Source organism: Nyctibius grandis, chromosome 10 (genome assembly GCF_013368605.1).
Source record: "Nyctibius grandis isolate bNycGra1 chromosome 10, bNycGra1.pri, whole genome shotgun sequence".
Lineage (NCBI taxonomy): Eukaryota > Metazoa > Chordata > Aves > Nyctibiiformes > Nyctibiidae > Nyctibius > Nyctibius grandis.
In genome coordinates this window covers 30,948,493-31,019,326 of record NC_090667.1, presented here as the reverse complement: position 1 = coordinate 31,019,326, position 70,834 = coordinate 30,948,493, and the positions used below count along the sequence as shown (strand labels likewise).

At 46.1% G+C, this 70,834-nt stretch overlaps 1 protein-coding gene across 1 annotated transcript; it reads left to right on the top strand.

Annotated features, from left to right (window-relative positions):
• The first annotated feature begins 13,626 nt into the window (after positions 1-13,626).
• Positions 13,627-54,753, top strand: RYBP (RING1 and YY1 binding protein). The gene is made up of 5 exons (XM_068409271.1): positions 13,627-13,838; positions 14,764-14,889; positions 49,717-49,893; positions 50,008-50,106; positions 54,198-54,753. The coding sequence occupies exons 1-5, from the start codon at positions 13,807-13,809 to the stop codon at positions 54,448-54,450; spliced, it is 687 nt and encodes a 228-aa protein (XP_068265372.1). The 5' UTR covers positions 13,627-13,806; the 3' UTR covers positions 54,451-54,753.
• The last annotated feature ends 16,081 nt before the right edge of the window (positions 54,754-70,834 follow it).

The window sequence follows — 70,834 nt, the reverse complement described above, 5'->3', positions numbered from 1 at the left end:
TAATAATTCCCAGTAACTTTGTTTTGCAGCCTTGGATAGTTTCATGCGCGTGTTCATTGTGGTCCCTTACAGTTTGCTTTAGTCTCATAATTACTGAGGGATCGCAAGGAATCGAGTCGTGTAGAGGAACTGCCTAGAAAGGGATTAATCGCAACCAGACCTCATTAAAATCCTGTTGCCACACCAATTCCCCACACTTACAGAACCTGACCACAGTGTGAAAATTGATATTTATGCTGAGGAGTGTCAATGTGCTGCCTGCGCACTGTTCCCTGATTTACTGTCCTCCGGGGTTTGGACTCTGGGGCTGCAGTGAGATGCGCTGCTTGATTTCCAAGCCCTGAAAATGAAATAATTGCCCACCCAGGACCTTGGGCACCTGGTGTGATCAGCACACTAACGCTGCTAGATTCTGTGGATCATCAGCCTCCAGCTTTAAGTTAAAAGTCACCCAATTTCTGGCAGCCCTAATCACCGAATCAATCAGGTTGGAAGAGACCTCTGGGATCATCGAGTCCAACCATTGCCCTGACACCACCATGGCAACTAGACCATGGCACTAAGTGCCATGTCCAGTCTTTTCTTAAACACCTCCAGAGATGGTGACTCCACCACCTCCCTGGGCAGCCCCTTCCAATGGCTAATGACCCTTGCTGAGAAGAAATGCTTCCTAATGTCCAGCCTGAACCTCCCCTGGTGAAGCTTGAGGCTCTGTCCTCTTGTCCTGTCACTAGTTGCCTGGGAGAAGAGGCCGACTCCCACTCCACTACAACCTCCCTTCAGGTAGTTGTAGACTGCAATAATTCCTGCAAACTTGTTGAGCCAGATGAAAACAGTAGCAGAACAGCCAGATTTTGCGATAGGGATTAAAAGTCTGCTGCTGGGCATGATTTAAATTAACTCCTCTTGGCCTGTGGTCTCCCTCTGTCCTGCTGGCTAATGGGAGACAACCTCGGCACTCTGGTGACAGATTTCCAAGGAGGCCAAAACCATTGGGGGAAGTTTTTAGAGAGGCGAGGTGACTCTCCAGGGCTGCTGGGGACCAGTCTTTTCCTCCTTGGGCAGGGTGTCCTGGGGCTGGTTGGAGAGAGCTCTCTTCCCAAGGCCTGGGACGGGTTTCAGAGTTTGTTTAAAATGATAAAAATCTCTCTTAGTTACCAGTATTATGCCACAACAAACTAGACCTTTTTGTGATACTCTCTACAGTGGAAAAACTCTGTGAAAAAGTGTCTGTTGGCTTTGAAAGTCGCTTGCTTAAATACTCTTAACAGATGGACGGCTGCTTGCAGCGATGTGGCTGGTCTGCACTTGCAACCCTTTAGCTCCCGTGGAGACATAAACATTTCGTTAGGAAGGAGCAAGTTCTGCCCGAGATCGCGGCCATCACCTCTGGGGCATGGAGGGTGCAGGCAGGAGAGTGGGAGCCCGATGCCCTGTGCCTGGCAGGGCACAGCCTGCCCAGCCCCACGCCGTGCCCAAGGCACCGGTGTGACAGTGATACTCTGCAGCTCTTCCATGGGATGCTGCTAAGGCCTGGGTGGAGCATCCTGCTGAAAAGGATGCCAAGGCACACTCACCCGAGCAGGGGCTAAGGATGCTAAGGATTTTAATGATTCTGGTTTGACCAATAATTGGTCTGTTAACATAGTATCTGCGATTAGGAAAGACAGGTTTATTTCTGTACCTCTCAGGAGACAGGCTGGCGCTATAATAAAATTATTAAGCTATTATTATATACAGGTATTAAGGCTGAATGAAGAAATTGAGTGATATGAGGGCGTACGAAAGAGAAACCTCAGAGGTGCACAGGACAAGTTAGGGGAAGTGATGGTGAGGCATTTGTAGTAGGAAAGGGCTGGTTCAGCTCTGGGACCAACCAAAGCTAGAGAAGATAAACCATCAGACACCTTTGAGCTATTGACAAGGTGTGTAAACCATTGTCTTCTGCCATACGGCTGCTTTGTGAGGATTCCTACAGGGAGGTGAGCAGGAGAGCCGGCCTCACACTGAGGATCTCCTGCTCACCAGATCTCTGTGCTCTGCGGCATGAGCAGAGACCAGCCGAGCTCTGAAACTCAGGGAAGAGCCCAGCTGTGATTGCACTTGTTATGGGCCTCTGCAAACATTATGTTGTAGTCTGTAAAGCTTGTGTACTCGGTGTGAGTGAGTGTGCGCTCCCTGTAAGGTCCGAGTTCAACTGCCCAGCTGGAGGAGGGAAGCTCGGCAAGAGGGGAGGATGATAGGTAGAGCTGGCACGTGGAGAAGATGCCTCGAAACCCAGTGTGGGTAGCATCTTGGATCTGCTCAGAGCTTAGAAGCTCTAAACACAGTGGGATACAGCAGCTGGATCTTTTCCCAGCAATCTGAGCATCCACCACAGGGAGCAGAGCCAGGGCTGTGACACACGAGCGCGAAACGTTAGTCAGAAAGGACAAATGGAATGTGAAAAACCACCAGAAACTCCCAAAGTGGGTCAAATTCCTTGATGCATCTAACAATAGGTGTAGGACTGGGAGGGCAGGGTCGATCTGGTTGCACACCCTCCTGCGCCTCCTGAAATGTGGGCTCGCTGTGGGCCTGACTCCGTCGTGGTGAAATTCAAAGCAGGCAGCTGAAATCGTGGAAGCCAAAGGCTCTGGCTCTGCCTCCTCCACCCGGGCCTGCCTGGCATAATATTAGCTTCACGCTCGAGTGAGGAGGACTTGGAGGACTTGGCTTATTAAACTTGCAAACCTGCCTTGCGCTAGCCCTCGGGTATTTAGGCCTGCCGGGTCTCTGGGGCAGGATGCTCTAATGGTACTTTTACGCCACGTCTACCGCAACAAGACCTCCTTAATTGGCTTGTGATTCCCACCAGCACTGCAAGCAAAGAACAAGCGATGGGCAGAAATCTGCCAGCACCACAGCTACCGTTCGGCGTTGGTACATCATTAGCTCACGTGTCGTCTCTCTCCCCAGAGACAAACAAGCTGGGTAGCCAGAAAGGTCTGTGGGGAGGATGCGCAGCAAAATCTGAGCACAAGAAGTGGGGGGATGCAGGCGGTCCTTGTGCACAAGGCATCCCCCTGCCCTGTCTGGTTGCTCCCCCCTGCTGAGTCCTGACTTTTCAATAGCATGGGGGGACCTTGCAGTGAAATTTTCTTTTTCTTTTTTCTCTATTTTTTAAAAAAAACAGCCCCTCCTCTTCCCAGCTTTAATCACTTTAAAACAACCCCGGAGGAGCGAGACTAGGGTAAATAAATGTGGGAACCAGGGGAGTTCTTGAACTGTTAAAGAAATCAATATAAATCACAGAGTAACCTTGCCCTGATGTCTTCCTTATCACCTCTGAGGCTCTACCTGCCTTTGTCTAACAACAATCTCAGTTAATTAGATAATTAATCTAATTATCTAATTAGGTGGAATCGCTAATAGCTATTCCACCTAATTAGGCCAGTGGCTGTATCTCAGCAGCAGCGGTTCCCTCTTTCTGGCTAACCCTCCACCATCTGCCATGCCTGAAACCAGGCACTGACACAATTCACGGCTCTTTGTTTGCCTTAACCAAAACCACCTGGAAACGGTTTTACCATTTTACTCAGGCTTTCCTTGAATGAAAGCAAGGTGGCCAGTTGGAAAGTAGAAAAGGAAGCTCTCAGCACAAGATTAATCTTTTATCAATGAATGCAGCAAGCTCTTCATTTTTTTAATTCACTCTCCTGATGTAAGATTAATGTTAGCTCTGAACACAGCAACCTGTTATGTTCGAATTGATCCTAGGGAAACATATTGCTCTGAGGCTGGGGAAACAACGTAAGTAGCCTTTCCCCCCCCGCCCCCCTTTATTTGGAGAAGTTTAACTAACTCATAGCTGCAGTCCCAAACACGGTCTCTTCCCCTGAAGAAACACGGGTTGTTCTCTCGCTACAGCTTGCCCAATCCATCTTATGTGCGACGGCACGAGGGAGTTGGACAGAATTAAAACCAGGCTAAGGTCGTCGGTCCCTCAGCAGCAGAGTCCCACCGCTCGCCTCTGCAGGGATGCTGTAGCTGGCAGCACCATGACACTAGTTTTGGACCGGTGATGGCAGCACCGCTGTCCCCTCAGGAGCTGAGAAAAGACCGACGTGCTCACGCTTCGCACACAGAGAGCTGCTTGCTCGGGATCCCACCTTACGCACCAGCCGAAGTGCAAGAAAAGCTATTCAACATCTGAGCAGTCAAGGATTTCAACTCTTCCAGTCCAAGGGGTGTTTGATGGCTCATGCCATCTCTATCAGTTGCTGGAGAGCCTGGCTGGAACCACTCCGACGTCTACAGCCGTGGCAGGGACCACTTGATGCGGGGCTCACGGAAGAGGTGTTGGGCTCAGAAATCAGTGCTGTGTGTCACACAGTTCACAGGAACCCTGGCTGGAGTCTAGAGAAGATAAAATGGCCAGGTAGGTTCTGCAAGAGCATTTCTGCAGTGGACTACTTCTCTTTCCTGGAAATGCTTCCTTCCCGTGGTGCTCCCAGGTTAATCTGCTGCAATAGCATCCAGACCTGTGAGCTGGTTTTGGGGAGAGTCCTGCTCTGCCTACATCCTCCTGCACGGCTGTGATGATGGGCAACACATGAACCCACGGCTTTTCATTTTGCCTTCTCTGTGTTTGGTTTTGTTTCTATATATATATATATATATATACACACACAACTGAAGCACCATAAAATATCTCCTTGGGGTAGTTTGATTTTTCTTTAAAATAAAAAAGTTATATATTATATATATATTTTTTGAACTGCTTGGAGCAAAGTTGTCTCAGCATTCTCATTTTGAAACCCCTATATTGAGGTGTTTATTACAGCATCATGAAAATTCACATTTAGTTGAAACTTGGCAAAGGTTTTCTTGGCTTGAAGCAGTTTTCTTTTGAAGGAGTTTACTGTTAAGTGTTTAAGAGTTTTTTTTCCTTTCTCTCTATTTTTCTTTTCAAAAAGCAACACCTTCCAGAACTGGGTTCAGAAACAGGAGGCCAGCTCTGCAGCAAGAGTGAAAGCTGCAAGTCAAGCACAGAGCTGCAGCCATTCATGCTTCTTCTGACATCTGTTAAGGGAACGGGAGGAAGGGAATTCAGCTGTACTCTACAAGAAAATAGGCTTTTTTGTTGTTGTTGTTATGGCGAGCCCTGCGTAGCTGCACTCCCACCAGATGCTGGTGATCCTGATGCCAGCTGCACGGCATCTCTGCCTGGAGCTGGTCCCTTCACACGCCGCAGAGCAAGCCACATTTGCTGTACCTGTAAGAAAACTGAGTGTGCAGCAGGCTTGTTGGTCTATGACTTAGCTCTGTATTGAATAACGACAGCCCTGGCAGGGTCTGGGATCATGTTGTTATGGTTCCACTGGCATAAATGCAGTTACTGCTGATCTGGTTTGTGCTATAGCCTCAATGTCGATGACACAGCCTGTACTTTGCTTTATACTCACATGCTTTTCTGCTTTTTCAGATGTGCAGACCCGTCTTTTTCAATGTGAGGACGTGCAGGTAGATAACTAGATTTCTATAACCTGTGCTAGCAAGCTGCACGTCCCACAGAGCCAGGAGCAGGAGTCACCTACGTGGTCCTCTGATGGGCAGAAAGCCTCGCTTCATCCCTGCCCTGCATGGAGGACTCGTTACGAGGTGGCAGGAGTGCGTGCACAGAGCTCTTGCAGGGAGGTTCTTCCACATCCTGTATTTCCGTGTGCTGGGGTGGGTGTGCGAGGAGCAGCCCAGGAACTGGTGTCTGGCACTGGTGGGAAATGGCTATCGCTGACCAGTGTTGGGTCCCTGGTTGCCCAGGAGAGCCCAGCAGCACTGCCAACCTCCTCTGCCCCTTTTCAGCCTGCAAGCTGTGAGATGGGTGAGGATGAGGATGGACAGAGCAGACAGCCAGCTCCCAGGCAGGGCAGCAGTAGGGCCTGCCTTAATGGCCTTGGGTCTCCATATGGAGGTGGGCAAACATCTCCAGAGAGCGCCAGGACCTTCCTGCCACCTGAGGTGGTTCCTAACCCTGAAACCAAATGGGATTTCTTCTGCGATCCTGAAATATTGTAGACAGGGTTGGGTTGGTTTTTTTTTTGTTCCACTTCCAGTTTCTAGCAGCAGCCAGAAGTGGAAGTACCAAAGTCTCGAGAGCGAGCCTGCTTTCCCTGGCTTTATCTTGCAAACTCAGGAAGTTTCAAGAGATGTGATAATCACCCTGACCCGTGCTTGTTTATCAGCTTAGTCTCCCCCCGCGGGGGTTCCCAGTGCCCTGCCTGAGATGGCTCTGCTCACACGACCGTGCCGGCTGGCTGCCACAGCGGTGCTCTCTAGAACAGGAAAAAATAGCATTGGTGCTTTCGGTCCAGTCCTTCTGGTGCTTTTTCTATTTTTGCTCTCCCTTTGGAGTTTCCACAACAGAATTCTTCCTGTGCCGTGAAGTTACCAACTTATTACCACCATTTTGTGTCACAGATATGACAATTTCACTGCGATATTTAAGATGCCTTGCTGGGATAACTGCAGATGGACAAGTGTGAATTTGGCTCTATCTGTACCAGGGCTTTTCAGCCCCTTCCACAACACAATTTACTTAGGTGATTGAATTGCAATGTTGACTTGTTGGTTTGCCTTCCTCTTTCCCCCCCCCATGTTATCCTAAATTTTTTTTGGTATTTTATTATATATTATTTCTTGACACTGTGCTCCCATGTGTCATTGCTACACAGATGTTACACAGATCTATTTACCATTTTCCACTTGCTGTGCTTCATTAGTCTGTTCAGCAACTTAGTGTCTTTCCTTGTCACAGGCTTCAATGTCCTACAAACTGCGTGGAGCTGGAAGACCAAGGTGCTTTTTCTTGGTTGCCAGCATCTAGTACACAGGGGGAGGCAGATTTGGAGACGTTGCTTGTTTCTACGGATAATAATCAATAAGACCCATTAGGGAGACAACTACATACATCACTAAACTTTGACCTCTGCTCTCCGGAGCAGTCCCAAGATGCCTATTCATATGCTGGTGACATCCAGATTGCGCTATTGCAAAAGCCTCTTTGCTTGGGAAGGGATTATAGATTTAAATTGCACAGCCTTTGCGATCTGTAGAATAGAGCATCCAGGATGCTTAGCTTGAGCCTCTAGTTTTTGTTGGCTTTTTATTCTACTCGGCCAAGTTTTATATTTAACGCTGCTGCATGCAGTTTTTTGTGCCTCTCTACCTTTTCAGGCTGTTTTCTACTCCTGTCTGTCTGGCATTTTAAGGGTTTGCAGACCCTGGAGATTCTTGGCACTGGCTGTTGCTTGCACATTGCTCCTCATCTTTCAGATCCTTTTTCTACTACGTTGTTCTTCGGCGCCTGTTTCTGATAGAAAGTTTTTGGCTTGCTGTTTGAAGTTCCTGATAGTCGGCATTTGATCACTTGCTAATTCAGTTCTAAAATTATTTTCCAAAGAACCCCTGAAAGACTATCTATAAATAGATTATATTAAAGAAAGAAAGAAAGGAAGGAAGAAAGAAAGGAAGGAAGAAAGGAAGGAAGAAAGAAAGGAAGAAAGAAAGAAAGAAAGAAGGAAAGAAAACTTTAAAAATGCCCTTATTTTGCAGAACAGAGGAAGTTTTAAGTTTTCTGGGAGGAAAAACACACACACCAAATTTAGAAGCAAACTGGAAATCCCTGGGTGTTTGAGAAATCCATTTCTAGGCACAAAAGCTGGATGAAGAGTTTTCTTCTCCCTGTACCTCTCCCCTTCCCTTGAGAGAGCATCTACTGAAATCTGTTGGTTGGAAACAAGTCAGATGAGATTATTTGGTGTGGGTGGGTGAGGAGGGAGAGACAGGACTCTGATGGTAGCAGCAGGGTCTGATCTCGGCGGGATCACAGGGGCAGGAGGGACCGCGTGAGCTGCTCCGCTGTGGGATTCCTTCTGTAAGCGATCAAGGTCCATCTTTATATTGACTGCCTTCACTCCTCCCATTGCAAGGCTGTTTCTGTTCCTTGCTCCTCTGAAGGTTAGAAACAGATGTCTAGTTTCCAGCCTACATGTCCAGCATAGATCAGTTGTGCTCTTCTTTCTTCTCTTCTGGCTCTTTTATTGCTGCGATGTGCTGCTTCCTTCCCCAGTGTATTTTTTAAAGAGTGGTCATATCCCCTCCCAGCCTTTGTTTCCCGAGGCTGAGCAAATTGAGTTTGTAGAAACTTCTCTGATAAAATAGGCTTTCCACTCCTCTGACCATCCTAGAAACTCTTCTCCATGCTTGTCCCAGCTTGAATGCATTTTTTTTTCTTCAACTGGAGAATTGTCTGGAGAATGGTAATTCCAGCAAGATCTTGCCTGTGCACTGTACAGTGCCATTATATGTTTCCCTGTTTCTATTTGTTGGTACTTCTTCTGATACTCTCTGCTTGACATGGGTCTCTTCAGGAGCTAGGTCACACCAGCAGCACACAAACACCTGAGACAGGTCTTCTCCCTCGTGGGTGCCAAACCAACGAGCTTCTGCTCTAAGTCAGAAAGTCTTATTACAAGCACCCAGCTGCCTAAGTTGGTAACATTCTGTTTCATCCCATTTCCATTCTGCTCTCTCTCAAAGCTATTATCTTCTTCCAATGTGACATTCTGCTTCTCATCTTCAGCTTATTAGCACAATCCTTCCTTTTCCTAATGGGGTCACTAAGGAAAATATCAAGTAACGTTCATGCCAAGGCAGTTTTTTGGAGGCGCTCTACCAACGATATTCCTCCAGCCCCATGGTTCTCCTTGCTTCATCCCTTGCTTACTTTGCTATGTCTGTGCTCACAGGTCAGCTAAAAATATCCCGTCTGAACGTGCACCCGAGCAACTGAGAGACTGAAGTCTGGAGAATGGCACACTGTGCGGTAACTCTTCCTTACCACTTGTTTCTCTCCCACAATTATCAGTGAAGTCTCTAGTGTCCCTGTATTAATCTGAGACACTTGTTAATTCAGGATGTTTTGCTGGGGCATGCATAAACCTCTGTGGTGCACCAGGGCCATCATCAGCCAGTTCTGTGTTGACACAATCCCTAGTACAACGCTTTTCCCCAAAAGCTTACAAAGTCAGCCTGGACCACGTTTTTAAATATGCTGTCAAGGGCTAAGTGAGACTTCCAAGAGTAGTTTCCTCCTGACTTCTCGCTGGCGTTGGCACCTGAAGCCGACGGCAGTTAATGCTGTGCTTTGAAAGCAAGGGAGGGTGTGGTTAGTTGGCCACCAGCGTCTCTGGCCAACGCATGTTTTCTGGTTTGGTATTTTGTTTTGTGGTGAAGACTTCCAGGCTTCTGAGCATAAGCTCCTGCTTCCCTTGCCAAGGATGCTCTCATGGTAAGGCAAACATTATGCTACTTTGTGTGAAGTCTGCTGGCTTTCACACAGCCTCTTTTTCTTCCACCCCTTGATGTCTTCTCAGCCGGGAAAGCTGGGGAGGCCAAGCATATTTCATCCCCTTCAGCAGGGCACAGTGAAATGAATGCTGTCTGTTAAGGTGCCCTAGTGTAGCTGGTTCACCATTCCTACCCTCAATTGCTAATTTCCGTTTCCACCCACTTCTACTAAAAAGTGCTAATTGTGTGGTGATACGCAACTTCCCTGCCCCAGAGAGCAGCAGCAGCACTTCTGATCCTTTTAGCTCTGGCTAAACTCATAGAGAGACCTGTGTCCTGAGCCTGATTCCAACTCCTCTGTAACAAATTCCTTATTAAATCCACAGAAAAGTCATTTACCAGTGGTCAGACTTCAGGCTGTTCGGGACAGCAGTCACTTCTGAGAAGTTACGCACATCTGATGCAAAATTACAAAAATGCATATTTACCACAGTGACCAACGGGGCCGAGAAGCTCAAGTTAATGTTTATATTTGGCGTTGAACCCTATGCACAAATACTGACTTTGGCTGCACGTGTAGCGTCCCGCTTTATTTTTAAATCCGTTTATACCGACAGCCCAGGTGCAGGGAATTATCCCTGCGCTCTCGGCACCCCAGGTTTCAGAGGTCTCACCATGCTAAAGAGGCTATTAGCAGGGTGCTTAGCTCGGGGTGTGCCTCCCAGCATCCTTGGCCAGCTGCTCCGCGGTGGGTATGGACCCTTGGTTTGGACCGTTGCTTGTTTTTGGGGCTGAAGCAAAGAAGCAGGAGCAGCTGCGGCACTGCTGGGGAGAGGGATGGTTTGGGTGAGGGGAGTGGGGATGCTGAGCCGGTGCAGAGGGGTAACCATGCTCTGTCCGTCTCATCCCAGTATCTCTGTACCTGACACGAAGGATGGGCTGATGCACAGCCAAAGCTTTGCTGGGCAAAGCCAGTCACCCATCAGCTCCCAGCACAGGCTGTGGCAGCCAGGTTGGCCTGAGAGATTCATAGAATCACAAAATCACTTAGGTTGGAAAAGACCCTTAAGATCATTGAGTCCAACCGTCATGCCCTGCTCTCCCAGCTGCTGTGAGTGTGTCTGCCCTGGTGCCGTGTCTCTTGTCATGCCCTGGAAGCACCTGCAAACAGTGTCTCTTCACCAGCTTTTTGTCGTTAAAAATACACATGGAGGAGGAAGGGGAGAGGTGGAAAGAAATGGGTTAACAGGATCTCTTGCAGTTGAGAGCTCTCTCAAGCAAGGAGTTGCACACAGTTGGCACTGCTGAGAAAGCGGCATCTTACGGAGGCAAGGATGGGACCTTCTTCAGGTGGATTTACCACCAACTGAACAGCACTGTGGAGTCCAAAACATTTAGCTGGAATGAGTTTGGTTTGAAAACGTGCCATAGGTTCACATGTGAGCCTAGAAATGTACTCCTTTCACTTTTCTGTTCCAGACTGCTGGAGTTAATGAGAAGTGCTAAATAACTTGCCCAAGGCTGCCTTGTGAGCACGTGAGAGCCCAAACTCCATTAAAAATCCCCAAATGCTCAGTGGGGTGCACTGCCCACACCACCTCGGTGAATTTTGAGGCTGGTGGGATAACTCATTGTGCTAACACCACAGTGTGAAAGAAATACCCCACCAGGGCAGTTGTCATTTAGTTTGACTGTATTTTGAGCCCTGATTTCTTCCAATGCTTCCCGTCTTGGTGCATCGATGTCTGAAAGGGTCAACAGGGAAGCGCTGCCCGCAGGGTGCAGCATCCCAAAAGCTCCGGCTGGATCAATGCGTGAGCCCACCAGCAGCCACGGCTCTCCTCCAGGAACCGTCTGTGAAGGCAGAAACACCCAAGTGGGGCTTGAAGAGTGTTTAATAAACTGGGAATGATCACCTCCCGTTGCATGTGAGCGATTGAATGAAGCCACGCTATACTTGGGTTGTCAAGCTTTTAACATGTGATTTTGAAAGCATTATTTGCTGAGGAAGGAAGGTTTCTAGGGGAATTGATAATAAAGGATGTAGTAGGTTTTCGGAAAGAAATCAACTTTTGCTATGAAAAGAAAACAGTAACCCTGAAACTTTTTTTGAGGAGATAAATTGCTTTCTAAAAGTGGGCTTTAGCTCCTTGGTGTTTCCACAATAACTTACTCTGTGCCTGGGGTGGCTGTCGCTCTCTTTAATGCGGTAGCGGGGAGCTAAGGGAAGCAACTGTGGCAGCAAACAGGAGTCAGACCGTGCCCAGATCTCTTCCCGAGTCAAAATTTGAGTGCTTTCTGCCTTTGTGTGCTGCTTAGGTTCTCCACCGACCTTGTCCCCAAACATGGTGTTCTTGTTGTCCCCATAAACATCGTTGCCATGAAGTTCTGGTAGTGATGGCACACCAGCACTCTGCGCTTACCAGACCCCGTGAGCACTGCTGAGTTACTGTTCCCACACAGATTCCCGAAGCAAACGTTACTGCTGTAATCTAAAAGAGCAAAAATGTTTGGAAAACAGCAGATGCAACGGGAAAATGACACTTCCTACATGTGATAATTGCGCAACCTTAACTCTGCCCTTGGAGTATGTCTGCTTCTCGCTGCGTTGTTCGGGAACTTGCATGGCGTAGCAAAAAGTCATTGGAAGTCTTCATCTGTACAAATGGCAGTTAAATCGGTTGGCAGAGGTGCCAGCAAGGGTTAAACTACCTGTGTGGGGCTGGGGGGCTGGGTAGGGTAAGTGGATTACACGCAGCCTTTAAATACAGAGGTGACCCTGTCAGCATGGTTTGACTGTTAAAATGGGCATCGGTGGAGGGGAAATACCTCTGTGGCTTGTGAGTGAGTGCAGATCATTAAAGCTTCAGAGTGCAGGACACGGTTAAGCTTTCCTCCTGTCATGGTAGGAGCATATCCACCTTAAGCCACTTAACATTGGTTTGCTTTTTAAGGAGCAATTTTCTTTATTTTTTTCTTGTATTCAGCCGTAGGTTATCTTTGTTCAGACGGTCTTCACCCTCGCCCTGCAGCCCCGCTCTCTGGGCACAGCCCTGTGCAGCCCACAGACAACCCTCCTGTCTGTGCTGTTTCTTGCCCGGGGATGAATTTTGCTTTTCACTGGTGGGAGCTGTTAGCTTGGCTTAGCCACCACTGAGAAACTGGCAAAGCACGGTGAAAAAATGTCTGCCCTGCAAGGCTCGCACTCAAGCAGCTAGGAGCTGTTGAACCAACTTTTGTCTTTATTTGTCACGCATTACCCCGGCCCTTCCCGAGCTGTTCGTTGCCCCCATCTCATCCTGCAGCCTTTGCTGAGGAACCATCCCCGCGTGAAAAGCGGCTCAGCAAAGACGGCAAGTGCTTGTCCTCGGCGCATGGCCGCCCAGCCCGCCATGCCAGCCATGCAAGGGGCTGGGGGAGCAAGGCCGAGCTTGGGGCAGGACTGCTGCTTTTTTGGGAGTCTGGCAGAAGCAGAGCTCGTGCTTTTGGTGGAGTTGATAGATCATTGCGGGATTGATGCTAACATTCCTGGAAGACCATGGCAGCGCTGTTGAACGCCTTTGGCTCTGTACAGGCTGGTGACCTGACCCAGAGTGGAAAGGGGATTTGTAAAGGTGGCAGCTGAGGTATCGGTGAAGGCTCAGGGAGCCCGCGCCCCAGGCCAGGGGACGGAGCAGCAGCTCTCTCCCGGCTGCCCAGCCCTGCGGGGTCACTTCCAGCGCAGCCGCCCGGCGCGGCACGGCTCGGCTCGGCTCGGCTCGGCCCGGCCGCCCTTCCCCTCACGGAGCGGGCCCCGGCGTCCCTCGTGCCCTGCCAACTGCCGCCGGTACCTGCCGGCCCTCCCGCCGCCCGCAGCCCGCTCCCGCCCCGCGGGCACGACGGGGCCGCACGGCCGCGCTCTGCCCTCACGGGCTCCCGCTCGCAGCAGGCCCCGGCGGGGGCACCGCCGGCCTCCGCCCCGCTCCCCCGGGCACGGGCAGGGCGACGAGTCCTCTGAGGGGGAAGGGACGGGAAAGGAAGGGGCCACCCGCCACCGCCGGCGGAGAGGAGCCCGCCCTCCCGCCGCAGCGGGGTCCCGGCGCGGGGGGCAGCGCCCGCGGCGCTGAGGGGAGGGAGGCGGCCCGAAGGGGCTCCCGGCCGGGGGCGGGGGCGGGACCCGCCGGGGAGGCGGCGCGGCGCGGGGGGCGCTCCCCGCTCTCCTCCCCGCCGGGGCTGGCGGCGGGGCCGCCCCCATTGGCCGCGGCGCGGCGGCGAGCTCCGCCCGCCGGAGCGGCGCGGCGCGGGGAGGGAGAGGAGGAGGAGGAGGGAGGGCGCCGGGCTGCGCTGCGCTGCTAGTCTGGAGCGGAGCCTGGCAGCGGCAGGAGCGGCGGCGCGGGGGTGAGGAGCAGCCGGAGCCTGCTGGACGGAGGCAGCCCCGTCCCCCTCCCCTCCCCCTCGCCTCTTTCTTTGTGCGGAGGGCAGGGGCGGCCCCGATCCATGGTCATGGGCGACAAGAAGAGCCCGACCAGGTGAGCGGGGGCGCGGGGGCGGGCGGGGAGAGGCACCTAAGATGGAGGGAGCGCCGCGGGGGCCGCCCCTGCCTGCCCCTGCCCCGCCGGCGGCGGCGGGCCCGGCTGGGCGCTGGCGCGGCGGGAGGGGATGGCGGTGGGTAGGCCCCTGGCTGGTAGTTGCGTGCGTGTGCTCCGCCGCGGGGGAAGGGGGGGGCGCGGCGGCGAGGGGCTCCTAAGATGGAGGGAAGGCGCGGGGAGGGGGGCGGCGTGCCCGCACCGCCCCGCCAGGTAACGCGGGGGGCCGGGGCGGGGGGGGGGGGGGGCTGCGGGCGGGCAGGGAGGGAGGGAGGCTGCTAAGATGGAGGGAGCGTGGAAGGGCAGCAGGAGCAGTGCCGGTGTCTCCCTGCCCGCCGCCGGTGCCAGGGCTGGTCTGGTGTGAGAGCAGCCATGGCGGCTCCGCTCGCTCGCACTCCCGCTCCGCGCACTCGCTGCTCCCAGACAAAGGGAGGTTTAACAAGGTGGAGGAGGGAACGCGCCTCCCAGCCTTCAAACTCTCCCACCCACCCTCCCACCCTCCCTGCGAGGGAGGGGGGCGGCCCCCGCCGCGGTGCGGGGGGCGCCGGGGCAGGCGGCTGGCCCGGCCCGGCTGGGCTCGGCCCAGCCCGGCTGGGCCCTCCCGCGGCGCGGGGCCGGGGGCGGAGCGCGGGGCCGCACCGCACCTCTCCGGGCGCCGGCCCCGGTAGGTGTTTGTCGGCTGTTCCCGGGCGCGGGGGGAGAGCGGCGGTGAGGGCAGGCGCCGGGTTTTGGGGCTCTGTAACATGGTTTCTTATGTGTGTGTTTTCTTTCTCTCCTCCTTCTCTCCCTCCTCCCGTCGCCTCTCTCCTCCTCCCCAAACACACACGTACACACACACACGCTTCCCCTCTCCCTCCCCCTCCTCAAGGCCGAAAAGGCAAGCCAAACCTGCAGCCGACGAAGGCTTTTGGGATTGTAGCGTGTGCACCTTCAGGAACAGCGCCGAAGCCTTCAAATGCAGCATCTGCGATGTCAGGAAAGGCACCTCCACAAGGTACGTCCGCACCTTCCCACGCGGCTTTCGCTCCGTGCTGGGCTGCGCCAACTTGTTGATTTTTTTGCGCTGTTGCCCAGGTATCAGCTGGTTGCACCCCCCTTCCCCCAGATGCGGTCCCTTCTGTCTGCGTTCCAAAGCTTGTGGATTTTAAAAATTCTCTTTTAAGTGTTTAATTGGAGCTGGAAGACGTGTTTCGTGGATGTGGCAGCGACCTGAATCTTTTTGTTGTTCTGTGCTGTTTTGTCGCTGAGGTACGGAGGACCTCTTGGAGATCCGCAGCCAGCCAGAAACTTTCTGGCTGTGGTTTGGGGCAGATGGTTTTCTGTGGTTTGGGTGGAGATTTACCTGTGTTTTCTACAGGAGTAGAAATGATTGAGGATTAGGGAGCGAGGAAAGAAACGGCTGAAACTAAAGATGCCACGAGAACAACTCTGCTCATGAGATGTTGATCTCTCAGCGTCTGTTGTCATCTGAAAGGAATTGGCTTTGTGCTTAGTGTGGGAATGGTGCGGATTTCTGAAGGCTTTGGCTGTCAGGTCTCTGACTGCCTTGCGCTGGGTAACTGTGGAAGTCTATGAGATGGTGAAGCTGACATACAGTAGTTAATTTAATCTCAAAAAAAAAACCCCTAAAACTTGCTCTCTCCCAGTTAATGGATTCAGAAAGTTTGTCCGGGAAATATCAGTTGGCACTAAACCAGGCATGCGGTGCTCTGCTTTTTCTTTCTTTTTTTCTGATTTGTTCTACCATGTTGACTTCTGATTTTGTTCATATTGTACCTTCCAAATTTGAGTTCCCATTGCTCTGCTCTGCCAAGGAAGCAGTCTGTAAGATTTCCATTGTGAAAGGCATCATTTTCCTCCTTTGAGTGAAGGAGTGTATTGAGATGCTCTCATCAGCAGGCTGTTGGCATGACTTGGCTGTCTTGACTTGGTTTACAAAGGAGGTGAAAGCGTGTTTGGTTGGTTATTGTTCGCACTGTGCTTTAAACAGTGTGAAGTGCTTACGTTTCTCATGGGGAGCGTGCTTTTGGACCATTGAAACTCTCTGAGTTACAGTAGTAATGCTTCACTGGGTGTTTTATGATGCACGTTGGTTACAAGTATCTGTACGCTTCTTACAAAATATACAGAGGCATTGAACTTAAAACAACATTAAATAGTGTGGTTATAGCAGTGAATAAGGTCGAGCTTTTGCAACAGTAGTGTTCTGCATGCACCTAGAGCTGATTCTTCACTCACTCAGTCTTGTTTTGTCATGCAACTAAACCTTCAGAGCATGCTTGATTTCTGTGTGTTTCCTTGGCTTTCCCGTTGGCTCAGGTGAGACATGTTGATCGTACAGTCACCTGGTCTTTAACTGTGCTACTACAGCGTGTAGCCTTGCAGTCACCACAAGTTCTCGCAGCATCACGTTGAGCATGTGCATGGGTGTTGGCAGGAGGAGAGCCTTAATGAGATGTAGGAGCCCATATGGGTTGTCTCTCGTATCAGACTTGATCGTTTTCGTTTGGCCACCATGCTGATGTTCATTTTGAGAGCAGCAGCTCTCTCTTGCATGCCCTTACTTTTTTTTTTTTTTTAAATGATAATTTTCAAACTGTTTGTTGAGGTAGTAGGATGTTTTGTCTTTCGAAGGGCCATTAAGAGGGATAGCAGTTGATGATTTCAGGTTAAGAGCTGTAGCCATACTTGCAGATGTGATCCTCGGGTCTAGAACATTGTACTTCTGTTTAGCTTTTAATGGACCCTTATGAATGGCTTCTAATTTTAATGAATTTAATTCATCAGCTTTCTATTCATTTTTGCTGCTTTTTAAATTGCTTTTGTTTGTGGAATTTGAGAAAGTATTTAAAATATTCAATGGACCATCATGTCTTCTTGCATATTTATGTCATTTATGAATAAATGCAACCGAAAGCAGGAGTGATTGAATGTTGTGAGTGAGTGTCGTATGTTGGGAAGACCTGGGAGGTCAGAGCTCTTTGTTGTGGTATTGCTTTGAGTGTTACAGTATGTGACGTACGAGTCGATGCAGGGGAAATTCTTCAGAATTTCTTAAACAAGTGACTGATGTAAAGATACTTAACGAGTTGTGATTGATAATTTATTACTTGAAATTTAAGGTGTCTGATGAGCTTGACTTTTAAGTTGCAATTTGACAAGTTGATGACACACTTCCAAATTTAAAATTGCCTGGCTTCACTCAGACTTACTTCAATAACACTTATCGGAAATTTATCAAAACTCACTTTCTAAAAAACTCAACAAAGTAGTGAAAGACAGACATCATAGATGTGGTGAGGCAACTGGTTTTCATCAAATTATTGTGTGCGATTACAGTATGCCCTTTTTTTTATTAAGATCTGGTATGACCTACTTTCCCCACCCCTCCACTGTGAAGCCAGTTATTTGCTGTGGAATTTACTTTGGCTGATAAATATTCTCTGATTTGAGAACTAGTTAGGACGTTAGCTAATTCTCACCGTGTGTGTATTTTTTCAGACTCGATATAATCTGTTGGTGTGTGGGAGGGGTGGCTGGCAGCAGTTAAAGTTCTACTTTCTCAGATCCAACTATCCCCTTTCCCCAGGATCTCATAAAAGGAGCTTCAAACACAGTGAGTTTTAGAGTTGACCTGCCAAGTCAAAATCACTGTAGGTGCTAAACAGTTAAATTGCACCTGAATACTTTTTCAAAGGGCATGTTTGTAAATATTTCAGTTGCACTTTTCAATAAAAATGAGGTGAGATCCATCCCAAGAGAATTGGGAGTTGTCACGCAAAGATTACATTAAACCTGTAGTACTTACTTGAATACTAGATTTGTGACAGTATGTCACTAACTCCCTTTACTCGACTGTATTCTTGGTATTTTATGGTTAAACTTTATTATGCTCTATTTAGGCAAGTTTTTCTATGGTTTTCCTTCAGTGAGGATCATGGCAAATACATAAGCTGTGTTCAACACAACGTTCAGTTGGGCAAGACGATGGTTTAACTGGCTAGCTTGGGAGTGAGCCATGGTGATGTGTTTGCTGGGGTGTACAACACCTTTTTTGTTTTGTGGAGGTTTTTGTATTGGTGTAACGACACAGGGAACTGGTGCTGGCCACCACTTCCCCTTGTGTCCTGTGGCTCTTCTGGTGATCTGCTCTGGTGTAGCCCCACCAACTCCCGCACGCAGGAGAAGGGTTGAATTAAAACTTCTGCCGGGGAGTTTGCTCCACGGACACACACATTCCCTTCCAACATCCATTACTTCTTCAGATGAAGAAGGAAGGTTACTTTGGATTTCCTAGGAATGTGAGGACAGAATTTGGCCTCGTATTTCCTGTATGGGGAGCTGTGTGTTCCTGTTTGAGGGTAGACGATGGCTCCCTGCTTCCATTTGTTTTTCTTGATGGTATTCTTGCTCCCTTTGGTTCTCCTGTACACCTCCTCTTGTAGCTTCCTCTCTCCTCCCAGGCATGGCCGCTCAAGAGTGGTTCTGTGTGAGATTTTGCTTTTCAGGAGAATATTCCCCTCTCCTTCTGATTTCACAGAGGTAGTTATATTTTCCAAACCTTTCCTTTTGGATAAATACACAAATGGTGCGAGGTGATGGAGCTGCTCTGATGTTAATTTTTCTCTAACTTTAGGATGAGTGCTTTCCTTGCCTGAACTTCATGTGCTCTATCATGAATGTGCCTTAATTACTGAGAAATGCACTAAAACAGTCCGTGGAAGGTGCAAAAGCAACAACTGGATGTCTGACATGCAAATTGACAAAACAATGGGACTTCTTAGTGCAAAATTAACGATTTGTGGTGTGTATGTCCTCTATGAGGCATGCAGTTACTAAGCATTTCTGTTGTATTTGTTGCTAATACCTGTATATCCAAAGCGTGTCGTCTGGAGATTGCATCAAGTGATTTGAACATACCTTTCATTGTGGAGGGCTCAAGGAGTATATGTCAGCCATGTTCCACTCTTCTGCCGTTCTTTTGAGGGGAGATCGAGCTGAAACTATTCACCATAATTTTAAAATGAATTTTCTCTTGTGTGGAACAGGTGTCTCGGATACATACCAGCCTTCGTTCCCCATCAGTTCTCCAGAAGATTCCTTTCCATGTTGGCAGGATCTAAGCTAGCACCTTAAAGGACATAAACTACTGTCCATGTCACCATTGAAAAGTATTCTCTTGTTCTGCATCCAAGCTGGGCTGACCAGAATAGACACCAGATAGTCCTGCTATTTCTGGAATGAGGAATCAGGCTTATGATCCTGACCTCCGTACAACTGATACATGCCCTGCTCATTTACCATCTATTTGCAGGACTGTTCTAAAAGTGCTTGCTTTGGTGTGTAACTGTGGTGTAGGTTAGAAGCAAAGTGGTTTAATTCAGTTCTTTCAGTTAAATAGCTTTTGCCTGCGTTAACGTGGGTTTTATGTAGCATTGTAGCTGGCCTTTAAGTGGGTTATTTTCTATAAAAATGGAGTATGTGACTCGTCTGGAAAAAGCTGTTGTGGAAGGGACGTTGGTGCCTTTACTCTGGAATATTTGTTTTACTAATTGGCCACTTAGATCTCTGGTTAAATCGTCCCTATTTTTCCCGTTGATTGCTGAAGTTAAATGGCAGTTGGATCACGTGGAGCGGAGGGTGGTCTGTACCAGCCTGGACTCGTGCCAGCGCTCCACGGGCCGTCCAGATCCTGAGGATGTGTCCTCTCGGGGACTGCTTTGTCGGTGGTGGATGATGAGAACAGCGTAACTCTGCCTAGGTAGTTTTGGGTGCTGGGATGCACTATACCTATTTGCAAAATGTTTGCCCACATGCAAGGAGTTCTTCAGACCTCTGTTGTCTCTTACCTTGTATACCAGCTCTGTCTAACAGTCATGAGCTGTTACTCTCTGAATTTGTAGATGAGGAGTACTTTTACTAGGCCTGGCAAACACACTGGGGCATGGGAGCTAAGGGCAGGAGGAGCCTTTTGCAAACGTAGCATTTTACAAGCCGACAATGCTGATGGTTCACAGCAAGCCCTGAATTCTGGGGCTGTGGTTGGACTATATGCTAAGTTTGACTGCATGACTCGTATTGCTGGACCCCCCAGGTGCCTCAGCCACGTGGCTGGGGATATTGATCCATTACTAACTGACTACTGGTACAGATTCTTGCTGCGCTTATTTTTTTAACTAGCGTAGAGTTAGTCTGTGAGACTTCATTTGAGCAGATGAAGCTGTTCAGCTTCAGATCAACTATTAACTGTCATCCTGGTGCAAACATAACACTGGCATAAGACCTGTGTCTTGTACTTGGGTTGTTGGAGAGAAATGAGAGTTGTGTCCTGATTTGCTCTTTGCTGGTGTTTGGCTCTGGCAGTAATGATCTCATTACCATCACCCCAGGATTTCTCTCGGGTCCCAGCACCTCTGGGCAATCAGTCTCAGCAGGGAGGATCCTCGGTACTGATGTGCAGCGCCTTGGCAATGCCCCTTTGCTATGGTTGCCAAATTTGGGTGCCTGAAGTGCTGTAGGTGACAAATGCTGTAGGTGCTGTGGTGGCTGCTGTGACTCACTTTGCTTCTGCCACTTGGATAGGATCCTGTTAAGGAGTAATGGCTATACCTGTTCTGGTGCTTCTTTATCAGGGGGAAAAAGGTCTTTAATGTTAAATAACATAGTAAAATCTTTAGTGTGGATGTGTGTTATAGCGTTAGTGTGGATTACCCGTTTGGGTTAAATGATTGTGGATGGTAAGGTTTAAAGATCTATCTCTGATTTCTGTTGGAGACTGTGTAAAGATCTAATTGATAAACTGCAACACTGAGCGTGTTAATCTGTCACTGATAATACGCAGCATGGATATTATTCATTTTTCGCTTTCTCCATACGCTGCCTTTTTGGGAGATGGGAATCTAAATCAAAGTATGTATGTGCGTGTAGGAGGAGAGGGCACGCAACTTCCTTCTGTTGCTGTAAACAGACGTCGTGTCCAGCGGGATACTGGCCCTCGCTCTCGGCAGGTCCTCGTGGGGAACTGGTAGGCAGAAGAATGCCGAGCAACTTTCTCTGCATGCCTTTCTTAATTGCCCCGGTTGTTTCATCTTCCCTGTCAGCTGGTTGTGGAGGGGCTGCTGCATTTGCACGACTGGCGTGTATATTTGCACCCTGGTGTCGGTTCATCTAATGAGTGGAACCTTGTATGAACTGGAAATAGAAAAGTGTTTGTGCAGCACTGACCAGTGCAACAGCTGAGAGGAGGGAGGTGGTGGATGCAATGCATGGTCCTCTCGGCTCCTGCCGAGGCAGGGTCGATTTTCTAGGCTGGCCACATCCAGCTTTTGTGCTGTAGCCTGGACACCCCTGCTGTAACTCCAGGCTGAATGTGAATCAGGTGTCACTTCTACTCCGGCTGCTGCGAGACCTGCTTTGCATCCGCAACGCGAATTAACCGGCTTTGCTGTTGGTAGGCTCACCGTTCCTTGCTGTGCTGCTGCTCCTTTTCTTCCTGCTCCATCGGGTTTGAATGAGCAGAAAGATCCTTACAGGGTCCCTCGGTGAGAAACACAGAAGTTCACGGCACTTCTGGGGAGTCCTGCCAGTGTGCAGGAACGTGGCAGCAGGGCGAGAGGCACGGTGGCAGCGTGCTCCTGCGTCAGGCGGAGGATGTGCTCTGCTTGTCCTTTATTATGTGCGTCTCTCCTTGTCTGCGTAATCCTTCTTACGAGGAGACCCACTGACCTATTTTGCAGGGTATTGGGTGGTTCTGTAGGTTAGTGGGTTTCAGTCCCACAATGTAGGTCATTCACAAGGTGCGCTGGAGTTTCGTAACGCGCAGCTCTGACCTGAAATGAGATTCATACAGACTCTCTGTGGCCGTGTCTTGCAGCTGTACTTGACGTCTGTCTTTGCACTGGCCTCCTTCTTCACAAGGTAAAAGGAGAAATCTGGGTGTTTCCAGAGGGAAGGGGTCTTACAGGAGAGTTTGTGAGGATTTATTTGAAGTGTGCATGTTTCAGACAGGTAAGGGCAAATTATTGTTACTGCCACTTTGTGTTTATTAAGGACACGGCAAAAAATGCGGCGCACGAATACTGAGTAACCTGTACATGCTACCCCAAGCAGATGTCCAGGATTACACCATACGACAGAAATAATGTGGAAATGCCTCCATTACATTTATGGAAGTGCCTTTCACAGCTGGCACATGCTAAATACATTGATTGTCTCTTTGTGCAGACAGATTTTCTTTAAATCAGCCAGAGCTCCTTTCACACTTTTTGGTACATCTGGAGGTACGACCAAATCCTTAACATCGCTCTTCCCGTAAGCCAGCGATTAATTAGGAGCGTGTTCTTTGTAGCAGAGTGCTAATTGGTACATCAACAAATTCACTGCCTGTTAATCATTGGAAAGATTGTAATTCTGACTGGCTCAAATATAAATGAGAGGGAAAAGCATCACTTCTCCTTGCTGGTCTGGTGGGTTTTGTTTGACTGTTCAGTAACTTGATATCCTCAGAGTCAGGTGAATCTCAACTCCTTCCTAGGAAAAACAAAACTGGCTAAAACTGGACATTCTTTTGATAGTCTTTTATTACTGAAGTGCTGCCTGCATTTCTGCAAGTTAAAAGTACACCCACAGCCAATCTTCTGTTAAGTAATACTGGAAATGCATGAGAAAAAGAGGTTGTAGGGATCTAAAGTATGGAGTGTGAAACCAGGAGACCTGATTTTGAACTGTATGTGGTCTTATTTGAGATACTGGCCTGTGATTGTGGAGTAACCCCTTATGCTACAAGGGTCAAAATATTATAAATTCATGGTTATGTTCTGTACCGCAGAACCAGAAGGCTTGTAGTAGTCAAATTGATTTTAACCTTCTGACTGATAAACATTTTGAAGCATACATTTCATAGCAATTTGCTGGGAGCTGAAATGTTCCATATTTAAGTAAGCACAGTGTATGCTTTATGTCAGTTGCTACATGGAGGTGCAAACTTCCAGAAACTATATTTACAACTTACATAGGAATATGTTCAGGAGTTCTAGAAACTTTAGTTGGAGGATCTCATCAGATTGGTTATCTTTAAATAAAATGGAAGCAAAACAAGTCAGTTTTGGATTCTGTTTAGGGGTAAACAAGGAATAAATGTTTAGACATGTTTTCTCAAGCAGATTGTTCTCCAGGATTTCAGAGTTATGATGGATTGCTTGTAACATGCAGAGGTGCTAAGTGAGACAAAATATCTTGCCTGAGATAAAGCTGCTTTCTTCAGATTTATATTGTTGAGTAGACAGACGTGAGACTGATTATAGTCTGAAAAATTTTTCCTGATCTAAATTATTTTTGTGTGTGTGGAACTATGTCCTGGTAATTCATATGCAACTTAACATGGTTGAATCGGGGAGGTGGACGGAAGACGTAGAAGTCCTCGGATTTGGTGGCTTCAGTGACATTGCAAAGTTGACCAGAACGCTGCCCGATGAGCGTGGGTTACCCCCTGTGCCCAGGTCCCAAATGTGCAGCATTTTTTAAATTATAGGGGTAGTTCTTAATTGAATAGGATTACTCCCTTTTAAATTTTTTATCATCTATGTACTAAACAAATACATGGAAGGATTTGTATTTTCTTTCGCTTCTATTTGCAGGTGTCAGTGGGGATAGTATGATGTTATGTGATTTGAGCCTGTGTAAAACAGGCTGGAATTTACTCTTTGGAAAATCAGCTAGCTAGATATCCTCAAGTTGCCCTTCTTTAATCTGCGTGATTGTATTCACTATCTGTGTTTTAATTCGATCAAGAAATTTGTTTGTGGTAGGTGTTTCATTCCTTTGTTTTTTAAAAAAAAAGTCTATATTAGCAGAAGGACATCAATCTTAACTTGTCCTGGTTGGACAAAGCATGCATATATGTTGAGGTTGTTGGAAATGTGTGTTCTGCTGAAACATTTGGCTCTAATTATATATATATCTTGGAGCTCTTATTCTGCAAGTGCTTTCACTATTTTTTTTCGGAAGTGGCACTGAGCACTTTCTCTTCCCGAGATGAGATTTCAATAAGAGAGGCAATACGTTGATGGACGATGGCCCTGCGATGGAGTCAATCAGCCAGCGCAGTCATTTGTCTCCTGGGGATACAGGGTAGAGCACATCATTAGCAGCAGAAGGGAGGCTTTCCTCTGTGATGCTCACACTGTGAGGAAGCTCTGGTTGGTGCCTCTTTGCTGCTGTTGCTCAGTTATTACAGGTGCCTTTTGGAGAAACAAAACCGTTTTCCTTTGTTATCTGTTAACAGTCATGGGTGTGGATCAATTTAACGAAAATATTTAATAAGCTCTGGGAAATGCTTCCAATTCAGTGTGGTATTAGCAATTTGTAAACCTATATTGCCTAAAAACTGCTTGTCATAAAAATGATGAATTACTTTTGGGGAATTATGTGTGTTTTATTGGTTTTATACACAAGTAGCTTCACTTGTGTAGAAAAGACTGGCAGCTGCCTGGTGCCAGTGCAGGATTTGAAGGACGATGTGTCTTAATCGGAGGAGAAGTGTTGAAAGTGAAGCCGGGGGGTTGGAGAAGTTACTCTAATAGTGTCTGACGCTGCTGGGTTTCTGTCAAAGACGAAGCACACGGTAGTGATGGCGGGTGGCTTGTCGGAGGGACGGCTGGGTGGTGTGCTGCTGTGCCGTGGCACTGACGAGTTACCTTAAAGGTAGCTTGGTGTGCTCTGGGTGGTGGGCATCACCCAGCTTTGCTCAGGGAGGGTGAGTTAGACTGCAAGTGGCTGTTCCTCCATGGTTGCTTTGCTCCTTTTGGGGCTCTTGCCCCTCTGCGGAGGTGGTGTAGCAGGTGGTGCCATCGGGAACGCGCGTGGACTTTCCCCGGGGTGGGCAGGAGCACTCCTGTTACAGGGCACAGAGCTGCAGACCTTCCATAAGCAGTGGTGTGGTGTCTGGAGATGGGGAATTCCCACATAACACACAACAAAGGTCCGAAAAGTGTTTTTCTGGATGGCTGGCGGGTGTTTCTGTGTACTCGCCAGCGCTGCGAGCGGGGAGGTGGCAGCCAGGGCACTGCTTGTTGCGGGGACTTTTTTGCCCCCTCTTTTAATGCGCTGTGATCTGAACAGTTAGGTAACTCACATGCATACGTTTAACTGTCTGTAAAGCAAATGTAGTAAGAAGTCCCTACCACATATGGCTTATAGGAGGTTAATTTTTAGAAAACACTTTGAAATCCTGAAGTGTCTTCTCAAAAACTGCACGTGAAGTCAGACTTAAAAGACAATGTTTATTTTCCTTTCTCTGAACTGTATAGGTAATCGTTTAAAAATAAGAGCAAGGACAGCAAGAAAACAAATGATGATACAGCTGCTGAAACGGTGTGGTGGGTAGACTTTGTATGTTTCGTTTCACTGTCATGTACAGCGATGTCTTCGCTTCTAAAGCACCGGAGAACGGCACAGCTGTGTGCTGTATGGGTGCGAAAGGCATGGGATTGTTGGAGTTGCACAATTTTACATGCGGGTTAGCAGAGTAAGGAACATGCTTCATCATGGGTGTGGGAATACAGCACTCTGGCAGCAATTTAGAGTCATTAATTAAAAGTACTTATTACCGGATGTGACTCAAGTTAGTTATAAGTTGCTTAACTTCTGAGGTCAAAAAGATGTAATGTGTCTGAGACAAGTGTTATTGTCATCCGTGGGGCTGCGGGGCTATCCACAGGGACTGTCTGTGATACCAGAGCTCAAACTGTGAAATTTGGAGGTTCATTAAATGACTTGCTGACAGTGACAGTTTCATGGCACCTCTACAAGCTGGGACCATGCATTTGCATTCAGAAGTTTAGACCTATGAAGGGTTCATTAAGGCTCGTAGGTTGCATCGGCTGGGAACATACAAGCGTGTACTGGGAATTTATGCTGCTGTGCTGAGATTCACTATTATTCAACCAGCATTCAAAGAAGCGATAGTGAAGCTTCATAATAAACAAAAACTTCCCTGTTTATATGAAGAGGATGACATTTTTTTTCCGATTACAAATTAACCAATTGATACAAAAATCAACAACGAACAGGGCGGTAGAACATCGTGTGCGTATGCCACTACCTACTCTGCAAATGCATGGGAGATCACGCCTTAATGTTCAGTGTGTGCATTTATAAAGATTTAAAATGTGAAGACAGTCTCACAGCTTGTGCTTGGAAGAGACATTACTTCTGCCAATGGCCAGGCATGTCAAGCAAGTCATGGAAAAAGGTGTGTAATGAGGTACCTGTTACTGTTCTGTGCCAGTTCTCAGGGTTTTTCCTAATGTGCAGGGAGAGTGAGGGATATCACCCAGCAGTAGTTTGGTTTTATTTCCATCTCTTCAGTTTTTCCCCTCTTGTCTTTCTTTTTTTTTTTTTGCATTTTAAGCCAGACTGACTTTCCCACTGGCACTTTGAGTTCAAAGCTGTGAAATTGTACAGCTATGTACTACACTTACTTGTTTTTAAAAGCCTGTCACAAGCATGAGTGGTATTTTTTTTTGTTTGTTTTTTTACACAAAGGCATATAGCTTAAGGAACAGGTTTACTTAGTCACAGGGGTGGGAATATGGACGCCGAAATTAGTTTAATGATAGTTGGTCGCTTTATTTCTGAGTGTGCTAGCATTTGCAAATCTGTCTTGGTTCAACAGGTAGCTGATGCTTGTGGAGGAGGTGACCTTTTGCTCTTTGCATTGATTTTTGTGAATCATGTCCAGAGGCTGCAGAAGTCCGTGCAGCACTTTGTTGTCAGCTGCGAGGGCTGGATCAGACCTCTGAGACAGATGCAGATAAAAAAAGAATTGAGAAATGAGTTGTATTGTATAAATCCCTAAATGAGACTCAGGAGGAGAACTCGGTCTGTGTCCATGTAAGCAAAGGACTCCTCAGACCGCTCGTTGCTCTCAGTTGTCCTGGAGCCTTTAAAGTTTGAACAGGGGCCCAGACTGATGAAACTTTGAATCTGTTTTTTTTTTTTTTTAAAGTAGGTGTCATAGATGGTGACCAAACATTTTCTTGTTTTTAAGCAGAAAGAAACAAAATACTCAAAGTCCAACATACTCAGCAAATTTTGTAGGGCTATGGTTCTCAGTGGGTCTCAGGTATCTGTCTAAAGTTTAGTCTTTCTACTGATTAGTTGGTAAGACTGGTCGATTATCAGGGGCTTGCTGCTTTTCCTCCCTGCTCTAGTTCAGAGTTAGCAGCTTTTAAAGTAAGGCTCCTCCTGGAAGAATTTCTGTCTTGAGGCAGAAAAAGTTTTCATACCCATTTTGAACTACTGGGACTATTGTGTTTTTTTGAAATCCTATTCATCGCTTCACAAAACTGTTACATCTTGAATCATGCATGGCCTGAAGAATATCCTGGGGGGTAGTGTAGACATAAATAATTGTTTAATTGGGCTGCTCTGCTGTGTAGCTTATATCATGTTGAGTGTATGGAAAGGACTGATTTTATTTAGTGTTTTACTGTAACAATTCTGCAAGTCCTAAGCCGAGCATTTATCTTCGTAAAATTTAATGTGGGTGTTAAGCAAGACATACAAATGTGTTTTGATTTAAGCTTTTAGTTTGTGAATAAAAATGTTGCAGATCTCTCACCTTTCTGAAGTCTTATAAGGATGAGTCTTACAAGGAAAACAACATTCTGTTGGAAGGAAAAAAACTTTGTGATTACCACTTACAAATGATTAAAAACTATTTTTATATTCCATTAGATTTATGAAAAAACATGTCTTCAGTGGCTGTTAGCAGAGATGGCAAAAATCTGAGTAATATATCAACATTGTTTTAATTAAGAATACATTGATATTCTCCTAAAAATTCACTTTTGACATCCATCTCTTAGGCTTAAAATGAATGTCAAACTTAGCTTTTTATACTCCAGGAAAATATGCTCTTTTGCTCAAAACATGCAGCGAAAGCAATCCCATGAAAATCAATTGGAATAATAGAGTACACCCATTGCAAAATATCATTACAATAGCTAAGTAATTATCCCACTGCATGACTTAGCAAGAGGGATAAATAATGCGTGTAGAATTGTGTTGGAGCTTGCAAGGGAGATTCCTGCTGGCAGAGTGGCTGGGAAGGGCGAAGGCAGAGGATGCATCCGAGGAGGGGGTCTGCTGGGTCCGGGAGCTGATGACTGAAACCTTTCAGTGCCCCCGATGAAGAAGATGCAAAAGAGACCCGATTTTCTGTTTTTCTTACAATTTAAAGGTGGCCTTTGGGAAGAAGTCTTCCGTGCAGTGTTAGCACAGCTTGACTCTGGGTGCTTCTTGGAGCTGCCCGGCTGTCCTGGATGGGTGGATGTTGGGCTTTGGGGGGCGAGCACAGCCAGCCTTTGGGGCTCGGTTGCCTTTCAGAGTGGCAGAGCGGGCACCCGGCTGGGGTCCAGCTGTGCTGCTGGAAGGGTGGAAAACCCCCGAGATGGCACCGCATCAGGGTGCCGATCGATCCCAGCGGCTCGCTGCCTCACCTGGCCAACTGCAACCAACTTCTCTGTGTTTCACCCTCATTCTGTGTTTTACCACTCGGTAGGTCTGGGCTGCTCCTCCTTGGCTGTTTGTTGGGCTGAGCGAGCTGCTTAGCACGTTAACGTGAGGCTTGGAGTTCCATCGGCAGCGTATCCCAGCCCCTGACCGAGCTGTGAGTCTGGTCAGCAGGAATATTATTGGCTATTTTTCAGAGGACAGATGAGGGTTTTGATTTTTCTTCCTTTCAGCTCGAACTGAATACTCTGAATCTGTCAGTTGCTGTCAAGAGGATTGTACTTTGGATTAGTGAGCTACTGGAAGCAGTTTGAATCGTTGCAGTTAAAAGCATGCTGAACAGCGGTGCAATTAATAGTTATATAATGTCATCACCAAGCTGGGGAAACTAGAAGGTAACTCGGAAAGAAATACAGCCCCATGCAACCCCTGCCTCGCCTCAGGACCACCGTGCATTTAAAGGGTGATGTGTGTCTTCCCTGGACCGTTATGGTCAGGGCAGGTTTGTTGCTGTTGTGTTGGTTCCATCACGAGACATAGGGAAGCACCTTTCCTCTTCTGCCCCTTTTTCTGTGATATCTTTAGCATCAGGACAGAGTCAAATCAAGAACTCTGCTCACCTTAGGCTGTTTTCTGAGAATCACAGAATCACAGAATGTTAGGGATTGGAAGGGACCTCGAAAGATCATCTAGTCCAATCCCCCTGCCGGACCAGGAACCTGTCTGGAAAATCTGTGTATTTCAGCAGGGCAGCAGGTGAGACACTGTGCCTGAGACCTCCTGTCTTGTATCAAACTGAAGGTGTAATGCTTTCAAGTTGTTTGTATTAACTTCTGTGACTACCTTAGGCACACAGAGATGGTGATCGCTGTCATTCTGGAGGAGTTTGATAAAAGATTAATGTAATTATTATTCCCTTGGTTGACTGGGTGCTGCAGTTGTCTTAAACCCTTACACCCTACTCCAACGTTGAAAAATATTTCTTTCTTTTAGTTGAAGAAAGGAGAATTATGCTGGTACATAACTTGGTATTTGTGTTTCTAAAAAAGTACCGTATCAAATGTATTGATTGGTGATTAATTAGAAAGTAATTCTCACATCTAAAAAGAGCAACTTTATATTAAAATGTGATACTGCTGCTAAGTAAATGTAAGACTGCCTGCCTGCCAATTTTGTATCTACATTGCTTCCCTGAGTGTCACTTTGCTCAATATTCACTGCCATTGACCTTGGATAAATAAGAAAAAAGTCTGCTGTTCCGAAGAGATAAATGCGGCCTATGTTTGGAATGTGGCTGATTAGCTCGGTTTTGAAAGTGTAATTTTGTGTCTGGTTTCTGGCAGGATGGATGCTGCCTTTGCAAAACTTGGTATTCCTCTTTTCTGCTCCCTGATACCCAGTTGAAGTTGTTGGTGAAAATCTCCCAGGACTCCGAGATCTGAAACTTGCAATGGACCCCTGCGATTTTCAACAAAAGTGAATTTAAGCTGGGCTTATATATATGGGCTTCTTTTACTTACAGAATCACCTTTTCGCTTCCAGCCTCTTTGCAGTGCAAATCCAAGGGTGCAGTTGTGCACTGGGTGGGGGAGATTAGAGAAACACCAGTGGAGAGGAAAGGCCAAATCATAAAAGCAACAACAAATTAAGGAGAAGAAAGTTTTTTTTCAGGCCTGCGAAAGCTGTTTGTCAAAATGTGAAGGTAGGGGACTGGTGGGCATTGGGGTCTGTCTGCCAAATTCCTTGCTGTCTTATTTTTCTCTGTGCTGCCACTTGGACTTCATTTTTTACTTCTGTGTTTGCTCCCTGTAAGTTACTTGAACCATTTGTGATTTGAAGTACATGTTTGTTTACAGTGCGAGGGCTGTTTTCTTGTTTTTTAAACATCTCCATGATGATCACTCAGTTGCATTTTGGTTGGCTTTCTCTTGGGGTGGGTTTTCCACTTGAGGTGCTCTACTACTGTATTTGCACTGACAAAGTACTCCGGGCTGAAGGTGGCTCATAAAGTTAAAGTTGCATTTTGGTGTGTTTGTTTTTTTATTTTTTTATTTTTATTATTATTTAATATAACCATCTTAGGGCTAGATCCATGCTGGCTTTTTTTTTTTAAAGCTGATGTCAACCTCTATGTTCTTGAGAGATGGCACTGTGGTGGGAAATTGTGTATTTTGCCAGGTTGTCCTTTGTTAATACACAGTGGGGCACTGTTCCTGATAGGATCTTTGGGTGCTGATGTGGTGTCAATAACTATCAGGAAGATTTGGGATGGCATGTGGTTTTTACAGTCTTTGCTTTTGAAGCCAAATCTGCAGCCTTGAAAATCTTCGGGACTTTGTAATCTCCCCCCCTGCAAGGGTATTATTTATTTGGGAAATTGCATAATACTCGTTATGCAAGCAGTCTCTTTTCAGCCACTGTAAAAGTGTATTATAGAAAAAAGTGTAATCTGTTTTTTTTTAAATTCAGGCAGCGAGTGGCACAAAATAAACCCCGCAACTGAGATGTTTTAATGAAGAGAGATTTTAATGAAGGTTGTATTCTGGTTATAACAGCGGTAAGGCAGAACTGAGTGCAGCTCCAGCAAATGTTCACACCTGTTTCCCCAAAGAAATTCAATTCCCACCATGCATCTGATTCTGAGAAATGGTGATTGAGTGGACAGGCTGTGTTGTGGATAAAATCAGCGTAGGTCTATTAAATTGAAATACATTTTTCCTGGAATATTTCTAGTAAACAACATCTATGTGAAATCTATCCCTACCTTACTTTACAACATCTCATTTAAGGTTTTAGTGCTTACACTAAGTTCTAGGTCCCTTTTCACATGTGTCTGCACATCCTGAAATAACTCATTTTGTAGACATCTCTCCTTTTCCTCTGCAGGCTGGTGCGTGGTCTTTTTTTGAGTTTCCCTGAGAATCTAGTTTTTAAAAAGCAGGAGCTGATACAATGAAGTATTGCTGGGGTTATAGGAGGACATTGGAGCCCTCATCCCCTTTGCACCCTCTGTGCCTGCAGGCAGGACTGACGAGGCTTGGTCTCCACCGCATCAAATAAAATACAGCGTGGCTGCTTCCCAACGTGGCCTTACAGGTTTTGCATTCAGGTTTTAGCTGTGTGCCTTGAATATATGTGTTTAGTTGAGAATGGGTTGTTTCATGTAGTATGTCTGAGTAGAAGAGTTATTCACTTGAACAAAAGGGACTTAAAATGAAGCTGTTAATTGTCACAGCCGGTGACTTTTTTCCATGCTTTGCTGCCAGCTGAGAGCGTTTTAAACTTGTATCCAAGGTATGAGAAGACTCATACCTCTTATCTTCACCTCCCTGAGTAAGGAAAGCAGTCATTCAGTTGTTCTCTATAATTAGTGCACTTCAGTGGGTAGGCAGGTGTTAGTTACTCATGGGCTCTTTCACTGTCTCTTACGTTTCCAGGAGCGTTTGCCTACGAGTCTTCTGCCATCGCCTCTGTCCCGAGGCATCGGGGATGATCCTTACCCTCTGAGACCTGTGCGATGGGTGGGCTGCTCCTGAGAGTTGTGAAAAGGGGAGAAGTTTAGATGAGTATGAAAATTAGCCCAGCTAATGTAAAAATATTTTATCCAGGTTGAAAGAATTTGAGAGATGCTGTGATTGCAATCATGTATGAAGTATTTAGAATAACTTCTCCAGTTTTGTGTGGTTGCCCTGAAAGCAGGCTTGCAAGTCTCAGGGTCAGTTTTTTTTAACGACATGGGGCTGGTTTAGACTAAGCTTGTATCTTCCTGTAGAAATTGTTGAACTTTAAACAGCAGACCATCATGACCCCAGTACTACTGTCGCTGCTGCTTTCTGTAAAATGCAATTATAGGTGTTGCAGCATCCAAAGGTTTACTCATCACTGAGCACTTGTAACCCAGACAGGTTTGTGCATCTGTGCACGGTCTGGAGGATGAGTGCGTATAGGATTAAAATAGTTTTAACTGCATGGAGACCTTTGCTTTGCTGGTTTGTAGAATTCTGAAAAAGCCCTTAGACTCTGTGTTACATGAATGATTTTCTCCTGTGAATGGACCGGAGGGAAATAAATGACCCAAAGTTCTTGCTGATACAAAGAAAAAAGAAATAGGAAGGATGATTTTGTTGTTGGAACCTGTCTTATAAAAGCAGTGGATGAGTGTGCCTGTGAAGCTGCTAGGGTGGTTTTGTTTGTTTTGGAATCAGTGAAGAAATACTTTGTGAAAGGCCTGGGTCCTGGTTTTGCAGCGGGCACTGTGTGTGGGCATGCTTTGGCTGCTGCTCATTAATGGGCCAGCTTCGTTAGACTTGATGATTCAAGGTTCTTTTTATAAGCTTATTATCAGGTATTTTATGTCACTGCATGTCATTGAAATGGTAGCCTTTAAGAGATAACATCTGTTTAAATTAAAAATCCAGTTTTCTGAGAAGCGCCTTCTCTCGGTGACTTCTTTTATCAAATGCTTTGATGAGAGTCTGTTTTGGTGAAACTCTTGTTTTAGCTGCTACCGTAAAGAACTTTACTCAAGAGGAGCAGGGGGACTGTTGGTGCAGGGATGGAAGAGCACTGTGCAGGCTGAAGGTGTATTTGCACAGCGAATGCGCGCGTGGCTGTAGAACAATTCCTGACGATGCTGAAGGTGGAGCGGTGCGGGATCTGTGTGTCCTCCTGCCAGCGGACATGCTCACGCAGGCTCTGCTCTGGTCAGGGTGAGGCTTTGAGGTTCTGTCCTGATGTCAGGTGTGTTAGATCCCAGCGCTGCCACTGTTAGCCACGTGACAGTATCACAAGTAGCGTGGTGTTTTATATACACTGCAGTCACGTTTCTTTTTTTTTGCTGGCTAGGTGTACCTGAGGTTAGCAGGACTGTAGATGTGGATTTACACTTAATGCAAGCAGACTGTTCCCAGAGGAGGTAGAGCAAGACTTGTGCTCTGTCAAAACACAGGCTTTCTGTGGAAATCCCTGTAGAAGAGCTCTACTGTTGATATCAAAATGTGTGTACTTGTTTGCAAAGGATGTTTAGTATCCAGGTTTCCTGCTACAAATGTGCATTTAAAAGGTTCATGTTACTCTTCCTTCAACCCTGATCCCTCAGTCAGTCAGTCCTTTGCCTGCGTAAGGCAAAAGTCGTTCACTTGAAGTTGGTGGAATTAGCATCGCTGAGGTTAAACTTCAGTGTAGGATGGAGCGTCTGAAACGCCCCCCAAGTGCACTTGTGCGTAACCAGAGAAGTCTGATGCTTCCCAAGCAGTTGGTGACCATACCAGCATCTCCAGGAAATGTCTGCAGCCTCCAGGGAAGGAGCAGAGACTTCTCTTCCGACTTGTCCTGGTGTTTTTTTAACAGTTGTGTAAGTAGCGTTTAAGCTACATCGAGCTTAGACTGTGTAACTCGTTGGCTTTTCTGTCTTCACCTTCACTACCTTCTTCCAGCTTAATGCGACACTTGGAAAAAAATAGGATTTTTTCTTTTTTTCAAGCAAGGTCTGAGGTGCTTTGCTACCTTTTCCTTTAGAAAAGGCTTGAAGCTTCTTCTAAGTTCAGAAGAATGTAGCTACCTGTGTTTCACAGAGCAGCGTGGAGCAGCTGTCAGGGGCAAGGACTGCTTGTTGGTTTTGGATGAAGCCGCTTGCCGCGCGCTGCCCTGGCTGCCACCGGGAGAGGAAAGAAGCTGAATAAACAGGGAAACTGTGAAATAAACAGAAACAAAACCAAACCTAGCCCCTGCCTCGGAGCGTGGGCTTGAGTCTGTGAAGCAGCTGTTTCAAAATTAGACTTTCCTTTGTTAAAAGGAGGCACATAAAAGCTTTTCTGCTTTTGTTTTTGTGCCATAATGATAATTTCCATGTGTTTTTCTGTGTTATTTGATTGCTTTTAGTTTCTTCTGAGGAAACGTATTTCAAAAGTGAGCAGTTGCGTTATTGCAGCATGAAGAAGGTTGCTTCAGCCTTTCCTACCTTGCGTTACCCCAAAGTTTTCTAGCAGAAGTGACCATTTTCAGGTAGTGAACTTAAGCATACACGTTTTTCTAAGTTGCCATTCAGTCTTTAACGATGTTAAACGGACTTTTGGGGTTCCAGGTCAGGCTGCAAATGCTCGTGCCAGGGCTTCAGCACTCACGACCTTCCTTGCCACTGTTCACTGAGAGCACTGGAGCTGCCGCTGCACTGGTGTCGACCCAGCTGATTTTGTGGCTGCGTCGAGAGCTGGCGAGGGGGAGTAGGTGGGGTTGAAGAGCTGGTGGCAGGAGCGGGGCAGGGCTCTCACATGGACAGTGCAGACGGACAGGGAAGTTTTGCAATGGTTTGAATCCTGGCACTTGCTAATGCTGCAAGTGACCCCAGAGGTTATTAAAAGAGATGATGATGAGCAAATATTTTCTGTTTTTTCCTCTAGATGGTTTGATGTGTGTACTTCCTCACAAAGTTACGCTAGCCCTGAAAGCTTTTGCTCTTTTCGCTCCCCAGTTTTGTTGCAGAACGAGGGTACGAGCTTCTTAGGAAGTGGTTGCTCAACTCCGTCCACGCTGTTTTCCGCAATGTGTTTGAGTAAAAACAAGGTTCTGTTTTTAGCTTGCTTTAACTGGGAAATTCTGGTGATAAGCAGTTAGCTGCGCAAATCCAGGAAGAAATTAGAGGAGGAAGCAACGTAAAATAGTAGAATCTCACTGAGTCATTTTTGCAAATCTCTAGAAACAAGTAATTTCTCTGTTCTGGTAGATGTGTATCACCAGTGTGGTATAGTCCTGGGGCTCAGAAAATCTTCGTTTATTTTCTTCTGCTGTAGTAATTCTCAAGCAAGTTACTGTTTGTCACAGTTTCCCTGTAGTTAAATGGCAATAAACCTAACCAAGGGGTGTCTCGATGAATACACGTGAGTCTGCAGTGCCTGGGCGTTGTGATGCTGAGAGCTGGATGATACGCTTATACCAGAACCAAACCCGACACAGTCTAACTGCTTAGCGATGCTTTTCAAGACTTCCCTTTAGTTGTTCTGTTATTATGTTTGCTATTATAAAATAATTAGTATGTGTTTATTAGCAGAAAAATAGGTTTATAATATGTTGTCTAAAAATCCCTGTATTTAGTTGTATAGTTGGTAATCTTTATCTTTCTCTGCTCAGATGATAATTCACAAAAAATCTGTAATCTGATGTCAGATATAAAGTAGAAAATCTTGATGTGTATGGACAGTGCGTGGTGTCTGAGGAGGTTGTAGAGGATGTGCCGTGTGCTGTGCTTGAGCTTTCTGTTGTACTTTGTTGTATAGAGGAAGTGAAACTTCAGCTGTATTTTGCGTATTCTTTTCTTCCATTTCCAAGTAAGATCACCGCCAGCTTCCGTATTTCATTCATCTACAAACCAGTTTCGCTTTCATTACACTTCTCAGTTAGGCAGGATGTTAAATTTGCACTTATTTGATATTTGCACGTTGTATGGTATTTCCTTTTGTATATTCATCCTGTAAGAATTTACAGCGGGATTTTCAGGGCTGATACACTGCCTCACACTTGAAAATATCTCAGTATATCTGTTATATAAAAAAATGCCCAAGCCTCATTTCTTTCTGCCCTGACCAAATGCCAGGCACAGGTACAATTTAACAGCAACCTTTTAAACTGATGAGTGACAACTGACTTGGTCACAACTCATTTTTGCGTCCATATCTCTGAATTTTCGCTGTCATTATGTAGTTACCAGAAGGTGGGTTATGTGAAAAAAGTGTTACTCAAATCCAGAATCTTGATGTGCAGATTTTGAGTCATTGAAAGACAACGATCAAGTGAGGACGGATGTTTTGTACGGGAAAGCCCTGCGTTAACTCTCCAGCCTTTGGTTAAAGGATCATGCTGAATGCTGTTGCTCTTACCTCGCGTATTTGCCTCTCGGAAAGCAAGCGGTGGCAAACACCCAGACACTCACTCCTGTACCTCTTCCTCCGCCAGTGCTGGAAAGTGTAAATAGCTGGAGGGTTTGGGAGCCGTCGGCCGTTGCTGTGCGGACGCCGTTGGGTCCCGCTTTGTCCTGAGACTCTCCAGATGACATAGTGTATTAGGCTGACAAACCCACACGTGTTGCAGGTCAGGCAGGCTGCCAAGCGCTCAGCCAGCGGGGAGGAAAGGCATTAGGAATCCCAATAATCCGCACATCAGTCTCCCTGCGCCGCTTGGTCAGTGGAGACCGAGCGAGTGAGCTGCGGAGAGATTGTGGGTATTAAGTGGGATGGGTAATGAAAGGCTCTGCTGGCGCTGATGTGAGGCTCTCTAAATGGAAAATGACTTTAAATGATGGTGCCAGAGTGGTTGGAGTGATTTGCAGCTGGCACAGGTTCACAGTGTATCTGGTAGTTTTCAGCGAGACTAACCACTGCTTTAGGGATGGAGCACCAGAATTGTTTTGAAGAATTAAAAAAACCCCTAACTTTTAACTGAATTTGCTTGCTTTCCTTCCCTGGGGCTTGTACCAGAGTGATGGCAGTTCAGGATTTCGTTTGTGCATGTGTGTCTGTGTGTATACAGATAAATGCAAGTCATGTGAGTGTATGGAAAACTGCAGAATAGCAGTCATCCTGATAACTACAGTGTTGGGACGCTGGAGAACACAATGAAATGAGCATTTTAGGCTCAAGGTTACCTTAGCTAAGAACTTTCTTTAAAAATTATAGTTTTGTCTGAGCAGGTCGTTGTCGCTGTTACCTGCAGATCAGAAGTTGGCTGGCAGAGGACTTGGAAATATTTCTGTTGTTTTAATTAATTATTCCTGGCTTTTTGTTAAGTAGGATAGTGCTCTCTGTTTTTATAAAGGTAGTTGAGTTTCCCTATCCTACAGTGTGCTAAACACACGTAGGTAACTCGCACTGATACTCCAAGTAGGGAACCAACAGTTTACTAAGTAGGTTTCTTCTAAGGCTTTCTAGTTAGGGGGAGGAAGAGCTTCCGAATTGAGTATTGTAATATTGTTTCCTGGCAAATTTTGAAACCATCTGGGTCAGTTCCTCACGCCCAGGAGTAATAATTCTGAAAGCAAAAGTTTCTGTGCTTTCGGGCTGCCTTGTTCCCACGGTGCTTGAGCAGCAGCTATCGACGGCAGCCCAGCGCCTGACTTCTCCTGCGGCTTTCCCGGGCAGCAGGACATGAACACATGGGACTGCTGCATGTTGTGCCGCCCGGATGGAGCTGGACACCCCAAAATGTCACTTGTACGTCCTTGTTCAGTTCTCCGATTGTGTTCAGAGGCCACAACGGGGGAAAAAAGCTCCTCTGAGCACATGGTGGCCTTGTGAAAATGCACATCTGCCTGCCTGATCTCCTTCAGAGTGTCTTTTATTTCTTGTCATGTTTAGAAAAGCAAACCGATTTATCGAACAGTAAGGTTTCCTCTTAAACCACTGACAGTGACTATTTCACCGCAGATTGAGCTGGGACAGAGGTATGAAGGAGTAGGTGGGTACCACTTACCGTGGGTGCCAGCTCCACATGCTGTGTTGGCTTCCCAGGGAGCTGTGTCCGCTCCACACTGCAGCGGTCCTGGTGTGTCTTAAGTTGCAGAGCTGTGGCAGGCTGGAGCTTTGTTGGCAAAGCTGCGTTCCTGGTTGTTCAAGGACTCTTGAAATGTCGCTTTCATATGAAAGGAAATCATATCATAGATTTTTTTGTTTTTTGTTTTTTTTTTTTTTAAATAAAAAAGAGGTTTTACTAGCTGGAAAAACTCAGTTTCTCTCATTTAGGTAAAGCCTGCAGTGTCTGATGTAGCTGAATGAAAATTACTGCCTTGCTCAATTGGCTTTTTTTTTCTTTTTCTGGCATCCCTAGAGATTTAGGGCCTATTGAGACTATTCAGCATCTGTTGTAGAAATGGTAGTTCCTCATTTTGCTTCTATGTGAACTTAGCCTGGTTGGTAAATGATAGAGAAGTCTTTTTTTCGAAGCATACAGTGTTCCAGTGACATGCGAGCACAGTGAAATTTTGCTCTGATACCCCAGCCCACCCCTGCATTGCTGGGGACTCTGCAAAAGAGTTACTCAGTATAAATTTCTTCGTGGGTTTTAAGCAAAGCTATCGTGCCTCTCTTATCTGCAGGTTAGGTATTGAGGTTATCTGCATCTCTCAAAGAGTAAATGTTATGTAAATTTAAGCATTATGCTTAAGTGACTGGAAACTCCTTTATGTAGCTCTTGCTGGTGACCATCGCTCACAGGTTTGTAGTCTGTTTCAGTCCTGTCAGTATTGATCTTAGGACAGTGTTTGAAAGGGTGACAGCGATTGCAAAGAAAATGACTCTTGATCTCTCTGCATCAGAGCTGATTTTAAAACTTAGGCTCTAAGTTTTAAAATTTCAGTTTCCAAGTTTATAGAAATTCACCTTGTTTCAAAGTTAAAATTTACCTTCCATTTGCAAATAAAAGTTATGGATGTGGGAAATGCATTGTCAAAACACAAATCTGAATGTTGGTGTGCAGCTTCAAAACCTTAAAATCTCATTCAGCTCTAGCTGTACAATAGGTGGTGGTTTAGACCCATTATTTAAATGTTGATTTTTTTGCAAACATAGATTAGGCCGTATTAAATTTTGTCTTAAAAAAAATAAAAATTGACAGACTTCTTCAGGAATGGTACTATGTGTGTGATGCCACGTTATTAGGTATTGTATGTTGATACGTACTCAAATTTGGAGATGCTTGAGCATGTTAAGAGAGAGAATGCTCTTACAACTCATCTTCATATGAAAGAAAAGTACTTGTTTTCCTTTGTGCTTACCCAATAGCACGCTTTTTAAGAAGGATACGTTTGGAAATGTATTCTAGCTTCTAGTTTTAGTACAAACTTGTGGGGAGAGGATCAACTGACGTCTCTTTTTTTGGTAGGGAGCTCATTTTCTCAGCGTCTCTCCTTTTTCTTGCTTGTTTTCCAAGTTTGGTCTCTCTCCTGCTGTGATTCTGAAGCATGAAACTTAAGTATCCCAAAACCTGGAGGCAGATGCTCCCAAGCTGGATTAAAGGATGGTGTATACATGACAATTTCTGTTACTACTCAAGATTCCAGTATCTGAAATGGAAATATATATATATTAGCAGCAGTGGCAAAGCACTTTGAAAACACCAAGTCTGGTAATACTAGTTCTTTGCTTTAGTTAGAGTTGCTAAAACTATTCTTTTCCCCAGGCTTTCATTATTTTAGTTTCTAATACAATAACCATGAGCAGTTGCTTTGGGGAATCTACATGTTAAAGTTTCATCAGACTCATTTATACCCTCATGCTGCCAGCTGCACCTTGTTGCTCAGTAGGAAGTTTTGAGCCTGCCCACTTTCCTCAGGATTATGCATAGCTTAATAAACAGGCAAATAGGAAGAAGTATTTAAGTAATTGGTTTTGTTGTAAATCTGAGTATTTTATTATGCACATCTTGGTTGCTGCCAGCTTTATGAACGGTTTTCAAATTTTTGCTGGTGAGAGCAGCTCATTTTTGACAAGCTAGTAAAATGGCCTTAGTTTTATCATCATTCTGTTGGTGGTAGGCAAGTAAATTTTGTGCTGAGATCAGTGAATTTTCTATAACGATTTTGTAAGTCCTTGTAAATCATGGAACATTTGGTATTTTGCAGTAAGGTGTGTCCATAGATGAAAACACCAGAAGCAGTTGCACAACAAATTGTACCGTTTGGGTGTACAACCTGCTGAAGGATTGCTTTGAATTTTCAGTGATGGATTAACCTGAACCTCTAAGTGGATCAGCAAATGGGTCAATAGCATGATAAGGGCGGTTGCAATAAGTTTCTAGAAATGAAGCTTGTGCAGCACTTGCAACCTATGACTGAAATTATTGGTGACCAAAGAAATTTGCTTACCTAAGAAAAATGATTTAGTAAGCACAAGTCCATCTTTTCAAGTTCAGGGTTGGTTTCATGAACGCTCAGTTGTGGATTTTGTATATTTTAGCACAGTTTTTCTACTGCAGTAGAACTTCTTCCCTACAAATACAATAAATGAATAGGAGGCAATGCCTTTGTCTGAATGCTTAGCTGTGGACCTAACTACTACTGGTGGTTAGCAAATACTTAGGCAGAGAGCAAGAAGGGGAGTTGTAAAGTTGTTCTTGTTCAGCTGGAATTTAGGGTGATGTTGCAATTGGGGATGGGTACTATTTTAATCTATTACATATTGCAAATTTTGTTTTAAGCAGGAGAGATATATTGTGCTCTTTTTTCTTAATTTCTCATTATTTTTTTAAATGAGCCATTAAAAATCTTAATAGAAAATTATTTTTTATGTAAAATAGTGGAGCAAGATGGCATCTGCAAAACTGTGATTCTGGCTGTGTACTTTTGTCTTAGATTTTATATATAGTCATGAGTCAGAGGTAGCTTTATAATATTTGTAAGCATAATGAAGTTGTGATCATTTGGACAGTTCTGCTTCCCCATCAAACAAGACAAAACTACTTAAAATGTGGTAAATTTGGTGTTTTGCCAATTTTTTACTCATTTTACATTTTAGAAGCGTGTTGAACTCCTTATTAAAGGAAACGTGCTTTATTTTTTAATGAAAGCATAAAAAGCCAATTCAGACTTTTTCCAATTCTAGTCCTTAAAGGATGTTCCTATTGGGAATAATTCCCGCAGATGAATGCAGGTGCAGCTTCAGCAGTGTACGCAGCTCTTCAGGACTGCCTTGCTAGTATGTGTGTGTGTATCTGTATAGATATATCTATACCTACCTCCCCAAGCTCCTGGTGAGGAGCCGTGCAGGTGGGCACCGCACAGCTGGTGAGGGCAAGCGTGGGGGCTGCAGCCTCTGCCTGTAGCTCCAGGGACGGAGCTGGGACCAGCCGGGAGCAGCCGCTGGTGTCGGAGCAGGTCTCTGCCAGGGATTCAGATTAGGCAGAGAAGGCAACTGCAGGGTGAGCATCTGCTGGACAGCCTCAGGGCTTTTGCTGGCTCTCGTTAGCTTCTGCAGATTAGATATGAAATTATCTCCTGTTGCAGTTCAAATGGGTGCTACAGATGAGAGGATGGGCGAGACTGCCAGCACGGTCTGAGCTTACAGGCAGGCTCTTACTCTAAAAGGAGAAACAGAGCAGTATTTCTTCCAAAACTTCAGCATGACTTTTGTTTTGCCTCCTGCAGACATAGTAAGCTAAATTCTAGAGTATTAGTGGTTAAGTAAACCTCAAGCTCTCTGCCAATAAGTGATACTCAGTGTTGTTATTCACCACCACCGCTATTTTCCCTCCACGCTCTGGTATCAAAGAAGCCTGAAGTACAATTTATGTTTAACTCTTCCTTTTGCCATCGTGTGATTTCAGATTAAATAGCTGAAAAAGGGGGGAGTTACTGCTCTTGAGAAGTGCTGTTTTGCACGAGACCTTGTAGGGATGGCTCTTCATTCTCCAGAGTGTACGGGAGCTTTTGTTTGCTACTGTCTTACACTACTTGGTATCATGAACCCTCCACAGAGGCGTATCAGAATAAACCTGTAGTCCAAAACATGTGCGTTGTACAAAGTTAGACATCTCTTTCTGAATTATTTTTAGAAGGGTGTGTGGTAGAAAAGCACAAAGATTCAGAGCAGTAAGGTAAGCAGAGCCCGTGAAACTGGGTGGAGAAGACCTAGGTTTATGATCAATCTCTGACTCAGTACGTTTTAACCAGAAAGCCCAGGCTGTGGTTTATCAATTTCCCTTGAAAAAAAAACAAAAAACAAAAAACAAAAAAGAGAAGTTTTGTGCAAGTTCTGTATACTGGCAAAAATGCAGACAGTGATGCTTCTCTATTGAAAGTTTTCCAGCAAATTCCCAAATTGTCCCATTCTCCGTCTTGGGGCTCCTTTCTTGCTGACGGCCCACCAGGTCATAAATCCAGCTGTGCAAGGAGCACCATATAAGATGGTTTTAATTTAATTTGGTATGAGATTAATGGTCTCGATTTGCTTTCACGTTTGGATTTGTGGTAGTACCTATGCGACCATTTACAAGAAATGTTATTTGCAGTTTTTAGTTCTGTACTGTATTAGACTGAGTGTTTTGAGAACTTATGTGACTACTTGCAACTTCAGCATGGCAAAATTCTGGTCAAACCGCTTCGAAAAACATCTCACGGCCCTGACTTCAGACTATTTTGTAGTGGGATTATATGAAATAATGCATCTTAAAAAGAACTGTAAAAGTATTGAAAAACCTATCACACTATACTATTGAACAGTCATACTGAAGTATTTTCACAGATCAATTCTGGAACTTGCTTAGTACTGGATATATGATTTTTAGCATGATTTCAGCAAAAAAAAATCAGAAACGTGAGCTGCACAATCTTTGCAGTGGCAACTCTGGGAATAAAACTCTTTGATTTATATGATTTGATTTGTAAATATGCCCAAATAATTAAAAATAAGCAATGCTCCTGTAACAAGTAAGAATTGAGTATTCTTTTTACAGGCATCACTCAAAGAGGCTCAGCTACCCTGTAGTGGCACAGGGGCAGTGACTAGCCGCTTCCCAGCAAACAGTAATGCCTGTCGTGTTGTGTAAAGGGAGGTGATAGCTTGCATTTCATTTAATAACTTTCTCATTCTTTCTTTGATTAAAAAAAAAGAAGAAAAGGGGGGGGCGGAATTGAAGACAAGCAGGTTTTCACCCTAAAAGGCAGGGGAGCTGGCAGCTGTGTGAGACCACTAAATATTAACTGCAGCTAATAATTTTGAACTTTTTAAAGTTTAAAAACATAAGTACTGTGGGAGGTGTTCAAACTGTGAGAAATGACCTGGAGTCTAAAACCTGGTGAACAAACATAAAGTTTAAAATACTCTTCTTCTGAAATCTGAACAGCTCAAGGTTTGTTGTGGCCAGGAATAGTTATCGCAAAGCTCAGGGTCTTTTATCTCTGCGTTGCCTATTCTGGGCTCTTCCGAGGAGATGGGAGGCAGCGGGATGGATGGCCAAGGAGGACATTGAACAGTTTGTTGGAGGCTTTTGGAAGGTGGCCACATGCTTTTAAATGTACTTAGTTTATTTTGTGGCAAATAATGTTTTTGTTTGTGTGAAGCTGTTGTTTTCTGTCCTGTTTTTTCCAAAACATTCAGACTTAACACTCAGGGTCTTTCAACGATGTTGCTGTGCCCTTCTGTGTCAGGTTAGTAGCAAATGCTGTTCTCTTCTTCAGCTGAAAGATAACCCTGTCCTGCTGGCAGTACAGTGAAAAAGCAAAACCTGCAGCCCAGAAGTGGATGTTCCTTAGATTAACTTATTTTTAAATGACAATCTTCTAAACAAAAACACTGCATTAGCACATCAGTGTTTAAGGAAAATTTTGTTCTTTCAACAAAATATGGCTCAATCACAGTTTTCTTGCTGTTTGTCCTTCTAGTCTTTTACTGTTTTTATCGTTGCCTTGTGGTCTTGTATTACACAGAGGACTTCTCAGATGAATCTATACAGCATCCACGCTGTTGTGCAGTTGGACGCTAAGGACAATTTATCCATTCATCCTTTTTCTTGTTGCTGAAAAAGACCATGTGGGCATCACAAATGAGCTGGAAAATACGTGTGCAAGGATGAGTGTTAACTGTGTTATGGCTTAATTTCTCCAAAGCTTTGGTTCTTCTGGGTGTAGAATTCTTTTAAGGAGATGTTAATTTTTTTATGTGTTCATGGGTTAGTTTCTAACCTTGCTTTACAGCATTGCTCAGAAGTGTGCTTGTTGTATGATTGTTCTGGCATTAACTGTTTTATAAACACTTAAGTAAATACTTCTAGTCTCGTTTTCTTGTTTTTCTTTGAGCAAAGGTATATTCATGGGTGACTGGGATTATTAAAATAATCACGTACTTCACACTGCACAGCATATGAAACGCATTTTCTCAAAGAAACGGCGAGCCGCGCAGAGGTCTGCCAGTATCGCCGCTTGCATCAAAGCCAGAACAGCATGAAATTATCCAAATCCTCCGTACTTCACGTTACATGAGGCTTTTGACTCTGAAATCCCACTTGATGCCACTTTCATTCTTCTGATAACATAGCTGTAGGAAAGTAAGAGCAGTTGTAATTAGATCCACGTTTCTGGGGATTGCTGGAGTCCCTCACGGTCTCAGTGTATGCTGTGGGTATGAAGCCGGCCGCTGTCTCTGCTCCACAGTGTCTGCAGGAGGTGGGTGGCTTGCCTTTTCCCAAGGCAGCAGGATCAAAGAAATCCCAAACAGATACAGAAATTAGGGTCACATGAAAAATATGGTGTAACTTATCCTCCTGTATCCCTGTTGAAATCCAGGTCCGAGTAACGACCACGTGTTGGATGTGCAGTGTGATCTGTGCTGCTCGGCTCCTCAGCCCAGTTGCAGGGGTTAGCAGTGGGGCAGCAGAATTCCTGGGTGTCAGTGCTCTGCATTTGGCCCCAAGACAGGCTTTAAAGGGAAGCTTTGAGACACAGAAGAAAAGGCAGGTGGTGAAGCACTGCAAGATACTTGCCAGAACCTTAAAAGTACTTAGTTTTTGTTTTCAAGAGCACAGTAACAAAGGCAGTGAGCCCTTCACGAAATCTTGCTTTTATTCCAGTTCCCGTGAGCCACACATCCCAGTGTTGCTTCATATGACAGTCTCGGGGTATAGTATTTGCAGTTATAACATTTCCGTGCAGGCCTGTTATTAAAAGGTAGCAAAGAGTATTTGTGTGTGTCATTTATGATAGTTGGTATTAAAGACCGAGGTGCTAAACCCATGCTCAGAATAGACAAATATATTTCAGCCTTTTCATGCATCAGTTTTTCCTTGCTGCAAACATCATGAATTGTTGCGCAAATATCTGCTCCTGTGGTGTAAACTACAGTTTAACTAATGTGAAACAATTTATTTGGCTGAACATAGCTTTGAAAGCACAGTTTAATTTAGTTTAATTGCTCTTAGTTTTAGAGGGGAAGAGGACAATCCTCTGTACGCTGAAAAAAGAAAAAGGATAACATTAATTTATTTGTCATGTCAGTGCTGGATCTTGATGGTTGAGTCTTTACCCAGGCTGTTGCTCAAATTAGGGGAAAATTGTCCAAGCAAAGCATAACTTTATCTTAATGTTCAGGTAGAAGGAAACATTTTTATTTCAGATACTTGCATTGAAAAGTTGTTCTTATAATATTCATCTGTTGCCATTATCTGCTGGCATGTGTTATTGCGTGATACTGGCTTCTCTGGTTTTGAAAGCACTCACCTGGTAGTAGGTGCGGAGTAGGTGTAAGTAATGGTGGCCACCAAGGTGTAATAGCACGCTTTGATTTGTAGGGACATGGAAGGAATCAAGAGGAGTCTCTTGTAGCAGGCGTTGGGTGCTGCTGGTGTCAGAGGGGACCCAGCACGGACTGGGCAACGGATCTGGAAAACGCACGTCATCTTCCTCTCGTTGGGAAGACCCGGAGGCCTGCGAGAAGCAGCAGAGCACTGTGGCTCAGCACTTGATGTCTGCTTAGGAATTCGAGAGCCAAGTGTAAGACCAAGTGTTGCATCTCTTCGAAAAATTTTTTGGAAGTTGAGACTTGTTAGCTGTGGTTTGTGTGTAATGGTGATACTTTAAACCCTGTAGTAAATGACGGTGCAGTTGTTCCTTAAGTGCGAGTGCTGGTTAGAAAGCTTGGAAGAGGCTGAGTTGGGGTTTGATTTTTGTCACTTGGACGCATTCTTTGTTTATATGAAATGTTTAATGTTACAGAAAGTATGATGATGAACAGATTTGGGGATAAAAACTGATTAATACTTATTTCTGTGGCTGTTTATTCTTACAAAAATTCAGAAGTGGTTTCACCTTTATGTTCAGGTTATTCTGCTCAAGTGATAACTTATTTGAATATAATAGTGGTGTATTTGGGTTGGAGCATTCTCTTTGGAGATTGCAAAAAAAAAAAAAAATTAAAAAAAAAAAAGGCGAGCTGGAACAAAATTAGGGGCAGGGAGTCTCAGATACGTTGTAGTGATCAGAGAAAAGAAAAAAGGAGTCTTTCTGTTCTTAAGACTCCAAATTCTACAGTAAAAGCCAGAGCATGTTAAATTGTTGTATCCCAGGTGGGAATGAGGCTTGTTGTTCTCCACTGATACTTTTTTTTCTTCCTTGTTCAAATTCTGGAAGGGAAGATGACTAGTATCGAATGCAAAGTATTGTTGAATTTACTTTTTTCCCTATTTCTAGAAGGCAATGCAGGCTGCCTGCTGCCGCAGCTGGAGAAGAATTCACAACCTCATGGCAAACAGCAGGACTAGGGTATGGCACGGATGGTTGCAGAGGCAGGAATGGTGTCAGGAGGGATGGTCTGTGCGAGGGGTGCTAGATTAGATCAGCGTTAGCCCTTGAAGTGTGTTTTTGGTAGGCAGGGAAACTTGGAGCAAGTTTGGGATATTGCAGCCACATTACTCCATTGTGGTTACTATGGTTATAGTTTGCTGTGGTTAAAAATGCGCTGCTTTGCTTGGCTTTTTTGTAAAGGGCTTGTAACCTGTGTATCCTGGCCGTAGGGGCAGTGTGGGCCTTATTGGAAGGATTTTATTACTCCTGTTGTTATTACTGTTAGTATGCCAGTTGCTCAACTTACCTGTTTTTTAACTTTCCTAAACTTGCTGCTAGCGTGAGTGAAATGACCAAATTAGGAATTAGAAAGCTATTGGATTATTTGCATTATTAAAAAAAAATAAAATAAATGTGTTCTAGTAGTACAGCAGATCTTGAAACATGGTCAGTGTTGACCAAAGTCTCAGCAGCTTTTGGCTCCCTTCTTGGCACGGCAGGAGGAACCCCATGAGCGGGGCTGGCCCTGCCTGCGCCCGCTGCTGCCTGCTCTCTTCGCTTTCCGTTTGGGGTTTGCCCTTACCAGCGAGCCCTCGTGGCGTGCAAGAAGGAATATGCAAATACGGGTTTTGGAGAAATTGTGCTAGTTGTGACAGTGGCTGGCCAGAAAATGATAAAGCTTAATAAGCGTAGTGTGCTGTCAGGGGTACAGATAAGGAGCGGGAGAGCACTGGGGGAAGTGTGTCTGCAGAAGCGCTTTAAGGCTGGTCCTTTCTGGATGCCAGCCTTCTCTAGGGAAATGCACTGTGACTTATTTGTGTATTTTTTTTAATTTTAGTTTAGTTGAAGTTTCCATTTTAAAATTTGTATCTTCATTCCAGCAGCGCAGCGCTCCTGCAACAGGCACGGCAGCTCGGTAGCTGCGGAGGTTGGACGTGGGGCTTGGAAATAACATCGCAAGCAGACACATCAGAGTTGGGCAAAGTAGAAAAACTTTGGAGATGCTCTCAGATTCTTGAATTGGGATTTCCCAGGAATGGCTCGGGTTTCTGATTTAGCTGGGTGTGTAAACAGCAAATAACTGTAAGTCTGGGCCGAAGTGGCAGCTTCAAGCAGTGAGGTTAATCATGTACAATCGTGTAGGGAGATGGTATCTGCCCTCTCTTTGAAGATTTCTTGACACTTTATCTCTCTTTTTTCCCCCCGCCTTTTTTTTTTTTTGAGTAGGCGGTTAGCAGTTGCTTGGCACAAGCTACTGTTGTCAGCTTTTAGTGTGGTTGCATCAATCTGAAAATCTTTTCCATGTAACCAAAACACTTTTTCTTAAGTGTTTGTTCTCAGTCATACAGACAGAAACTACTGTATAGGGGACTTTAAATGCAAGGATGCTAAATAGCTTCACTGTTCTGTGGAACAGGCAACTGCTTGATCTCATGTGCAGAATGTTTCAGCATCGTAGTTATTTAAGGCTGAAGACCAGATCATCTTTGTTCACTCAGATATGTGTGCAGATTGTAGCATAAAATGAGTTATAGTTCCTATTTTGGGTGAAAAAGCCAAATGCCAGTGGTGTTGAGGTAGGTCGGGGGCCTGATTACAGCCTGTTGCATAGCCTTTATAATAAGCTGTGGTAGTGAAATGAAATATTTGGGTATATCTGGCTTCAGTAGGAGCATCTTGGTACCATTATACAGAAAACCAGTGCCAAGAGAGGCTTATTAGATACATGGATTTTCCTGTGACATGGAGTAGAACTTCTCTGGGTGTTCCGTTGTCTGTGTCATCTCTAAATGCAGATCTTACATGTGAGCAATTAGTGTTCTGTATTTTTTTTTAAACACATGAAACCACTAAGTAGCATCTTAAAAGTCTCTCTAGATGTTTGTAGTAAAAACTGGGTGCAGGTACAGAGCTCTGCAGTAGAAACCCTTGGGTTTCTGTGTTCCCCTTGTAGACTTAATGATACTTGTGTACTGCTTTCATTGACAATCTGTTGTAGTCTGGTCTATGTAGAAAATTTGAATCGTATTTATGACCAATGTAAGGGTTATGGACAGGCTTGAGCAACTGTTGCAATTAGTATTCAGCTCATAATGGACGACTAATGGAGTTGATAACCTGGTTTTCTTCCCCTCCCCAAGCTGTGTGGACACAGGGAGCATAAATCTTTCTGGCGTGTTGGAGGGGTCGAATCGATCATGAATAGTCCAGAGTGTTCAGAGTATAAACTGCTTTGTGATATGCCAGGCCAGGAGGGAGAGGTTTTGAGCTGTTAAGCTGAGAGGACGTTACAGTTTGGATGAGGAATGCGGGAGAGATGAAGGTACAAATTTCTGCAAGGAAATCTGGAGGACCGATAACCAAGGTATTGGTTACGTTCGAAGCTATTTATTTGTGTAAATCATAATTTGAAATGGAAATAGTCTTTGCTTGTGTATTGTGTCCAAGGACCACTGGGGACTGCAGACAATTGTGTGAAGACGATGTGTCGGAGGCTGGCACGGCTGTTCCCCATGGAAGCGTGAATGCCCGCTTGTCTTCTGTGCTCCTCGGGACAAAGTCATCTCAGTTACCTTCTCTTGTTCTTTGTTATTTGTGCGAGGTTTGCTGCTTCAGGGAACCAGAAGCTGATTTGAAAAACTACATTGAAAGATATGGAGACCGATGTTTATCAGGAGACTTACTTTTATCACACTCTCTGTGTAGCCACAGTGAGTGGCTGGCAACTTCTTGAAAGCTGCTTTTTCACTATTGTCCCCCCAAAATTGGCTGTGATTTTGTGACATGGTTGGAAGAAAGGCAGCATTATACTTTAGAATGTTAGATGAGGCTGAAACTGATGAAACAGCAGTTTGGAGTATTTCTTAATTTTAAAATTTCTGCCTTGTTTGGTAGCAGCGGTAGTACTTTACATCAAATAAGGACATACACTTGGTTCTCAATCAGTGGAGTATTCCTCCCTAGTTGCTGAAATAAATCTTCATACTGCTTTTGGTGAAGTCACTCTTACTGTGTAAAATTGACTATAGGTCTCTCTTTTTATTGTCATTGTAGAAAACCTAGAATAAACTCTCAGTTGGTGGCACAACAAGTTGCCCAGCAATACGCAACCCCACCACCGCCTAAGAAGGAGAAGAAGGAGAAAGTGGAAAAACAAGACAAAGAGAAGCCTGACAAAGAGAAGGAAATTAGTCCAAGTGTTACAAAGAAGAACACTAACAAGAAGACTAAGTAAGTTTGAAGGATGTGCTGTTAAATGCGGGGTGATTTCAGCAACACTGTGCGTTGATTAATTGTGCAGTTATACTAACGTTATACTCTCCCTCTTCCCTCCAATTCCTACAGACCAAAGTCAGATATTGTGAAAGACCCTCCGAGCGAAGCGAACAGCATACAGTCTGGGAATACTACAACAAAGACCGGCGACTCAAATCACACTTCGAGGTAACTGTGTACTAAAGTTAAGATCTCAGTGTCTGAGAACAGTGTTAAATAGCAGGCACCTTTTTTTTTTTTTTGGCAGACAGAGGCAGAGTACTGTCTGACCCACAGGGTCTGCCAGTGTTAGTGTGGCCAGACCAGCAGTGGCTGTGAGCCTTCTCCATGTGTGAGCACTCAGACACTCTGCTGGTGAGGACAGATTCAGGCATTGGAAATACTTGTCCTGTTTTCCACTCTGTTTTCGTTTCTCTGCTAAAATAATCATATTGTCAATTGGGCAGTAATGTTTATGGCTGTAAAACGCAGTGGGAGAAAAACATTAACCAGCAATCGTAGTGGTCTTTATCAAATTGTTATCATCCCTCGATAGCAGTAACAAAGGTTACTTTTTTACTTCCTTATCTGTAATTTAGTCACTGTAATTGTCAAGATAACTTCCCGAGTACATGGGGATTAAACAACTGCATGAACAGACTTGCTAGAATCTTGCTGTCAACAAAAAAGCATGAATGGTTGGTTTCATATTTGTCTAAGTTTCAAATGAGTAGCTGTATGGAGAAAGGTTTATTCCTAGTCTGGCCTATACTGATCCTCTACACTTGTTTTCTTTAAGCGATGGCTTGTGCTTTATTTCTTAAATCAGAAATTCGTCATCAAAGAACAGTTTTTATATTCTTGAACTTACAGAGCTACAAGAGGCAGAATTCAGCTGGGCACTCTGCCTATGTGGGCTGTATAATAATTGCATCTCTTTTTAAAATGTGCTGTAATAAGTGTTTTATAGTGAAGCCATATGAACTGAAGCAGTGTTAGTTAGCTGCAAACAGTTGTAAAGCCTATGGGAAATATGGTTCGCTCTGCTGTTACCATTAAGGTTGGCAAGATGTGACTCTGTAGAAAACTGTTGTCTTGGAAGGTTTTAAATAATAGCATGAAAATGTTTAATAAGAGTGAATATCCTCAGCATGGTAACTCACTTGAATATAGTGAGGGCAGTGTGAGATTTGCTGTGCTGGAATACTGAGCTGTTTGTGGGGACTGCAATGATGTTTTTTTGTGCTGTTCTTTTTGAAATGGCATTTATTTTGAGACTTAGGATGCAGGAGACTTGATGCACTTGACTAATGACATATTATTAAATTGATAGATTACATCAAATAATTGTTTTTACTCCTTGAAGGAGTCACTCTGTCTACTGCAGAGTCTTTTAGTCCATGTTTTGTGGCAAGCTTTTGTCATTCCTAATTAATCCTTAATAGCATCAGGTCTAGCTGGATATTTTTAAGGGATACATCATCTCCTTCAGTTCATAAACTGTCTTTTTAAGCATTTAGTTTAGTGGAACTTTTCCTGCAATTCGCTATCCTCAGGAGTCTTTTTAGAGGATCTGATTTTTATGGAGTCACAAGTTATTGTTCAGATTTTTTTCATGCCCAGCTTTCTTAACTGTTTTTTTTTTTGTAAATTGTCTTTTAAGGATCTCTGGATTTTTAAGAAATCCTGTTTGAACTTCTTGGATACCATGCCTGTTTCTGACAAAATAACTTGGTTTATTCCATGCCTTCCTTTGTACTTTCAGATCGATTGTTTTGAAACACATTTCTTATTTGGCCATAAACCTTTCTACCTGTAAACATGAAGCATCAGGGTGTTTAATTTTGCAAAATAACCTGAATGGGCCAATCCCTTTACCTTCTGTAGGAAGCAAAAAACGGATGCATGTGCTCAAGAGATTGTCTGGAGGTTTCCATCTGTGCTTAATCAGCTCTTTGCACAGGAGAGACCCCTAAAACCTCCTGCAGAAATGGTTGGAGGGCTCAGTTCTAAACCTGACATCGAGAATGTGTTTGTGAGCAGGACTGTTGAGAAATCCTGTACCTCAGCCCTGCTGCCCCCCAGTCCTTCCCTGTTACTTCGTTGTGGCATTTAAAGATGAAGGGATGGTTTCATTGAGGCGCTTGGTGCGTGGCTTATCTCAAAGGCTGTTGGTAGCAGGAGCTTTTCTGGGCAGAACTTAGTGCAGTTTAGACCATATGAACTCCTTTTTGTCTCTTTTTTTTTTTTTGTCTTTTTTTTTTCTAAATATGACTGTCGGTGCTGGCTTTTGACAAGCAATAGCAGGAACGTGTGTTCAACCCTGTAGAAAGGTGGAGGCAGTGAGGTCTGTTCCAGTATCTGGGCCAGCATTTTTTGGCTGTTTCTGAGTACAAGAGAAAACAAATGACCCAGGCAAATTACAGGAAGAACTGGGTTTCCTAGAGGAACTTGGGGCTTAGGGAGGAAAATACGTATGCGTACTACGCTTCCGGGAACGCTCGCTGCTGTGTTTGCTGCCGATGCTCCGGGGGCAGCCTGCGTCTGCCGAGATGCTATCTGAGAGCCTGCGGAAACCCCAAAACTTGCTGAGCTAGCTGGCCTTTCTCGTTACCCACAAACAAGGTGACATCATTTAATCTAGCCTGTGGTTAAGTGTTGGATTTGCCAACTCCTGCGAGCGCGTATGTACAACGCATACGCGTGGGCGTGCGTCTGCTGTGGGAATTCACTGGGCGCAGGTACGGGTTTGAAAAGGCCGGTCACTGAATGACGGGGCTGTTTCAAGTAGGAGGTTTTACGGACTGTTATCCCAGCACAGCAGTATTTTAATTGTATTTTCTGTCAGAAATGCTTTTCCTGTGGTACTTGTTTAAAAATATTTTTGGTACAGTAACTTTATTTTTGGTAAGAAAGTTCACAGAAATACAATTGTTCTGTTTTTGAAACTGTACACCTGTCCTTAGTACTTTTTTATATTCTGGCTAGTTCTAGAGTAGCACTTGGATAACTACTACTTAAGGACACTCCCCTTGTTAACTGACCACTGCAAGCCATTGAGTATGCATGGCTTAATTTCCTCTTTTTTTTGTTTTGGCTGCATTAGCCTAGTGTGCTGCGGCCGAGGAGGAAAGGCAGATTGGTTTAAAAGCTGGAGCTTGATCCCAGAGTAAGCTAACCTTCCCTCCATCCCTTGGAATAAGGCAGTTCTCAGCAAGCTACTTTTCGCTGATGTATAAAGACTCTCCTTTTTCATTTCCCTATTAGGAATATTCCACTGTTTAAGCCTGACCCGTAATTACGAGCAAAAGCTGTAAATTGCAGCAGTCCCTGCAGCTGACTTGGAATTTGCTGGTAGCTGGAGGAGTGTCCAAGGTTTGTTGTATCAGAGCTTGGGACCAGCCCCTGAAATGTGCATGAATGTCAGCTTCCTAGAGTCTAGACCCTTATTAGCTACGTTACTAATTGAATGATAGCACAGCATGCAAATTGCTGAGATAATCCTGAGCTATAAATACCAGCTTGTTCTTTTCTGGTGGTTTTGATTTTTTTTTTTTCTTTTTTTTCCCCCCTCTTCCTCAACCAAAAGATCTAGCTGCAAGAAATACCGTTGTACATTCTGGACTTTATTTACAATAGCCTTGGTTCCAGGGGGAAGGTTTTGAGCGATTTTATACATAGGCTGATTGAGCATCTGATTTGTATAAGCTCAAAGCAGCTGAAAGAGAAGCCAAGTTGTCCCAGTGCCTGTGTTGTTTGCAGCTGCAGAGTTCCAATATGGGAATGAAAGAGCCGTGGTCAAATGCTTTCATGTGGTTTTGTATTGCAGAGTCACAGCCTTGTCTCATAACATCAGGGCACATGACGAGATGGTGAATTTAGATAAGAGAACTCTTTCATCTGCCCCTTGGGGAGGAGATCCTTCCGTCTGTTTGGCTTCTGTCCGCTTGGCTCTGCTGCAGTGTCCTCCTTTCTGGCAGAGTTGGGTTAGGGATAAGTCTACAGCAGAGCACCCTTTGCAGAGCTCTGCACGGCAGGTTTTCCCTCTGGGGCTGAGCATGCTGCTGCAGCCCTCGCAGCCCGGGCTGTCACAGGGAGCACAAGGTCAAACCTTCGTCCTCCGCTGTGCAGTACTTGCTGCCGCCCAGGTTCTCCTGGTTGCTGCCACCTGCGCAGGTGGACAAGTCACACCGAGTTTGTTGTCGAATGCTTTTTCTAATAAACTTCTCCTTTCTCATTTATTTTTATCCTTTTTATAAATGTTTTCTCATTTGTTTTAGACCCAGACTGAAAAATGTGGACAGAAGTACCGCGCAGCAGCTGGCAGTCACAGTGGGAAATGTCACAGTAATTATCACAGACTTTAAAGAAAAGACTCGCTCCTCTTCCACGTCGTCTTCTACAGTGACCTCCAGTGCAGGATCAGAACAGCAGAATCAGAGCAGCTCGGGCTCTGAGAGCACAGACAAGGGCTCGTCCCGTTCCTCCACGCCAAAGGGGGACATGTCGGCAGTCAACGACGAATCTTTCTGAAAATTGCACATGGAGTTGTGGAAACTATGAATTCAGGGTATGAAATTCAAACACTCCACCTGCCCATGCTGTTCAAATCCTGGAGAGCCTCTTCTGTGCTTGAACACACGCTTTCTTGGACATCGACCTCTTACTGATGCAGCCAGGATAATTTCTGCTTGCCGTGGGCATCTGGCCACCAAGGAATTTCTCACCCTAATGCTTACTCTTGACACTTTTATGTATTCCATTGTTTTATATGATTTTCCTAACAATCATTTATAATTGGATGTGCTCCTGAATCTACTTTTTTATAATATCTGCTGTGCACAATTTTCCATGAACATTACAACTTTTTGTTTTGGGGTAGGGAGCGGGTGGGGAGGGAAGGGGGCTTTATTTATTGCATTCACAAACTCCATCCTCTTTCAACATATCCTTTTTAAGTTCAGTTCTTCTTCCAGTTATACTGTGTACTATCAGTTTTGATATAAATTATATATAAATATATATATAAATAAATATATATAAAGGGTTATTTGAAACCAATACATGGAAACGCTGGTGCTTGAAACACTGTGAAGTGAAAAAAAAATAATAATTGAACAGTTCAAGATCTGGGACAGTCCCCTTCTGTGAAAGTGCTGAAACTGAAATGGAACTGGTCTTAGGTGAAAAGTGTTCCTGAAGGTTTGAACCTGGATGGGACCCGTTCTCTCTGTTGTTCCTTCCCCGTTTCTTCCCTAAGCAATGGCTAAAATGTACTGGACACACGGTTTTGATTTGTATAGCTTGGGATCTGAAATGAGAAGAGGTTGCTCCAGGTAGTTTGTGTTTCCATGAGGGTAATTCAGATTGGTGATGTGCAAGTTCGTGCCTGGCTGGAGCGTAAGCGTTCACAACCAGGCTGGTGTTGGCATGCCACGGATTCGTGTATTTGGGCAGCGTGAGCATCGCTGTGTCGTGCGTAGCCAATCCTATGGGCGTTTGGTGGTCTTAGATTTAATGAACTTTGTCCAGCTGCATCAGTGACGGAGGTAACTTTAGACCTGGAGTGGTTTGCTTTGGGTTGGAAGGCAGCAGGGAGCCGTAGGGCTGGGAGTGATCGCAGGCTGAGGGAGCAAACTGGTGCTCGTTCCAGCCGGCGGCGCGTGGGTCAGTTGTCGTGAGCCCCCTTCCGTCTGTCCTGTCTGTCCCGTTGGGGTGACTCTTCTTGAAATCCATCTGTATGGTGGTTTCTGAACAGCATCTCATCCAGTGATGACATTGGGCTTGTCAGCGTTTGGATGCTTCTGGATCTCCTGCTGTGGGAGAAAAAGTAGAGAAAAGCTTTTGTGCTGGCAAGTGAGCGACACGTGTGGTTCATGCTCATGATCTTCATCTCCTTCATTCTTGCTCTAAAGCTATTCAGACTGTACTTTCTTTTCCTGGCCTGTTAGTGTTGCTTTACAGTTTACCTTCCATGCATTATCCTGCTAAAACACTAGGCTGAAGAGGTGAAACCAACTTTTTTTAAAAAAAATACCACCAACCCAAAACCCCAAACCTCTTTGGCTTTTCATCTTTATTTAGTGGCCCCAGGGTGCTTTGCAGTAATTTCAGGTGCAGAGACTGTGGCTTCATTTGACATCAAATGCATAACTTTTGGGTGTGATAAAAGAGGGCCACATTTGACAACTTTGTGCCAGCTTGTTATATTGTGAATTATTTGCTTAGCAAGAGTCATCGCTCTTTGTGGAGGCAACTGATTTAAGATTTCTTTTAAAATCTGTGTGGTTTTGAGTAGCAGATGTAGGATCCTTTCACACTGGCGACAGAAATGTGTGAGTAAGGGATCCCTTACAACCCCTGCTTGAAGGTACATACGGTGGCAGTGCCTTTGCAGCGGTGGTTTTATTCTGAATACGTTATGGGCACCCTGACTTAATTCTGCTTATATTCACAGTATAGGCTGTCTTTACCTTTTTAAGCATTTTTAAAGTATTTATTAAAGAACCAAAGGAAACCAGATGCTTCCTACGAGCATCAAGACAATTTATAATACATAGTTTTAAATACTATGAATTTCTCAATCCACATTTTAACATTAGTGGGATATTGCAAAGACATTCCTTTTCCAGTTTTTACTATTCCTTTAAGGGTCTCAGGGAGGGTAAACTGGTCAGCCATATTTATTTATTTTACTGAAATGTATTGGAATAATTTTTTTAAGAGAGATTTTTTGAAGATGCCCCTGAACTTGTATATTTTGCACTGCTTTATAAATGATCCATTATCAATTAGGCTTGCATGCATCTCGGCCGTGATCCAGCGCAGAGCGTGAGCGAGCGGCGAGTCCCTCTGCCTTCAGCGGGACTAATTCTGGTGCTTCAAGTCAAACCGCACGCTCACCTTCTTCGTTGAATCTGGGAATTTGTGCAAAAAAAAAAAAAAAAAAAAGCATTGTGTGTACCAGGAAATTGCTTCTTTTTCAAGTGAAAATGGACCTGTAGATCAGTTGAAAAAGCTTTAACGCCATAACCAGCTACTCATGGCTACTGGTAAAGTCGGTAACATCTGTCTCTTTGGGCGTGCCTCCTCGATAAAGTAGCTTGCTATAAATAAGTGGGAAAATTTCTTTGGAACAAGTGACCTGTAATTCTGCATTCAGTAGGAATTGCTAGCTAAGCATCGAACCTCCCCGGCCTCGTCCGTAGCTGTTGTGAATTTGAAGGATAGCGTTTGCTTTTACGCTTCATTTCTGAAGTTGGCGTCCCCACGGCACGCGTCCACGGGCGGGCTTCCCTCCGCACCGCCTCCGTGGGCTGTCCCGCTGTCGGTGGGGAGCGTGCTCAAGAACCAAACCAACCAAAACACTAGTGTAGGCGAAGGACCAGATTCGTGGCGTTCAGTGGCACAGAAAGCAGGTAAGTAAAGCACAGTGTTAACGTTTGCGAAGTTTCAACTCTTACCCGGACACCCCCACAGCTTGCCTGACTTGCTCAGTTTGACGTAGTTCTGCAAAGGAAAAATGACAGCGTTTTACACCACCGGGCTATTTATTTTAATTGGAACACTTTGCTTGTTTCAAATTGGACAGATCGAAAATTTGGCAGCAGCTTCTGTGAGTTTATTTCCACTGAGATGTTTTCACCTGCCTTACCAAGATCATTCTCAGTCTACTTTTTTAAGCTCTACAGTAAACTTAAATTATTGAAAATTTATTAATTGCTGACTATATAATAACCTTTGCTTGTATGTAACCGAATGGTTTTAAGAGCCAACATTTAGAGTATGACAATGGAGCTGAACAGTTTTTAATGCGCAAGCAGTTCTGTTCTTGTGTATGACTTGTAACCTTAATTTACTGTGTAAAGATGGTTACATTATTTCCTTAGCTTTGTTTGTTGGAGACAAATATAGAATGCTTGTTTAAGTATGTCAAAACATAATCTTATCTCGTGGATTTTTATGTTAATGTATTATACGAGCTATATTTTTCATTTGCCCAGAAAGACAGCTTGTATAACGCTTTTGAAAGTTTTTCCGCTCTGTAAAGTCTTTAGAGCTGACAGTCCTGTTAGGTTTGTTTTAATCTTCATGCTAAAGTGTCAATGGTGGTTTTGTGAACTGGTCAGAAATTCACAGGTCTTAAATGTTTTCGGGAAATTTATATTGGACACTGCTCTTTGTCTAGCAAATAAAAGATGTTAATATATTCCTGTTACTGGCATGTGCACGACTGTTATTAGAAGCCACTTTATCATTTTCCTGCTTTAAATAGAAATGTCTATTTATGAATTCTGCTTGTAGTTTTTTCACAAATAAAATAGTAAAATTTAATTAAACCTGAAAGCTCTCTTTTTTGGGAGATGCCAGTACTCAGAGTCCTGTTGTTGGAGCAGTTTGTCAGTCTGTACGTGGCCACGAGCCACCGCTCGAGCACCCCACTTGTGCAAACACATGGGGATGCGCGTAGAAAACCTCAGTCAAGTGAGTAAATCCCGTTTGTTCCCTGGGACTAACGACATACAGAAAGCTTGTGGCAGATGTGTCTGCAGAATTTGGGTTCTGGTGCTTTGGAATAACCACTTTTCCCCTTTCTGTAGCTGCAGAAATGGCGAGGCTTAGTGCAGAGGGTTTTAGTGAGAGCCCTCGGGAATTCCTTCAGCTCTCCTGTGCTAGCAAACTCCCACGAGTCAAATTAATGAAATTTAATTGAGAGCCTAATTGTATTTTTGTAGCGTAAAAATACTGGTATTTTGCAAGCAGTATTTTGGTCCTCTGCCTAGGAAACAAGGTGACGTGAATTATTGTGCTCTTTCTACTTCATATTTTCACCCCCCACCCGAGATGGGAGACCTGTGATGTAACTGCTCAAATATGAAGTTGAAATTTGAAAACCAAGCAATAGGTAAAGTGCAAAGGGGGAAAAAAAAAACCTTACTCTAGAGTTTTCCTCAGGAATGTGAGGACAGCTACTAAACTAAAGCCGTTTGGATATTTTTGTGTATGCGGGGGGAAGTGTGTTACAACTAGAGCTCGCTTTAAAAAAAACATTGTGCAGAGTCTTAAATGCTTTTAACCTTGGTTGGAAATGATTCAGAATCCTTTGTGCCAAGAATAAGAAGCAACAGGAAAGGTAATGGTTGTTCTACAGACCCGAAAAGCACTCGCTTGGCATGCCGGATGAGTGAGTAGAGAGTCCTTGCCTTGAAGGGTGTATGGTCCCGTCCTCAACCTGCAACCAGCCGAAGGTGCCGGAGCTGCGGGGAGTGGAGGAGACAAGACAGGCTTCACCTTCATCAGCATCCACCTGCTTCATCATCACCAGGCGCAGGCTTGACTGGAGCCAGCAGACGATGGCCACGGCAGTGCTGGTACCCGCCGAGCCTGCCCGCTCACCACGTCACCGGGGTTTCGGCTGGCCGGTGGCCTGGAAGTCTCCTGCCTTGGAGCCACGAGAGCCGCGTTTGGTGCCGGAGCTGCGGAGTTGGTCCCGCCGTGGGGGAAGGAGGGTGATGGCTGCTGGGATAAGGGCATCTGAGGGTGCCTCAGGGTATGTACTGGAGTTATGTGTTGTGTATAAAGGCTTGGGCTCTGTTCCTACGGGGAGTATAGCTGGGGAGGTGGGGATGGGGAACTCGACTTCATGGCTCCTTAGTATTTTGGAAACTTGTTTCTGGGCCAGTCAATTGTTCTAAGACTTGAAGGCGTTATAAAAATCAGCACTCGCTTGCCTAACTGGGAGAGAGAAGAAAGAACCCTCTCCTCTGTAAGGCTCAAGTGTCAGCTGACTTTTTAAAGTTTTTGAATTTGAATCTGAAGGTGCCTCCTTCGCATGGCAGTTCGGAGGCAATTAAAACAAGCAGACACTAACGCCCTCCAGTCTGGAAGGGGCTTTAGGAGCCCACGGCAGGGCTGTGCACATTCCTTACCCACCAGATGCACAGCCCTCACAGTGATGCACGAGGGATGTGCCGGCCGTGCTGCACGCAGAGATCACCAATAACATCAAGGCTGTTTCAGAAATTCCTAATCAAAGCATTTCAAGCCACACCAGTGCAATTATCCCACTTGCAAAACTTCCCTATGGCATAGGATTGAAGCCTGTACCAGTGAAGAGCACTATATACCTAACTCTGGTCTTCACCTAGTATTAATATTGAAGCTAGAAAATGATGTCTTCCTGCAGCCAGGTCCTGTTGTACTGTAAATCTCACAGTACTTGCCTGAAGTCCCCTGTTGCTCCTCAAACGGGGATCGCTCTTTGCAGAGCAGTAAATGATCTGGCAGCCCTGGCTGCACAGGAAACATGGAAGGCACGAGCCAGTTGTGCTTCCTAGATGAGGAATCAAGAAACAGATACTTCTTTGTTCTCCTCTGTGTCTCCGTACAGGAAAAAAAAATGAGAAATTGCTCTGCACCACGACTATTTATTATTTCCAGGATCCTGAAGGTTTCATGACTTTCTAACATTTCTAATTTTTTCCAACTTCTATTTTTCAGCATGAGGAGTTGTCAAAACTGTTCCGACGTACATGAGAGGCTGTTCCAGCACACATATCGCCTCTACTCCAAAACCATTCTGAGAAGGACTTAAACCTGCACAGTAACTACTAGGAAGTTCTGGTGTGAGCATCCCTGTTGCTCTGCCTCCCCTGCTTTGGCAATCCTCCTGTCCTCCTGCCAGCAGGTGAGGCAGAGGCGTTCAAAGCCTGTAATGCCGATAGCATTCGCTTAAATACCATGAAATTCCCAGTGTAATACACACTTGATAACAGCACATCAAAAGCTTTTAGGAAGTGCTAATTGGCCACAGCTACTGGAGCTGGAGGGGGTTGGAGGGAGGAGGTCTGAAGTGTTTAAATTGCTCTAAGTTGCTCCAAAGTGTTGGAAAAAACAAGTTTGGGAGTTGAATTTGGGTACGAAATATCCCTGTGAGCAGGAGGAAGCTGGCATGCTGCAGAAACAGCAGGTGGTTGCCCAGGTAAGAAGAATGGGAATGAATAAAGCTGATTTTTGTTCCTCCTCAAGCTGTGCTGTCGGGGCTGTGTGATTCATATTGCCTGGGAGGTTTGGCATGGAGTTGCAGGAGGAGTTTTCCATGTTTGTATGTGCATTTTAGGAGGGATTAAAGCTCGGAGTAGTGTAGAGAAGCAGGAGAGCCACTGAGATTTTAATTCTGCCTTCACCCAGAAATTAATACGTATAATCTATAATAGATCTATCTATATATATATGTTAGATTTTACATAGGTTGTAGAGATAGATGTGATAGACTAAAGAGGTGGTGAAGTTCAAAAGCATGACTTGTCAAAAGTTGTCTCTAATAGGGATTTACTCTCTTGCTGACTCTCTCGAGGAATCACCAGCACAAGCCAATTATAACTATATATATATATAGTTGTTCTTGCTGATGTGTTGACTATTGTATTTCACACGTGGTTATGTCTCTGTGCAAGAAGGGGTCTGCGCCTTGGCCTGCTGCGCAACGGGAGATGTTTGCCCAACAGCAGATTAACAGCTTATTTCTCGTGAATTAATGACTCTTTTGGTGCTTCACGGGTTCTCTTGCAAGTTGGGTTTGCCAAAAGGGTGTTGGCATTCCTGAAAGCTGGGGTGGTGGCGTGGATCTCAGATGGGATTAGATGTGAGGGGATTTTTTTCCACACCTTTACCCAGCAGTAACAATACTCTTAATATCTGGACTAGGGTAAATGGTGGGGACTTTTTACCTTAACGTCTGAATTTGGATGATTTCCAAGTCACTGGCAAAGACAGAGGGCATCTGCCCTTGCGGGGACAGGGACTTGGGAGCCTGGACCTCTGCTCCAGCTGTCCCTGGGTTGTCACGAGCTTCTGGACCTTGAGATGCTCCTGCTGAGGCTTTCACAAGCTGCGTCTTGTGATTTTGGCCGGTGTAAGTAACACTATTTGGGAGTCTTAAAACTGTGCTGTCCGGGGAGGAGGGGAGGCAGAGCTCAGCCTGCCAGCTCTGTGTGCGTGTAACCCTGCTATTCAAGGGACTGGAAAAAAAAAAAAAAGTAAAATAAACAGTGGTGCTCTTACCTCGGGCTATCCATTAGGAGTGTGATTTAGTGCAGGGAGTGCTATAAAGGCAGTTGATAAATCTTTCCTGCAGAACAAATAAAATCTCTTATGGGGGGAGAAAGGGCCCTGGATAATGGGGGAAGGAGGGAACAGCCCTTGCCCCCTCATCTAATTAGGCTGTCCAGGAGAAGTTAATACAAAATAATAGATCTGGAAAGCCCAAATCTTCACAACCTTAGGAAGGACTTCATCCCCTTAAATTATGAGGCTAAGACCTCATTCAACAATACTTTGAAGGAGATCAGCTGGCAGCGCTATTCACGGTGGCTGAGGGCTCGGGCTCTGGCTCGACGTGATTACGGTACCTTCTGAAGAGCTCGCTCCTGTTCCCGTTGAACGCTACTATTTTTATCCTCCTTAAATTCTAGAGGGTATTTCCAAGTGGGAAGCAGAGCAGAGAATAGCAGATCTTAGCTCTGCTCTGTGTAACAATTTCTGTCAAAAGGAGGGAGAAAGGTTTAAAATAGCTCATCTCTATTTTTAATACCACCAGTGTGGAAGCAAAGCACGTGGAGGTGCCTGCAGCCCCTGGCACCCTGTGGGTGACAGGGCACGGGGGGTCACGGCCAGCTCTTGCTCCCATGGGGTTCATAGGCTCCTGCCTGTCTGCTTGGAGCGACAGGTACCCAGGGATGTGTCTGAGGGGCCGCAGAGGAAGGATGATGCTGGCAGGGGGAAAGTGGGGGAGTCTCTGGTTGATTTTCCCCCCCCCCCCCATAGCCCAGGAGACCCCTCTTGTTTCACCCTCCCTGGGCCCCACTCGCCTTTGCAGTACGGTGGGGAGCGCTTTGATCCTTTCCCCATATGGGAGACAGAAGAGCAGAGGGAGTTAATTAGGTGCAATTATCTCATTCGCCCCAGCTGGAGCTCCTGAGGTGGTTGGCTTGGGGTCAAATAGGACATCTATGGCCTGCTGGGGCCAGAGCTGTAAGTGTTGTGGGGGATGCCTTGGCCCTTGCGCTCTTTCCTGCTGAGCTGCAAAAGGCTTGAAGCTTTGCAGCATAACACCCCGAAAAGGCTGGAGAGCTCAGGGGTGAATGCTGCTGCCCCCGGATCGCTGTGGAGTGAGGGCAGCGGTTTGGGCAGAGGGTGAGATGGGATGGACCCGGGCTGGGAAAAAGCCTGGGACCGAGCATCACGTGAGGGGGCAAATAGGGACTGGGATCTGTGAGTCCTTGTTTGGGTTTGTGAACCTGGCCGTGCAGGTTTGGATGCTTAACAGGGCTTTTATCTTGTGCTTATTCCCTTCTGCAGCCTTGGCTTTTCCTTCTGTACATGCTCAGGTTCTCCGAAGCTGCTGAGCACGGTATTGGCATACACAGCTTAGTCTTGTGCTGGGCAGAAGCATCCTGCTTCACTTGAACATGAAATATAAATCAGAGATCAAGTGAATTATTGTGCCATGCTGCTGCTCGGGCAATAGGGAGTCTTTAAATCAATCAGCTCCCAAATAAATAAATAAACATGCAGCAGACATGCTGGAGTGCATGTCTGATCCCTATCAGAGGCAGTAATTCACATCAGATGCTCACAGTTTCTCTGCTTCCCGGTCTGCGTTACCTGGGCTGCTGAAGTCGCGTGAGACAGAAAGCAAAATTTTTTCCGAGCTTTCATTATTGTTGCCAAAGAAACCATTTCATTTGGTTGCCACGTGTGCAGCAAGCCTGGTTCAATCCATCTGGATGTCAAGGGCCGAAGGAAAAGGGCTTTGGGGAAGGAAATCTGCAGAGTGCAGCCACCTTGATACCCTGGCCGTACGGATAGGGCCAGGCACTGGAGGAGGAAGGTGGGTGCTGCTCCTTGGGGGAGGCTTGAAGGGTCCCATTCAGCACGAGCCTCCCCACGGTGGCACGGATGCCTGGGTGAGCCGAGGCTGAAGGAGCTCCTCATCCCTCAGGGACCCTCTGGCCGCTGCCCCGGGGAGCAGCACTGCCTGCAGCGAGGCTGCGGGAGCCCTCCAGCACTTAAAAGATTCACTACTTTTCCTTTCAGCTCTCGGTGGTGCTCAGGAAAGAAGTGTTTGAAGCGTTTCTTTTGATCTTTCTGGGCTGCCCTTTCCCTCCCGCAGGCGAGGAGTCTGGAGTGCAGCTCCCCGGGGCTCTGCATCGGACGGGCATCATCCTGCTCCGTCCTGGGCCCAGGCGGGGAATCACTGGCACCGGCCGAGCATCCTTGGCGGGGACAGGGTTGGGTGCTCTGGGTTACTGTCCCAGCTGCTGCCCAGCCCTGGGGATGGCTTCAACACCCACAATGACTTTGGGCAGCTGAGCCTGGGCTGGGGGTCTGCCGAAAGCCACGGAGGGGACCAGGGTGACATGAGCTGTGCTAGCCGGAGAGAGCAGTGGCTTTGCAGCTGGCTGTGCTGCCCCAGGGGGGTGACAGTGGGGTTTAGTCCCTTTTCCAGGGCAGCTCCAGTCACTCCCAGGTGGGCCTGGGCCCCTCTCCCCAGCCTCTGAGGCTGGAGGGGCACCGCAGGGTTGGATTTCGCTGGCGCTTCGCTTGCAGCTGCGATGCTCTGCCTTTGCGTGTGCCCGTGGGTGCTGGTGCTCTGTAAAGGGAAACGAGCCCTGACGCTGACACGAGCTGCCGGGGCTTTCCTTTGCGCCATTTCACCTGTCCTGAGCAGAGCTCACAGTGTCATTCCAAGCTGATATTATTTCACTGAGTCAGGTCCTCCTCTTCCTTGAGTTACTCCAGGAGTGTGTGGAGACTGAACCTTGGACCGGTGAAGCTGATGTTTTCCTGAAATCTTGCAATAGAAGATAAAACAATTGCAACACTGGGGATTCAGCCTGGGTTTCCACAGCTTTAGCCCTGAGGCATGGGTATGTTGTTTTTCTTCTAAAGCTCCGCTTGTGACCCCAAGATAATAAAGGTTGCTCAGTTAAATCCACTCAGCACGTAATCCCGCGTCCTCCTGAGTTAACACAAGCTATATAACAAGCAGGCATGACGATACATGTAGTCATGCTGGCTATACGTGTTTCCCAGCCAAACCGTAGCAGTCCCCCCCTCAGGCCTGCACACCAGTGTTCCTCCTGCAGCAGTGCATCTCAGCCCTGGATGGTAGCATAAATCCTTCTTCGCAAATCATTGACCCAATAGGTCATAAAAGCTTCTTTACGGTCTGTCAAGACAAGCTAGGTTCTTTACGTGCACCCTAAGTCAGCACAGTAAAACATTTATGGTGTTTTTAATAACAAGAGCTACTGCACATGAACAGCAACTAATTTTTAAAGCCTTGGTATTTCAGCTGAGATGGGGTTTTTTCCCCTCTCTGTGTTGGAAAAACACTTAGGTCAGTGCTTTCAGAAGTCGCTGCCTGGAGCTAACCTCTTTGCCCTGCTGTGGTCTAAATTCTGCAAATACTGAGCATGCCCTGAAAGCAGCTTCTGAAAACCAGGCTGCTTTTCTGGGAGCATCTGTGCAAACAGGGAAGTTGAACTTCAGGTTTGTATTTTTACAATATTTGGACCTTAACCTGTGCTGTAACATTATGGCTTTCAGAAAATGAAATTCTTGTTTGGTTGCAAAATTGTCTTAAAGGGTTAATGCGGGCTTATTTAGTAAAACAATTGGCATAAGGTGAACGAAAAACCTTCCTTGTTCAAGGACTTGGGTGCAGAAGGGGGTCAGGGCTGTGCTCCCAGCCTGGCGCCGGGATGCAGGAGCACATCACCGCCCGTCACCGCCAGCTTGCACTGGGCGGAGGGGGCTCCTTTCCTTTGTGCCAGCTCGTTAAGATGCTGTAACTTCATCTCGGGTCTAAGCTTCCCATTTAACCCCCCCCGCCCAAGCTCATCCCCTCCTCACCCGCAGGGACCCCGCTGCAGGTCTGGAGCCTTCACCCCTGGGTTGTACCTTCTGGCTGTGTTTTGAGTGTTGAGCTGAAGTAACGTGCCATAAAATGACTCTTCCAGTGCGCTTCTGGCTCTGCTTCCTCAGCCCTGCCTTGGGCTGCCAAGAGGAAAGGGGGAATAATGAGGAGCTGAAAGCAATATGGCAAGGTCTGAGGTACCCTCCAAGGAAACTGCCTCCTCTGCCTGTCCCTGCAGCCCTGCCTAACCCACTGGTGTTGCCAGCAAACCCGGCTGGTTACATGGGGTGTCCCTCAGACACCTCAGGTTTGGCTCCAGCCCCATGCCAAGAGGCAAGGAGGCAAAATGAGCCCCCCCGGAGCCCTTGATAAGCAACGCATCCCTGATCCCAGCTGCTGCTGCGTGCAAGGGTTTAGTGCGGTGACATCCGAAGGGAGCGGGGTGAGGGGTGCGGAGGGCCGCTCGCAATCCTGGGGATGCTTTCGTTAGTGAATTAACAGTGTTTATTCAGGCAGCTCCATGTGCTGATCACTACAGTCATGATTTTGGTCCTCCGAGGTCGCTGCTGCGGCCATGCGTGCCAGCGCCTGCCGCTGCCCGGCCCCATGCAGCTGGGGCTCAGCCTCTGCAGAATGGGGGTAATTCTTCCTACTCCTCTGGGAAATGTGCTGCTTTACCGCTTCCTTCAGCTGTGGGGTGTGTGGCTCCAGTCCAGGCACAGCCGATGGGATTTGCTGACCTGGATGAGGGAATTGGTGTTGGTTTGTTTTTTTTTTTTTTTTGTAGAAAAAATTACATTCTCTGCTAAGCTCTGCCAAGTCTGAGCTGTTTTGGCTTTGCATCTGACCTGGACAGTCTTTAGACGAGGCATGATGGATGTTGTCCCTGTGCCCTTTAATTACCTGGCAGGAATGACTCTGCCCTAAATTCACACCGCAGCAGCCAGGGCTGTTACTGTTCTCGCCTGCAATGGAGCCTCAGCCATTTCATCACTTCTCTTTACTCATCTGCACCCAGTTAGAGCCTTTGCTTGTTTGGACCGAGGCTTGCTTGGAGCTGTAGTGCCCTGTGGCCCTGGTCCAGGGGTCCACACATGCCCCCTGGCCGGTGGCAGGGACGTGGGGTCCGTGATCCCACGCCAGCCTGGGTCCCTGCTCGTTGGAGCTCTCAGCTGTTAGCACTATTTGTGCATGAAGAGCTGATCAGCTCCAGGCATAAGGGTGTGAATCGATCCTGGGACAGTCAACACTGATTTTCCATCCCTGACAGCAGCAGGGAGCAGAAGGCGAGAGGGGCCCTGCTGTTTGGGTTTGATTTAGAGCGATCGTACCACATTTTCATAGATCAGATGGTTTGGTTTTGCTTTTTTTTTTTTTTTTTTTTTTTTTACCCCTAAAAAAAAAATAATCCTCCTGTTTAGAATCATGCAAATGTGCAGGACAGAAACCCTTCCTCTCTGGGGCCTGCCCCAGGATGAAGGAGGTGGGGTAGCTTGTGGATGGATGGTGGGTGCTACATCACAGCCAAAACCAGGACCTGGGGCACTGGGATGGAGAGGATACTCCTGGTCCTAGTCCTGGTCCCAGCTATGGGGGGACATGCTTCTGGGATTTCAGCTGGGTACGGCCGGGCCTCCTGGGAGAGCGGCCGGAGGGCCGGAGCCAGCGCTGTGCAGGCCTTGGCCTCCCTCCCCGCTGCGGGAGCGGCGCTGGTGCTGGAGCGGCGGCGCTGCAAAGGCCGCGAATGCTCCGGGGAGCTCCGGGGAGGAACTGCTGCTGTCGATCTGTTAATTAAGATTAATGTGCTAGCTGATAAGGATGACTGTGCGCCAATTGCTGTTATGAGCCAAGATCCTGCGAGGCAGCGAGCGGCACGTTCCTGCCTCCTCCGCAGTCGGAGGCCTCTGCCATGGAGCCGGAGGTCTGAGGCAGAAAGTGGGAGGCTGCAGGGCCCCTGAATGCTCGAGTGCCGTGTGGGGTGCTGGAGAGCTCGCTGCCGAGGTGTCTTGGCAAGGGGACACATTTTAGCTTTTCAGATGGTGTTAAGACAGTGCTGTGCACTCTCTCCTTCTAGGCATCAGTGTCAAACTGCCTCCACCCAAAAAGCACAGACGAGACGAGGTACATTGTTTAAAAATATACATACGTACTCTCCTGCCCTCTCAGCTAGTGTCTCTGAGGAGGCTGGATGTGCCCTGTACAGTGAGACATGATGAATTAGGACTTGGTTTGCCTTCGCCACAGCAATGGGTGCGTGGTTTGAGAGTTGAGGCCACCGCCGGACCCAGCCCAGCCCGGGAGGAACCTGTAGAATCAGTGACTTGGCAGTCCCCGGGGGGATGGAAAACACCGGCGCTGCCACTGACACCGGGACAGCCTGCACGCCTGCAGGTAAGCGCATGCTCAAGGCTTCGGTGCGTCGCAGCTCACCAAGGAGTTCATTTTAACATCCTTTACCCATTTCTCTTCCTTAACAGCCTCCTCACTTCTGCTTGGTTTGTGTGTCTGGTACCAGCCAGATTCAAGGGTGAAATTTTGTGTAGTCCCCAGCCAGCCTGATCTAAACCGAGCGTGTTTGTCAAAGCCTCCAAGTTACATTTCTTGGATAGTCACATTTTATTAGCAAAAGGTAAAATTCAAAGGAGCTTTCCCCAGATCCTAGCTGGAATCCCCCCGGCTCAGTCACCTTCTGCTTTCTTCCCTTCCAGCCCTGACAGCTCCTGCAGCTGCTTTCATTTCCCTGCTGTTCCCTGCAAAGGCCTCTGGCACCAGCCCTAATGAGCAAGTGCTAATTAACCTGTAGTATCTCCCAGCGCCTGCCGGCAGTGCTGGGGACAGGGACAGTGACAGCCCTGCCACGCTGCCCTGCAACGCAGTGCTGGTGCAGCTGGGTGAGGACTACCTGCTCTTGGGGGAGAGGCAACACAGCGGCTCATCTCAGGGCACGGGCAGCATCTGCTGTTAGGCAGGATAAAGGTTTTGTTCAAATAACGGTGCCTCGGGGGAGGAAAAGCCATTTTCCCTGCCAGAAAAGCAATTCACATTACATCAAAGGTGGAGGTTCATTTTTTTAACTTAGGAATGGGATCTGATTTTGGAGCCTTGCTGAAACTGAGCATTTCCCTCTTTTGTTCCATCATTTGTTTCTTCTTGTGGGTGCTGCTCGATGGCCCTGCCAGCATCCCTGTCCCACCCCACTCCCGAGCTCCATCAGCTTCAAAGTTGAGCCGAAGTCCTCTTGACCTGAGAGGCTGGAGTCATATTGAGCACAAATGTGTCCAAGTCACACATGCAGATTTAGATCACCTTATCGGCGCATCCTGCATAGATCAGTAACTCCCTACGACTGTCAGCTTCTTTCAGCCAGACGTAATTGCCTAGCAACGTTGCACCGTCTCTTTGGATGCAGCCTAATTCGGTTTCTGGTCATCCAGAACAAAACCTCATGTAGGCATCTGGCAAATGGAGTGATGGACAGGCCGTGGAGGGCTGCCAGAGCATCAGACATGATGGTTATTTCAGAAAAATCCGTGCTCGTGGCAGATTTTGAGGTCTTTATGATGAGTATAAAATTCGGGTGAGAGGGCTCTGCAGCATCCTTGTCTGCCAGCACTAGGTACCGCCTGCCCGGGCTGCAGCTGAGCGTGGAAAGGAATAACCCAGGGGGTAGGTGAGGGTGTCTGGCCTCGTGCAACTCAGCCGAAACTCAGAAATGATGGATCCACAGTCATGCGGGTGTGTGGCCTCACACAGCACTGCATACGGCTGGTCCCTCCTCTGCTCCTCTTGCTTTTGTCCTTGTGTTCTGGTAAAAGAGATGGGAAAATGTGCTGATGGTTGTAATGGCAGCAGTAGGAAATGAGAGGAGGAGCAGGGAGAAGAGTGACATTTCTCTAGCCCAGGGGAGCAGAATTTCCAGCCCAAAAATTTGAAAAGTTTGGCAGTTTTTCACTGCTAGTAGACTCTTTTGTGATCACATCAGTGAAAGGCTGTTAGCCATATCTGCTCATATGTCTGTGGGTGACTAACAGTGATGTCCAATAGCGTGCTTGGTGTTGGGAACTATTTCAGTGCAAAGGTTGAGTATTGCTGTCTTGTAGTGCAAAGCTTTGACTTGGCAGGATAGGTTAGGGAAGCTTACAAGAGGAAAGGGCCTCAAGTTGTGCCAGGGGAGGTTTAGATTGGATATCAGGAACAGTTTCTTCACCAAAAGGGTTGTCAAGCACTGGAACAGGCTGCCCAGGGAAGTGGTGGAGTCACCATCCCTGGAGGGATTTAAAAGCCATGTAGATGTGGTACTGAGGGACATGGGTTAGTGGTGGGCTTGGCAGTGCTGGGTTAATGGTTGGACTCGACGATCTTAAAGGTCTTTTCCGGAGCATGATGCACAGACGGGTGCAGGACCCGGGGCCGCGGTTTGCCGCAGTGCCACGGCCGTACCCTGCGCGGCAGCTCCTGCGGCTGGGGAGCAGCTGGGTGCCTGCGCCCTGCGGCGCCTGCACGTTGTCGTGTTTCTCTTAACGATGCTCAGCATCACTCAGGTCCCCAGGTATCAGCTGGGATTAAGTGTGTTCAGTGCCTTCAAGTGCTCAGGTTGGGGCTGTTAAAATTTAAATACAAGCAATTTCTGTGTGGATGGGTGAGAGCCCTTTACTGCTGTCACTGAGCTCACCAACTCCCACCAGGGATGGGCTCATGCCACAGCCTTGGCTCCCGATCTGAAACCTCCCTAGAGGTGTCCAAGTGCCAGGCTTGCAGCCAGCCCTCCCACCCAGCACCAGCACCAGATCTGAATTTAAATCCAGACCCAAAGTTTCGGGGTGCAGTGACTGAGGGGTTCCCTTTGGGCTCATCCCAAACTGACACCTTCAACCAAAATTTCATCCAGCCAGCGCTGGAGCTCTTGGAAAGCTTTGTGCCATCCCCTCTGCCCGAGCTCTCCCATCCCCTCCAAGCAGTGGCTCCGGGTCCGATCCTGCACACATGGAAACCTCT

Excerpts from the sequence above, each read along its gene's own strand:
- RYBP (XM_068409271.1), top strand. The coding sequence starts at position 13,807 with ATGGTCATGGGCGACAAGAAGAGCCCGACCAG. Across the intron at positions 13,839-14,763 it reads GACAAGAAGAGCCCGACCAG|GCCGAAAAGGCAAGCCAAAC; the intron begins GTGAGCGGGGGC and ends CCCCTCCTCAAG. Across the intron at positions 14,890-49,716 it reads AGGAAAGGCACCTCCACAAG|AAAACCTAGAATAAACTCTC; the intron begins GTACGTCCGCAC and ends TTGTCATTGTAG.